The following is a 72,089-nucleotide window of genomic DNA, read 5'->3' on the forward strand; positions in this document are numbered from 1 at the left end:
GAGACCTGGAAAGTATAATCTACCTTCACCTAGTTACTTCTTCAATTTCTTCTGAGAGAACTTGCATTCCTTTTGTGCCCATATGAAACTTGAGACGCAACTCTGAATTTTTAGAAGCTTTTCTTTCTCAAATTCAGGAAGTATACAATTAAATATAAAGTTAATTTTTTGAAGTACGGTCATCTTGATGAGGTTAATTCATCCATATATGGTCTGTGGTAGGTTTGACCACTTTTTTAATAAGGCCTCTATCTCTTTTGCTACCATAGTTATATTTTTGACAGAATACTTTCAATGTTATGACATATCAAGATCCCAAGATATCTAATTTCTTTAGTAATTGTTTTACTGCTCTCTTCCAGAGATATATTCGACTCCACCCCCACAGATTTTTCTTCTTTTAGGTGGTATCCCAAAGTCTCCCAAAATTCACGACCTAGGGCCATATTACATACAGTGCCTCGGGGGTGCAACGGGCGTTTGCGCCCGCTTTGCATGCCCCTGGCCACGTTAGTATTACAGAAGGGGCTGGAGATACTTGTGCGACCCCTTCTGTAATACCAATAATGCTGGCGTAAATAAAGTGCCAGCGCTATCGTCAAGGGGGTGTTCCCTCATTTGCATGGGGTCGTGCCCAAACATTACCCCCACCCAATTACAAATATACATATGTCCTACACAGAAATGACCTCCAGGCTCTGGTCACTGGGGGGGGCGTGTCCACCAATCCCTACCTTCCTCCACAATGGAAGTGGATGTCGACTTGTACACGTCACCGCCAGAATGGTGGTACGGCCCGTACCCACGCCCCCCAGAGCGTGGGTACGGGCCGTACCACGCGTACCCCTACGGCACCGCCACAATGGTGGTACGGCCCGTACCCACGCCCCCAGAGCATGGGTATGGGCCGTACCACGCGTACCCCTACGTCACCGTCACAATGGTGGTACGGCCTGTACCCACGCCCCCAGAGCATGGGTACCGGCCGTACCACGCGTACCCCTACGTCACTGCCACAATGGTGGTATGACCCGTACCCATGCCCCCAGAGCATGGGTATGGGCCGTACCACGCGTACCCCTACGTCACCGCCACAATGGTGGTATGGCCCGCACCCACCCACGCCCCCAGAGCATGGGTACGGGCCGTACCACCCCTACCCCTACAGCCCCATTACATGATGGATACAAGGCGTACACACGCCACGGATGTAGGTGTACGGCTTGGTGCAGCACATCAGCTGTAAATTGGGGGTGGTGTATGCCCAGGACAGCAGTGCACCACAGCAAGAGCGCAAATGGGTGGGTGGGTGGGTGCAGAGGAATACCAGCAGTGGACAGGGACATGGGGGTGGGTTCAGAGGAATACCAGCAGTGGACACAGACATGGGGGTGGGTGCAGAGGAATACCAGCAGAGGACATGGACATGTGAGGGGTGGGTGCAGAGGAATACCAGCAGTGGACACAGACATGGGGGTGGGTGCAGAGGAATACCAGCAGTGGACAGGGACATGTGAGGGGTAGGTGTCCATCACTCCCAGCAGTGGACAGAGACATGGGGTGGGTGCAGAGGAATACCAGCAGTGGACAGGGACATGTGAGGGGTGGGTGCCCATCACTCCCAGCAGTGGACAGAGACATGGGGGTGGGTGCAGAGGAATACCAGCAGTGGACAGGGACATGTGAGGGGTGGGTGCTCATCACTCCCAGCAGTGGACAGAGACATGGGGGTGGGTGCAGAGGAATACCAGCAGTGGACAGGGACATGTGAGGGGTGGGTGCCCATCACTCCCAGCAGTGGACAGAGACATGGGGGTGGGTGCAGAGGAATACCAGCAGTGGACAGGGACATGGGGGTGGGTGCAGAGGACTCCCGGCAGTGGACAGAGACATGGGGGTGGGTGCATATCAACACCAGCAGTGGACAAAGACATGGGGGTGGGTGCAGAGGACTCCCAGCAGTGGACAGAGACATGGGGGTGGGTGCAGAGGACTCCCAGCAGTGGACAGAGACATGGGGGTGGGTGCAGAGGACTCCCAGCAGTGGCCAGAGACATGGGGGGGTGTACATCATTATCAGATGACCACAACTCCATGGGTGTATGTCCACATCCCTAACTTTGGACAATGATGATAGTGCCATAACAACACATCACTGACAGCAGTGTCCCACTCCCAGGAGGATGGATGTCATTCCCCCACTGCATGACACACCACATGTGGGTGTGAGGACAAATAACACATGCATACCCACCCCTGGCAGATGCAGCACAATACACACACTGAGATCATGCCACAAGACTGTATAGTCATGTCACTGCCTACTAAACTAAGAGAGCCAAAGAGAACACACACTGTCACGCACATCCCAGGACTGATAGGAATGTTCAGGTGCTGGGCCAGCCACCAAGATGTTGTCTGTCATGGAAGGAATAGGGTGGAGTTCCCACAGATACAATGCCCACAATTGTGAGTCAGGTGTTCAAATACCCAGCAGAACAAGTACCATATGTGTGCTAGGCTGGGATTACACACATGCATTGTGCGGAAAAGGGACAATTTCTCCATGAAGGCATGGCAAAATACTCTATACACAAGTACAGTGAGTACCAAGGATGGCACAGACGATGCAGCCGGAGACATTGCTGAGCAGGCATGGCCAGAGTTGAAGGGATCCATCACCAACAAAGGAAATGTAGACACAGGGCAACACAACAATTGTGCAACTCTCTGCAGGGAAGATGTCAGGTGCCACAGAGGAAGGAACACTCCTTGGGACAATGTCTCCAAACACAAAGAGCATACACGACAAAGAATCTTTGCAGAGACCTTGTGATGGCACGCAGATACCAGGTTCCACCCCATGAGCAGCAGACTACAACATTTCCCTCAAACATAACACATGCCCACAACCCCAACTCCTGTAGCATCAGCATCAACATCAATCCCTGAAATGCAAGACTTTTCTAACGAAAATAGAAAATGCTTTATTCAGCATGAAAATAATAATGTGTAAACGAGACTATTCACAAAGGCCAATGGCCAGTCCATATCATCAGTCCTTGGGGGGGGGACACATGGCCATGCATCTCCCCTAGCTTGTCTGCACATCAGAAGACTCTGTGTCATCGACTGGGGGGGGGGGCATCATGTGGGGAAGGACCAGGCACTGCAGGGACCGGAGGGGTAAGGGTAGGTGTGGTGGGTGCAGGGACGGACGACTCCACCACAGGGGGTGGGGCAGCGCCAAAGGTGGAGGTGAGCTCGGCGCTGCACACTTCTGCCAGTTCTTCAAGTGTCTCCCCTGCACCCGGAGAAACAACAGGCCCCAAGGAGGGGGGGGGGGGTCGGAGGGATGGGTTGCAGCGCTACTGGGGGAGGTGGTGGACAGGCTGGGGGACTTAACTCCCCTACCCGTGGAGTGCCTTGACCGTTTCCGGCCAGGTGAACTAGTGGGGCTGAGGCCCAGCCCAGCAAAGAAGGCCTCCTTCTCCGAATCTGGGGCAGGGGAGCCAAGGGGAGTGACATCGGAGGGACTGAGGAGTGAGTCATGTGGACGAGGACTGTGGCTGCGTGCCTGCCTGTGTGCCCCAGACCCAGTGGGTGTGCCTGCTTCCCCCTGAGTGTGCGTGTCAGGAGGTGTGCGCTTGCCCTTACGTGGTGGTGTGCTGCTTGTGTCTGGTGGGGTGCGTGTGTGTGGATGTCTTGGTGTGCTTGGGACAGGCATGGGTGTGGAACTTGTGGATGGGGCAGGGGTAGGGTGGACGCAGCACTGCAGGTGACTCACTACTGCCGTCAGTGATGAGTCCAGGGACCTCAGCAACATCCGTTGGTCAGACATCGCTGATGACATGCCCTCCATGTACGACACCATCTGGGTCAGCAGTCTGGTGTGGCCATGGAGGACAGTCAGGATCGATGTCTGCCCAACTTGCAACTGCCGCTGAATGTCCACAGACTCGGCAGTGAGGGCAGCAGGGGGGACAGGGGCAGGGGGTGCGGTGCCTGACACGAAGGAGACATGTGTTCGCCTAGCACGGACAGAAGGGACCCGAGCAAGTGGGAGGGCGGTGATGGGAATGGAGGGGGGATGACGGATGGAATGCTGCTGCCAGCTGTTGGAGCAGCCTCCGCCCCCTCAGGGAGTTTAGCCTCGGACCCGTCAGCCTCGTAGTCAGTGTTGGTACTGGGCTGGTCCTCCACCTCACTCCCCTCGCCCTCCGTGCCACTAGATTCCGCCGACTCCTCAGCAGTGGTGGCACCAGTGCTCGATCCCTTCTCCACGTCCGTGCCGGTGTCTCCCTCGGTGTCCTCCGATGATGCTGTGGGCAAGGTGAAGAGACAGGAAAAAATCAGTCACCTGTATACATCTGACACATGAGTCCAAACAAAATAGTGCATAACAGGAAAGGCATCATGAGTAACATCTAGAATACTCCCCACATATGTAAGCCCTGCACTCCCCAGTTGGTTGACCCACCATGCCACTTGGAAAAAATGAAAATTAGGACACAACAGCAAATAACTTGAAATCCCAAGATCCTGAGAAGCTAGTGTCTGGGATCAGTTGAGCACAGCAAGACTATGAAGGCATGCCACCTCTTCTTCACTGTGAGCCCAACAGTAATGTCGCACCCAAGGCCAAATACCACATGCCAATGCAGAAGGTGTCCCCACACTCAGAGACCTGTGAGTACTTAGGAAACCCCAAAGAAATACATTGTGATTCCTGGAGAATCACAACCCTTTACACAATGGACATGTCTAGAATGTGTGAATGTGCCACTTTGTGAACAGAACACACATGTGTCTGTATAACAGAAGTCACACGAGGAGGTGCACACCAAACTACATGTACACAGTCATTGTCTGAGCTGCCAGACTCATTCAAATAAGCCACTGTTAGGCAGAAATGGGGTATCAGTAAGTACATATACATGGCACCACGGTGGTCTGGATGACTTGACACTCGTAAGTTGGTATCGGCAACAACCAAGGACTAACCCAAATGCAACCACACTGTGGGAACATGTATATGTATGAACTCTAAACAAGTTTTGTTCAAACTGTGCCTTACTTTAAAATGTGCCAGCGGGTCCCAGGAAAGTGTAAATGTGGTGTCTTGTGCACTTCCTTGGGAGACATCTGTCATGCAGGCACATATTGGCCTTCACAACAAAACAACAAGGTCAAGCATATGAAACATTGAGACATGTTGACAGGTATAGTGATTGCCAAGGGACAATTTCTCAGAGTAACAACTTGAATAATGTCATTTGTCACATGGCTATCCGTCACCTGATTACACAGTTGGCTACACATATGACCTACTGACTGTAATCTGGAGTGGCACACATGTCCACAACCAGGACAATGAATAAGCTAATGGGCCTGCAATTGTTTTGTAAAAAAGCCTAGCTGTACTGTGGGGACACCCTCATGGCAAGCCAGAATGTACCCACAGATGTCAGCACACAAAGTCACAACTGTGTAGCATCTGAACCACACACAGGTGCAAAAAATGTACAAGCAGGATACATGATTGTCAAAAACTGACCCAGGCTACGAAGCACCAACATTAAGCACTGGCCAACATCACGGGGGCACTGCACGATGATTTTCTGTACTGCGAATCATCACACACAAGTCAGAACTGGCAATGAAACATCAGGGTTGAACATGTACGCCCCTCCTGCACACACACACCCATACCTGAGTCAATGTGACTGATACCGATCAAGAAGTGACACCTCTTATTCAGGGTTATAATAACTGTGCTTGAAAACTAGCTTCATTAACACAACATCACCCTGTAGGGCTGCCAAAACATATTGGTCACAAACAAACATCAACAGATTGTTGTGAATAGCCACACAGGCACTGCCCAGTGTGAGTATGCACAAGCAAACTGGTGTATCCCTGTCCAGTGGACAAATGTATCACACATGTGAAAAATACTACCTAGGCCAGGGAACAATGCCACAGAGGCAGAGCCATGCTGAATCCACAGTGAATGTGCACAGTGTTGGATGACACACATGAGCACACTGCTCCATGGTCCTGGAATGAGCTGACTGTAACAGGAGCAACCGTCCCGGCACTATGCATATATCCCACTCATGCACATCATGTCTGAGGCCACAACATTGGTAATGCATGCTGCAAGTATATTCATTTGAAACCTCACACTCCTATGTTGAGACTCAGCATCAGTGCCAACAATTATGCACCCCCAAATGACTGAACAGGACAGGGCACAGGCAGACTACCCCCACACATGATGCTGAAAGCAGTGTGCACCTTGATAAACTGGCAGTCTAGATGACCATGTGCAATAGTGATAACACACAGACCAGGTAACACATGTCAAGGAGGGGAAGGGAGGAAGAACAGCACAGGTTGATTTGGGGGAACAGGATATGCACTGCACATATATACCCTGGCAGTGTATCCAGGCGACTGAGCAGCTACAAAAGCTGGCCACACACAACAAACACACATGTACCTACCCCCTTCCTGCTGCTGTAACTCCTGTATCCGCCTATCCAGGTCAGGGAAGACCACCGCCAGGACACGCTTCATCTGGTGGGTCAGGTGCCGGCGCCCGCCATGCTTGCAAGGAGCCTCCTCCTTCAGCATGACCCGGGCGATCCTCCGGGTCCAGCACCTGATGTCCTGTATCTCTTCCTCACTTGTGGCAGGCGCCGACTGCGACGCTCCACCGATTGCACGTCCTTGACGGTATCCTTCCAGATCTTCCCCTTGTGGTAGGCGGTTACCTGTGTGGATGACAAAGTGGGACAACATTACCACACCTGCACCATGTCACAGAGACACACATTTGAACATCTTTGATTTGTTGAGCAGGGCATAGTATGCTGGCAAGTAATAGCACCTTAGTCATAGGGACTTTTTCCACTGTGGTCGCACCAATGCACTACATGGCATAGTAAGTACACAGGTGGCATGAGGGGTGCGAAACAATCCCTGATCATGGCACACACTATGCATCCCAAGCAACACAAGGATGATGGACAGCACCGCAAAGCAGTCACATGCCCCAGTCCACTGACGAAACCTCAGCAGAGTACACAGACACACACAGGCACACATCAATCACCTGCCATTGGCAACAGCGGATGCAAACCTCACTCTGCACATGTGCCACTTGCCAGGGGGGGTCACAGGTGTGGGGCTAGCTCAGCAAGTCAGACACACAGCACGGCTTACTTCTCACATCAGATGGATTGAGCAGTTGCCTCCTCCATGCAGCTGTGGTGCAACACTCCACATAGACACTCACCCACATGACAAGAAACATTCACACACATCAATGTCCAGGGGGCGTACACATCATTTGGACACTCTCACCACTCTCACCAAAGCTCCACTCAACTCTCATACACATCTGTGGGTGCAGTCACCTGTCACACCGGGGTGACCACTGAATCACCGCAGGACAATTGAACAAAAATGCCCAAGAGGATTAGGCTGGCTGAATGTGCCATGCACTGTTCAGTGAATGTCACAGTAAGCACAATGCAAGTGAGGAGTGCACACATGAACTACATCAAGCCCTGCATGAGAGACATAAGCCATCCACCCCCCCCCCCCTGGGACCCACTCCAACCAAAATTGCATGTCTGTCACACCTGGACACAATGCCAGAAGTGACAGACACAAAAAAGGTGCACAGGCAAAGGTAGTGGAGTCAGCACTCACCTGCTCCCCTGGTCGACCATACAGCATGGGGTACCGTGGGAGGATCACATCCAGCAGGGCCTCATTCTCCTCCTGGGTGAAAGGCTGGGCCCTCTCCACAGTCCTTGACATGGTGCCAGAGGGAGACAATACAGCAGCAGTGGTATCGACTGACATGTTGTGCAGGCAAGTGCCCTCCCATGGGTTCTGCCTGCCTTATATCTGCCTTGCTGGCCTATTTCATTTACAGGAGTACAGAGTGATTGGTCAGACTCATTTGCATCCTACCTTTCCTCCAATGCCTTTAAACATACACCAGTGACAGCCTTAGCATCTTTCGATTTTGCAGCATCATGTCAAGTCAACAACTACTTTGCAACAATGTATAATGTGGCCAACTGCTTTTTCCAGACCACATGATGTTAAATTTTGAACTTGAAACTCGGTACCCATGACAACCAGCATGCATTTAGGCCCTAATACTTGTCCCTCATGTGTCCCCATTGTAATTCTTAAATCCCCACACAGGTACGGCGCGTTTCACACGTACCCCTAGGGCACCATCACTACAGTGATACGGGCCATACTCACGCGTGTACGGGCAGTACACACGTGAGTACGTGCCGTATCACTCGGACCTACGGTACCCCAACTATAGTGATAGGCACATACTCACGCGTGTACGGGCCGTACACGCGTGAGTACGGCCTAACACTATAGTTGTGTTACTGTAGGTCCAAGTGATACGGCACGTACTCACGTGTGTACAGGCCGTACAAGCGTGAGTACGTGCCGTATCACTATAGTTGTGTTACTGTAGTTCCGAGTGATACGGCACGTACTCACGCGTGTACGGGCCGTACACGAGTGAGTACGTGCCTATCACTATAGTTGTGTTACTGTAGGTCCGAGTGATACGGCACGTACTCATGCGTGTACAGGCCGTACACGCGTGAGTACGTGCCGTATCACTATAGTTGTGTTACTGTAGGTCCGAGTGATACGGCACGTACTCACGCGTGTACGGGCTGTACACGCGTGAGTACGTGCCTATCACTATAGTTGTGTTACTGTAGGTCCGAGTGATAAGGCATGTACTCACGCGTGTACGGGCCGTACACGCATGAGTACGTGCCGTATCACTATAGTTGTGTTACTGTAGGTCTGAGTGATACGGCACGTACTCATGCGTGTACGGCCCGTACACGCGTGAGTACGTTCCGTATCACTCGGACCTACAGTAGCACAACTATAGTGATATGCACGAAATCACGCATGTACGGGCCGTACACGCGTGAGTACGTGCCTATCACTATAGTTGTGTTACTGTAGGTCCGAGTGATACGGCACAAACTCACGCGTGTACAGCCCGTATACACGTGAGTACGTGCCGTATCACTAGGGCCTACAGTAACACAACTATAGTGATAGGCACGTACTCACGCGTGTACGGCACGTACTCACGCATGAGTACGGCCCGTACACATGCCCTCAGAGCGTGTGTACTGTGTTTCACAGCTTACACTGGTGATAGGAGGCGCACACGGAAGGAATAGAGGTGTCATACTCGCACAAGGCTGTACATCAAGTCATTGTCAGTGCAGTCCTTCATGTGCAGGGCCTTGGTGTGTCAGGCAGTGATGTGGCACATGTCTCATCATGTTGTGGCACAATAGATGTGTGATGAGCTGTTTACACATGTCATGTGTGATGGGGCACTACGTGGCACACTTCCCCTTCACACTTTGCACATGTGTGCATGTAGGACACATGTGTCAAGCACTGCATCACTGGTATGGCACAGTCACCAACACGGATAATTACACCTGACATGTGACTACCAGCGTGCCACGATGTGACTATGTCATGTGTGTGTCATGTGTTCCCATGAGCTTGCCGTTGTTGTTCCGTCAACTCCATCTGCTGTTGCAGCATCCAACATGTGTCTGTGTGCATATGTGCATGACACACATATACGCACACCATGCCACATGTGGACTCACACGTTACATGTGTCATGATGGTTCCAAGATGACTTCCTGACATGAGGCAATATCTGCGTTGTCTCAATGTCTGTGTCATCAGTTTTTGACATGTACCCCTTCATGGAAATGTGTGTTATCTGTCCTTTTTCAGATGACATGTGACCTGTGCGTCTAGACTCCCGCCAGCTGTCTGTATGAGATAACATCCTTCAAATGCTGATATGTGGATGTCTGTCACTCATGTAATGTGTCTGGCTGGTCACTTACACTGGCCCACAGCTATTTTAATGGCATGTCACGTCAACATTGCCATGCAACTATTGTGGCTGGCTCTTCATAGGAGTATCACCTGGCTGGCCTACGTGTCCTGGATGTATTGCACAGACCAGACTCTGTATTAAGCAGATGTGTATTAGCTGTTGAACATGTGCTCACCTCAGTGACATTGGTGTGGTAATGTACTCACTCTTCGTTATTCCTTCCAAATCTCTGCAGGGCACCGCCTCTCCCCAGACCAATGCCAGACCTGGATGCCATGCATGAACATGACTGCATACGCAGATACCGCTTCTCCAAGAGTTGATAGAGAACTTGACCCGCCGGCTTGAACCACACTTCCAACCACAACACAGGTATCCTACAGCTCTGACCCCCAAGATGAAGGTGATGGCAGCCCTACATTTTTTTGCCACTGGCACGTTTCAATTGACCATAGCTGATGTTGGTGGCATGTCCCAGACATTCTTCAGCCGTGTCCTGCATGACGTTTTAGAAGCCATGTTGGTGCACCTGGATGACTTCATCCATTTTCCCACTCGTGAGCAGTTGACAGGTGTCAAGGGTGAGTTCTATGCCCTGGGAGGGATGCCTCACGTAATTGGGGCCATTGATGGGACACATGTGGCTTTGGTACCACCACAGGCACAGGAGGTAGCCTTTAGGAACCGCAAACATTATCACTCTATCAATGCCCTTGTGGTGTGTCTTGCTAACATGCTGATTTCCCATGTCTGTGCCCGTTTTCCTGGGTCGGCACACGATGCCTACATCATGAGGCGTAGCAGGGTGCCAGAAATGATGCTGCAGCTGCACGCGGAACGAGCATGTCTTGTTGGTGGGTATACTCTGTTAGTCCTGTGTTTCGCGCTATCTTTGTATCTTACGGCATCTCCTGACCCACTTCTTCACATGATGTTTCCATGTAAGAGACTCTGGCTATCCCAACATGCAATGGCTGATGACGCCTCTCCGCAACCCCAGAACAGCCGCAGAACACCGGTACAACGACACCCATGGGCAGACGAGGCGCGTGATTGAGAGGACGTTTGGACTCCTGAAGAGCAGATTCCGGTGCCTCCACAAGACCGGCGGCGCCCTCCCATATGCCCCGGTGAAGATCTGCAAAATCTTCATTGTGTGCTGCATGCTGCACAACATGGCAGTGGAGAAGGCAGTGCCACTCATCCTTGATCCGGATGAGCAGGATCATCCACCCGTGGAGGATGAAGGGCTTGGGCACGGGGCAAGTGAGGATGAGGATGAGGATGAGGACATCCGGAGTCAGCTTATCCGCAACTTCTTCTCATAATGGTGAGTCCCTGTGTCTGAGTGTGCACTCTTTGAGCCTTGTGTGGCATGTGTTGCAATGTGTGTGTCCAGCTGACTGTGTGCTAAGTGACTTGGAGGTGTGTTCTGCTGTGTCATTCAAGTGATGATGTCATTCCACACATTTTAGCTGGGACACAAAAAAATTTAAGAGCATGGTGACAACATCATTCCTGTAGAGTACATGTACGTGTCTGCGGATTACTAGCTCTTCACTGACTTGTTGTGTGTCTGTCCTCCCCAGGTGCTTGCGGCTGTCGTCTGCTCATGTCATCATTGCCCTCCTGCTATTCCTCATGAGTATTGCAACGTGTGCTGGATCAGAGTTACATGCACAGACATTGTGAAAAGTCATTTTGGGTAAGGAGTGCAGCAAGGCATTTTGTGGGTGGTACGTGTTTGTGATATGTGGGGACTGCTCCTGTGCATGTTGTGTTAACAGGCCCTGTCACACCAACCAGGTCACGTCCCTAATACTCCCCACCCACTCTGTAGCCCAGCAAGGGCATGGGAGTGGGACTCAAGGCTTCAGCATGTAGTATGGTGTCATCGTCTGGTACATGGCAAGGGTATCATCTCTCAGCATGTCAATCTACAGAGTGTCCAGGACCCCCCTCTCCACCATCACATGCGCACAGCACCTCATCATCAGCTCGTATGCCATTGACAGCCAGGTGCACCTCACCCTCAACAAAGACACAGACATTGGCAGTTCCATCATTCAATTATGCATGAGATACATTGATGTATGGCTGAACACGAGCCACCTGAGGCTGGACTTGTACAGGACTGAGGTGATCATCTGAGGAATGTCCCCTTCCAGCTGGGTCAAGTGCTTGCATCCCAGCCGCAAGAGCCCTGCACAAGCACCCAGTGGCCACACACACAAGATGGTGTGCATCATGTTTGGCTCGCTCACATTTGCCATGCTAGTCCACAGCATCTGTACCTCATGCTGCAATGCCCTCTGCATTATGCACATGATCCGCAGATAGATCCACTCCAAGAAAAGACAGACCATCCCCCAGGTCCATGACAACATCCGTGTCAAATACTGGCCTGCCCTCTACGGAGCAAGTACATCCAAACTCCCAGGAAACTTGTCCACATCCAGGGTGTATCTGCACACCTCAGCTTCAACACCCTGCGCCCCAGCCACCTCACCGTCCACCATAGATAGCTGCAATGGATCACTGTCTGCTGCAGGATGACCTCCACACTACCCACCCACACTCAGGAGGCAGTCCACAACCCCGACCCCAAACCAACTTTGTACGTCTGTCATCCTAGATCCCGTTGGGCCATCACCTTGCCCTGGACACCGTTCTTCAGAGCCACCGTACTCCAGCATACAGGACATTGTTCTCCCACCTGGCCACACATACCTGGGACTCCCTCACCGGGAACCTCCACATGAGCCATGACCTCTACGCCTTGATGCTAAACTCCCAAATAGGTCTGTCCGCACAGTTTAGCAAGTCCCCCCTCAGCAGCCAGAGGCCATCACAGGTGAGTGTTGTGCTCCATGCCTACATTGAATGATACCTTGTGACCCATGTGTGTCGTGTACCAGACTCTGATCCCAGGGTATGAATTGCTGGAGTTAGTTCAACACTCAGGCATAGTTTGACATTTCCACACACATATGTTGTTGAATAATGCAAAATGACAGGAACGTCTCATGACCAAAGTGATATATTTATTTGCGGTGGGGTACGTGTTTTGGTAGATGAAATTAGGTGCTCTACCGGGGGAATAGAATCCAAAGTTCACAGGGGGAGATGGTATCCTTGGCATTGGAAGTCATCGGAGTCCAGGGCACAGTGTTGATCATCATTGGTCAGACTGTGACCAGTAAGTCCATGTGGCAGAGAATGTCATTGGATGAGGTGCTGCTGTTGCGCCAGAGGGCCAGGTGCCAGGCCAGGTGACCTGGGAGATGTGGATGGTCCGCTGACTCTCACGGTCTTTTCCGTGGACGACCCACCTTCCTCCGGGGACCCTCAGATGCAGGCCTTGACAATGTTTGGGACGCTCCGTCAGACGAATCCTCCTCCTCCTCCTCCCTCACTGTGTCTGGTGCTGGTCTACGCCTGGTGGCACAGGGAGGGTTGCCCATGCTTTGGGCGATCTGACGGAGTGATTGGCTCATGTCCCTGTGCACCGCCAGGAGCTCAGCCAGTCTTGCCTCCATCCGTCCTTTGTGTTGTTGATGACTTGCATGATGCTCGACCTGCAGGTTCTTTATCTCATCGAGGGTCCCCTGCATCTCTGAGAGTCTCGACACAACCTGGTTGATGCCTCTGGTGTCACACCGGTATGTGTCCAGGATGTTGCGTATGTGTGAAATACAGGTATCCTGAGCTGGCTGGTCAGGTTCGCGCCTCTGCCTGCGTCCACTCCCACCACCCCTGCCCACTTGAGCCTGGCCTGCCGTTGTGGCCAAATCGGGTCTACGGGACCCCTGAGGGATGGCATTTGCAGGGTTAGCTGCCTCCTCCTTAGTGCCCGGAGAACCTTGTCCCTCCTGGTCAGACTGGCTCTGTTGTTCAGTGCGAGCAGGGCTCCTGGGTGTGTCCTGGGATGTGACAGGAATGGGGGAGGTGGTTGGCACAGATGTACCTGACGCAGGTGCTGCAGGGGCTTGGGCACCAGAGGGTCCAGGTTGGTCGGGCTCATCCCCGGAGTGGTGAGAGTCGTCGCTGCCGGTGGGATCATCTTCAGGCAGAGCCTGGGACTGTGATTCTTCCCCCCCAGTGTTGGGGGGAGATCGACGACGTTGCCCTGTGTGTGAGAGAGAGACAATGTTAATGGTGTTTCATGCGACATCTATGTTTCATACATATTCAAGTTGACACAGTTCCTCCAGGTAGTTGGATGTGCCTAGCATTTCTCTCAATGTCCACTTGGGGATGGGGATGTTGCGGGGGACAGATTGGGATGTTCTCCTGAGTGTTTGACCTGTAGATTGTTGGCTATGATGCTTATTTGGCTATGGATTGGTCTTGTTGTGTCACATGTCCATTGTGGGAGTGTGTAAATCCGTTGCCTGCCCCGGGGGTGTGTGCTTGTGTTAGGGGGGGGGTGACCGGGCCTGCTGTTGTGTGTAGTGTGAGTTGTCATTGGGTCTCCCAGGTGATGTGTCTTTCCCCTCATGGTGCATGCTGGCATGACAGCGTGTGTCAGTTCCTGTGCTAGATACCTGTGCTTGTGGAGTTGGTGTTTGAGTGTACAGTGGTCCCAGGAGGGCCTTGTGCTGCATACAGCAGGGCCAAGTGTCAGCTACCTTCTCAGTACTTTGCCAGTCCCTGTACATTGTGCATGGGTATGTACCTATGCCATATGGCTGAGGGAATTGGTGTCTGCGTCTCATTTTCACAATGTGTTGTGTGGGGCCCACCCTCCCGGACATCCAGTCTTGTGTTTGTGGTTGTTGTAGCCTTGGACATGGCCTTGCCTTGATTTGTGAAGGGTGCATGGAGACGTTAGTGGCATGAGCGTGGTTTTTGAGTGTGGTTGTGTTCGGTGAGTGCTTGGGGGAAGTTGCGTGCATTTGGTGGATATGTGGTGTGGACCCCATTGCCCCCATGTTACATAAGTTGTTTGTGTGCTCACCAGGCTCTGCGACTCCTTCGACTCCGTGTACTCCCACCGGCGGTAGCAGGGCCATCACCTTCTCCTCCCAGGGATGGTAGTGTACGGGTCTGCGGGGCGGCCCACCTCCAGTGATGTTACTCTGGGCATATTCTTCGTTAATTTTCCTCTTGACCGCCCTGCGCAGATCGTACCACCTGGCTTGGCATTCATGCCTGGTCCTTCGGATGAGCGCAACAGCATTCACCTTATCGACAATCCTCTGCCACATGGCAGATTTTTCAGCTATGCTGGTCTGTCTGACCAATGTTCCAAACAGCTGTGGCTCGACTCTGATGACTTCGTTGACAAGGAGGTCCAGCTCCGCCGTTGTGAACTTTGGATTCTTGTCTGTGGGCATGGTGTGGGGTGTGGATGGTTGTGGGTGTGTGTGTGTGTGAATGTTAAGAGGGGGATGTTTGTGAAGGTGGTTGTGTGAAGGTGTGTGCGTGAAGGTGTAGTGAAGGTATCAGTAATGTAGAGTTGTTTCTCTGTGGGGTCTGGCAGCAGTGGGTCTGTTGCAAAGGCTCATGGGTTGTGTGTGTGGGTCCTTTTTATTGGGCCATTTTTGGGTGTGGCTGTGTTTGAATTTTGGTGGGTGTGTTATAAGAGGTGGTTGTGATTTAGGGCCTCTGTTTGCCTGTCTGGATGTACCAGGTCAGTCATTGAGATGTATTTTGTCATGTAGATGTGTTTTGTGGTGTTGTGCGAGTCAAATTTACCCTCCTTGTGCTGTTTTTTTAGTGTCCTGGTTCTGTAAGAGTCTTTTTCGCGTAGGTACGGTCCGTACATACGTGATGCTGGGTGAGGGTGCTGGGGTACGGTGTTGGAGTGCGGCGCGTACATGCGGTGGGGGTGCGGTGCATACAGGTGCGGGCCTGGGGTACGGCGCGTACATGTGGGGGTACGGCGCGTACATGGGGGGTACGGCGCGTACATGGGGGGTACGGCGTGTACAGGTGCGGGGCTGGGGTACAGTGCGGACAGGGGGTAAGGCGCATACATGGGGGACGGCGCGTACATGCGGGGGTACAGCGCGTACATGGGGGGAAGGCGCGTACATGGGGGGACGGCGCATACATGGGGGTACGGCGCGTACATGGGGGGTGTACGGTGCATACAGGTGCGGGGCTGGGGTACAGTGCGGACAGGGGGGGTAAGGCGCGTACATGGGGACGGCGCATACAAGGGGGGGTATGGTGTGTACAGTTGCGGGGCTGGGGTACAGTGCGGACAGGGTGGTGTACGGTGCTGACATATTGGGGGGTGGGGGGCTGTACGGCTCGTACACGGGCATAAGTTTACCCGTGTACATGTGTGCTACTGCGTTGGCTCCGTACGGGCCATTTTACGTGTGATTGTGTATTCGGACGGACGGTCGGGATCGTACTTGCGCGCTCGGACTTGTGTTTTACGATTTGCACGTAAAAATGTCCGGCTCACTCTCGTACACTTTTCCCGACGATATTCGGACGTAAAAACTTTCCGACGCCCTCTTGTACACTTTTGCCGACGCTATTCGTAGTTATTTTTCACGTCCGAATCGTACTTGGCCGTTTGTACGGTACTTGTACGACTCGTACGTAAAAAAATACGGATACGGGTCGTACGCAAATTATTTTTAACGGATCGGAATCGGCACCTAAACTGCAAAGTCAGTCTTACAAGTTAACTTTTTGGCGATTTTACATGCAGTTTCCGAAAATGGGGAAGTGTACGATATAGTGATTTTGCCCAAAGTGCAAGCTTTGCAGGTGGAACATTTAATGAACCCTTAGCTGGTTTGTAGCCAATTGCCTGCATTGGTGCCTATCTCGGGGCTGCTCTTCACTATCATGTCGCTCATGGAGCGTGCCTTCCGAAATGTGATGTCAGGGGCATTTGGTAAAGTCCCGCCTATCACCAGGTCATTGCGTATCAGAGCCCAATTTTTCTTAAAAATTCTACGCAATGTGCTTTGTTGGCGGCTGTACGTTAAGATTAATCTGGGTACATCTGCCGAAATCGGACCTTGGCTGATGGCTAGTGTGGAATCAGACTTCAAACTCAAAGCTTGACTTCTTGGTAGAGATCTAGTTTTGGACATGGCCTTGTCTATTACTGACGAAGTGTATCCCCTTGCTAAGAACCTTGATATGCTCTCCTCCTGGGCTGACCAACAATCCTCATCAATGCTGCAGATGCGCCTGATGCGCAGCATCTCTCCATAGGGGATGCTGCGGATGAGGTGCTCTGGGTGATGACTGTTCGCATGGAGCACTGTGTTACCTGCAGTTTTTATATATATATATATATATTACCTATTGGTGGAACCTAGTTTCCATGGGAAAAGCATTTTTTGATTTGCTAAGAACTTTGGCGTCGTTTAACGAATGTTTGCGAAATTCTCCAAAAAAAAGGTCTATTCAGGTCAGCAACTATCCTGAAAGTGTGGGGGGGATTCGTCAAGCGGGAGCTGAGAAAAAAGGGGTTTCCCAAAAAGTGTTTTCTCCATGTAAATTTCCATAGGAAATTTTATTACAGGTTACAGCCCGAACTACTGAACGGAATTACACCAAATTTGGCAAAAACGTAGAGCTTGCTTCAGAGAGCGACCTTTTTTTTAAATGGTGTAAATCCGTTTAGTAGTTGCTGAGAAATTTTAAAAATTAAAGTTTCGATATATGGGGCAGCGGTGGGTTCGCGCACACTCCCGACCACGGGCTTCACTGTTATTGGGTGCCACGACCACGAGCTTCACTGTGATTGGCTGCCAACACTCCAAACCAGGAAATGTTGGCAGCCATCTTGTGACTCGGTAGAACCGAGTTACAAGAAAACTGTTGAAAAAAGATTAAAAGAGAAGAAAAGGGGGCAGGGTAGAAACACCCTGACCCCCTAGCCCTGCTCACGGGGACCCACAAGGACCCCCAGGCCTAAATTTCTTTTTTTATTATAAAAAAAAAAGTTCAGAATGCGTGCTGGGTGCGTGAATCCGGAAGAACACATTTAAAAAAAATGAAGCGGGGGCTCCCCCACTTCATTTAAATGAGCCTCCAGGTAGACCAGGTTCCTTGGGCAATCCTATAATTATATTGCGGGGGCCTGCAGGGCCTCCGCAGTCCTGGGGACCGCCACCTCCCATGTAAATTAAGTGCGGGAGGGCACACCACCCTCCTGCAGCCCCGGGATCGCCACCTCCCCGGGGCTTGTTTTGTAATTGTTGGAGGGCCTCCGAGGCCACCCCAAGTCCCAGGGATCGCCAACACCTGGGGTTTTAATTAAATATGCAGGGTGGGCCTCACGGGCTCCCCGAAGACCCGGGGACCACCTCCTCCCCGTGGCTCCTGCACACCTTCCACTCCCACCGCCCAGAGGTGTCTGCCTGCCCCTGAGCACCCAGGCTGCTGCACACCATCCACTCCCACCGCCCAGAGGGGACTGTCCGCCCCTGCACACCCAGGCCTCACTGCTCACCTTTCCACCACTGGTGTGTCTCCAACCACGTGCCGGGACATACTGCAGCCCTCCAGCTCACTCATCTGAACCATGGTATAGAATCAGTAATGGCAGAGTACATATGACTGCACATGCCTTCATCGCTGTCCCGCCCCGGCACACCCAGGCTGCTGCACACCATCCACTCCCACCACCCAGAGGTGTCTGCCCGCCACTGCGCACCCAGGCTCCTGCACCCCATCCGCTCCCACCGCCCGGAGGTGTCTGCCTGCCCCTGTACACCAAGGCTCCTGCACACCTTCCACTCCCACCGCCCAGAGGTGTCTGTCCACCCCTGTGCACCCAGGCTACTGCACATCATCCACTCCCACCACCCAGAGGTGTCTGCCCGTCCCTGTGCACGCAGGCTGTTACACACCATCCACTCCCACCGCCCAGAGGTGACTGTCTGCCCCTGCACACCCAGGCCTCACTGCTCAGCTTTCCGCCACTGGTGTGTCTCCAACCACGTGCCGGGACATACTGCAGCCCTCAAGCTCACTCATCTGAAACATAGTATAGAATCAGTAATGGCAGAGTACATACGACTGCACACGTCTTCATCGCTGTCCCGTCCCTGTGCACCCAGGCTGCTGGACACCATCCACTTCCATCACCCAGAGGTGACTGCCCGCCCCTGGGCACCCAGGCATCACTGCTCACCTTTCCGCATTCTGTGTGTCTCCAACCATGTGCCGGGACATACTGCAGCCATCAAGCTCACTCATATGAAACATAGTATAGAATCAGTAATGGCAGAGTACATTCAACTGCACACACCTTTATCGCTGTCCCGTCCCTGCGCACCCAGGCCTCACTGCTCTCCTTCCGCCCACCACGTGCCCACCACGTGCCACTGCAAGCCCCAAGCCCCGTGCCCGCAGACAGGGCACCCTCCACATCATGCAGCCCTGCTCCGCAGGCCACCAGGTCTCATATTTGGTGCTGCGTCTCGATTTTGCCATGGCAGAGGACATACCAGTGCACCTGCCATCATCGCAGGTTTCACACCTGCTCAGCCCTTGTGGTGCCACTAACTCTGTGACCAGCGAGGGCATGCCATATGACGGTAGGCCCCCGCTGTCCAATGGCTCAGGCCTACATTGTAGTCCAGCAGAGCACACAAAAGCTGAGCTGTCTGGAATGCTGAGATGGGGCATCATCGCAGGCTGCACACCCCCCTCAGCACTTATGGTGCCCCTACCTCAGTGCACCGAAAGTCAGCATCCCGTGACAGTGTGCCTGTGCCGGCCGCAGTGCATCCGGTGCCACCAAGTCTGAAATGGAAATGGCGTGCAGCATGTGAGCCCAGTCCTTTTTATTGGCAGGGTCACGTGTCCTGTAACGCCTGTGCTTGATGGGTGTGGTATGGTTGTAAACCAGCTGTGAGGGAGTGGCTGTGGTGTACAGACAACTAGACCTGTGATCAGCAGATCACTGCAATGAAAACATGGGCCATGTAGCGTTGTTGTCCCTCCCTGTAAGCGTAAGTGGAGTGGGCTGGCCTGGCTTATGCTAGTCCTGAGTGAGGCTGCGAAGAATGACTCCGGAGCTCTGGGCGTGGTTCCGTCCTGGGCTGTATGTGGAATCAACTGATGCGGATGTCCCTGTTGTAGTGCTGCTGCCACCTGGACCGCAAGCACCAATGTGTCACCCTGTGACCCAAGTCCCACAACATGGCCAACATGGAAGGTAGGGGGAATCACTGACCCTACATTCATCCATACTTCCACACATGAAAGATTGTGGACATGACACATCTATGTGGATATAAATGTTTATTGCACATTCAGTGGAGTGTTGCAGCTGTAGCAATATAGGGCCATGCAAAGCCCAAATTTCAGTTTTTGGCACATGGAGGGCAGCCAATTAGAGGCAAGCTCATGCTCCGGGGTTAGCCTCCGCCAACATATGTAATTATCCAATTACTTCACAAATCCCCAAGCAATTATAAATTCACTATACACTACCCTTGCAGTACTCTGATGATCCAGTCTATACACATGTACTTATACAATGACCCAGACAAAGTTACATAACGAAAGTCGTCCCCACTGCCAGAGGTAACATGGTTGCGTGCGCTGTCCACAGCACAATGTAATGTGGTAGGGTCCAGGGGCATCATGCGTACATAATGAACACACAGACAGAGTTAGATATATAATGAAACTGGGTACGGGCACGCTCTGCCCCTTTTTATTACCAGGGTCACATGTCCAGTGACATCTGTGCTGGATGCGTGTGGGGGAGTGTAAGTCAGCCCTCAAGGAATGGTTGGTGCTGGCAACAAGTACAACAGTAATCATCGGATCACACACAGAGATTCAATCATGAAGGGTGCATGACTTGTGCTGCACTAAGGTAGGGACACTAGATGTGAAATAACACACAAAAGATTCTATCGTAAAGGGTCCATAACTTGTGGTACACTGAGGTAGGGGCACCAGATCTGAAATCATACACAAAGGATTCTATCATAAAGGGTCCATGAGTTGTGGTGCACTGAGGTAGGGGCATCAGAAGCATTCAGCGTGTGCGCAGCCTGCGATGATGCGGGAGGGCCGCACTGGGAGCAAAGGCTTTTGACTACTAGACTGCGTCATCTGCAATAGCGACTTGATCTGAATTATGAACCCTGCTGTCCGCAGTGTAGATGGAAGGCAGTAGTCAGCGCAGACATCGAGGAATGCTTTTTGTCACTTCCTCTTGACAAAATCTGAGGACATAGAGTACAATTCTCTCTGCAATTAATAAATCATGTCTCAATGTAAATTCTGAGCTCTGCTGACCGCAGTGTAGGTGTATGGAAAAAAAGATGAAATATGTATGGAATACATTGTCGAAATGTGTAGGTTTCAGGGACATTATAGTTAGTTGCCTACTGGACTCTGAAATTAATGAATCAACACTCATTTTTAATTGTGAGCCCCGCTGACTGGAGTGTAGGCCGGAGGCAGCAGTCAGCAAGGACCCACAGGTACTTGACGTTGACTTGAGCTGCAGAGAGTTAGTGGCACCTGAAGCACTCAGCGTGTGCACAGCCAGTGATGATGCGTGGTACGGGCAGGCTGCACTGGTAGCAATGTCTGTTGCCTACTGGGCTGCGTCATCTGCAATCGCAACTCTATCGCATTTGTCAGCCCTGCTGATCGCAGTGTAGGCTGGAGGCAGCGATCAGCAAGGACCCACAGGCACGTGGCATTGAGTTGAGCTGCACAGTTAGTGGCACCTGAAGCACTCAGCATGTACACAGCTAGCGATGATGCGTGGTCTGGCCGGGCCGCACTGAGAGTAATGTCTGTTGCCTACTGGACTCTGCAATTAATGAATCAAGACTCAATTTGAGGTGTGAGCTGTGCTGTGCGCAGTGTAGGCCGGAGGCAGTGGTCAGCAAAGGCCCACAGCCACGTGGCGTTGAGTTCAGCTGCACAGTTAGTGGTACTAGAAGCATTCAGCGTGTGCGCAGCCTGCAATGATGCGTGGTCTGGGCAGGCCGCACTGGTAGCAATGTCTTTTGTCTAATGAATTCTGCCTTATTAAGGCTACGTGGCGATGACTTATGGTGCACAGAGTTAGTGGTACCTGAAGCACTCAGCGTGTGTGCAGCCTGCGATGATGCGTGGTCCGGGCGGGCCGCACTGGGAGCAATGTCTCTTGCCTACTGGACTGCGTCATCTGCATTCGCGCGTCGATCTGAATTGTGAGCCCTGCTGTCCACAGTGTAGATGGAAGACAGTAGTCAGTGGAGACATCGAGGAATGCTTTTTGTCACTTCCTCTTGACAAAATCCGAGGACATGGAGTACAATTCTCTCTGCAATAAATAAATCAAGACTGAATTTGAATTGTGAGCTCTGCTGACTGCAGTGTAGGTGTATGAAACAAAACACGAAATATGTATAGAATACATTGTCGAAATATGTAGGTTTCGGGGACGCTATAGTTAATTGCCTACTGGACTCTGAAATTAATGAATCAAGACTGAATTTGACTTGTGAGCACTGCTTACCGCAGTGTACACCGGAGGCAGCGGTCAGCAAGGTCCCACAGAGTTGAGCTGCACAGTTAGTTGCACTGGAAGAATTCAGCGACTCGATCTGAATTGTGAGCCGTCTGCAATGTACATCGAAGGCAGTAGTCTGTACAGACATAACTCTGCAGTGCTGTGCCGATGGGTTCGCAGGGGGTCTGTGTCAAGGAGGCCCACGGTGGCGGCCTCATGGCAGGGTGAGGGCCGCTGCTCTGGCAGGCACGTTGGCCTTCTCAGAAGAGAACCACGCCCAGAACCCTGACCTATTTATTCACACTTCTAGGCTGGAGTGGCGTATGTTGGACCAGCCCACTCCGCTTCCGGTTCCGCTTACAGGGTGGGACAACACAGCCACATGACCGAGAGCTTCCCCACTGCCTGAGGTAACATGGTTGCGTGCACTGTCCACAACACTACAAGCACCAGCAGTATATGTACACATGGAGAGGTCTGTGCTCTGCATAGTGAGGTCTGTCCAGCACATTACCTCTACACTTGGCATTGTGTGCATTGTTATTGATGGGTGACTTCACACATACTTCGTTCCCACTTCTATCAACATTCAACTATTGTGTGGCTGAGAGGCCATGCCATTTTGGGAAGGTTCACTGTTCTGTTCTGCGCTGCCATGGTGGTAGTGGGGGGGGGGGTCCGAGGGGGAGGTCCTGGGGTGGTGGCGGTGGGTGTTGTGGCCTTCTTGGGTGTCAGAGCTGCATGACCAGTAGCTCTATGACATGTGGTCTTCAGATGTCGTTCTGGTCTGGGCTCCCTTTTACACTGTATGCAGTCGTCCTGCTTTACACCAGTGAAAGGCAGATGTTAAATTCCTACTGCTAAAGCGACTTATCGCCTGTTTTTGGATCGCATCAAAGATTTTGCTGGTCGTTGACAATATCGGGAAGTGGTGTTTTCATGTTTTTTTGCACGAGAAAGCCTATTCTGTATATCATTAGCGTTAGTTGTCGCTCTCATTAGTTGCGATGTTTTTTTGCGCAATCTATCACTGGAAAACTGTCGATATCGACAGTTTTCACTAGGTTGAGAATGGGATGATAATTCTTTTGCTGCGGTAAAGTGCTGATAACTCAGCGATAAGTTCTTGAGAATACACCCTATAGTTTTTTTTATACTTTTTCGTCTGGATTCGTGCACCCCGCAGGCCTAGGGGGTGAGGGTGTTTGTACCCTGCCCACTTTTCTTGCTTTTTCATCTTTTTTCTTGTGATTCTCATGTAGCTACAACAAAGTCCTAATAAACACAAGGGCTTGTTTTAGAGTCACCCTATAACTCAACAGTTGGGACTTATCGCCGAGTTACGGCAGTTTAGTGCAGCAAAAGTGGCAAAAGAATTATCGTCCATTCTCTAGTTGGTGCACACTGCCACATTGCCCACAGGCTGACGGTACCAATACAGCAGACAATCAACATCATTACGCAGATAAAGCTGCTGGCTGTGCTGCACCTGTTGGCCTCTGGTATCTTTCAACTAACAACTGCGAGAGTCAGAGGAGACTTGCCGCCAGCTCTATTAAACTTCCTCACACGTCTTGGATTCATGTCTACAAAAGCAACGTAGGGCCCCTACATCCGCACCACTCGCTCGTCCCAATTCGTAGTATTCCTGCACAACCAAACCCAACCTCAGCCATTGTTTGACGCCTCTGTGCTCCCGATCCAAGATTGTAGTCACTGAAAGGGGGGTGTGCCTGGTCATGAAGTCTAGTAGTCAACAGTAGTGGAAAAACAGTGCTTTATTAGAAAACACAAATTAACAATACAAAAACATCAAACAATGAGTGACATTGCCAACGGGGAACATCAACTTGTGAATCAAAATTTCTGGTAGATGTAGCGTAGTAGTTCCCTCCCTGTAAGTGTAAGCAGAGTGGGCTGGCTGAAACGCGCATCGTTCACTACTTTACCAATATGGCCGTTTGAATCCACACATCCACCGAGATAGCTACATGATGGGTGCGCGACTCCACTTTTTTCTCCCCAAAAAATAAATATATATATATTAATATTTAAGAAAACAGAGGACATTATATTATTTTAATAACAAACAAAAAAATACAAAAACTATTTTTTAGATATTAAAGTTACAAAATATCACACAAAAAATCAAAATAACTGAAAAACCCATCGGTTTAATGAAGATTATAATTCGAAATTAGCATTTAACAAACCTTTGAAATTCACTAAAAAAGCCATAGGTTTTAGGCACGTTATAGTTAGAAATTAGCATTTAAAAACCTTAGATATTCACAGAAATAACCATAGGTTTCAGGCACGTTATAGTTAGTTGGACATTTCACTCGTACAAAACCAGAGAAATTCCCCATTATAGTTAGTTCAGCTAACTATAACTTGCGCCCCTGCAATTCACCATTGATGACGTCATATATTACATCATTCATAACATGGTCAGTGACATTACTGATGACATCACAGATGACATCTCAAATGACATCACTGATGACATCATCCACGTGAAAATCTGATGCACCTCCTCACACTCTAATATAACCTTTGATACACCCACTGTAAAATACAGACTAACATTTTCGAAACAATCGATACACCAATACTAGTTACTACATACGCACTCACTGATTCCTAGGTTTCCAAACAAATCCACTCATTCACCCATACAATCATTCATACATGCAGTGACTCTCACAAGCACTCATACACCTATACACTCACACACCACCACTCATCCAGATTTACCCACACACCTAGTCAGTCATGCAAAGAATCAATCACACTTCCATTTACTGACCTAAACAGTTATAAACACACCACATCACTTATGCAAACAGAAATTAATGCATACTTACTCTCTTCTACAATCACTGATACAAGTACACACTCATCCATACAGCCACTCTCACAATCACTGACTCTCACGTATAGTCATTTATATACTTCAACTTTCACATACACTGCCTTTTACTTATATAGTTACTTGGACATGTACCATTGAGACATCCATTCACTCACCAACACACCCATGCACACACTTACCTACCCATACAGCTGTTTCCACATACACTCTTGAACCCATACACACAGTGAATAAACCACTCACACATCTATGCACAAACCCCCCACCCACCCACACAAACACTCAGGCACCCATTCAGATATTCAGACAACCAATAAATAACCCATAAAGACACTCATATAGCTACTCACCAACCCATGCAGCAGCTTACACAACAACAGACAGACTGATGCAGACAATAACACAGTTTAGTAATTAACCCATGCATTCAGTAAGACACAATTAATCACTCACTTATACAGTCAGTCACACACCTATTGAATCCTCCACCCAGACACTTATACACCCACTCATTCTTCAATACACCTTGGCATATATATAAAATATATTTAAACTTTAAACAAAAACACAGTCACTGGATGATGTCATCAGTTATGTCACTGACCATGTCATGAATGATGTAATATGTGACATCATCAGCAGTGTTTTGCAGGAGCGCAAGTTATAGTTAGCTGAAATAACTATAACGGGGGGAATTTCTCTGGTTTTGTACGAGTAAAATGTCCAACTAACTATAACGTGCCTGAAACCTATGTTTTTTTCTCCGAATATACATATATATATATATATATTTATATATATTTATATAGTTATATATATGTATAAATGGCTATATCGTCTGTAAACATTGGAAATTTTGAGCTGAATCCATTACACACAAAAGGAGAACTGCCTAGATCTTGTCTTACTAGCTGTGGAAATGTTTCTATATTTAAGATTTACTGCACTATGCATTGCTACAGCTTGTTCCTTCTTCCCCTAGGCACAAGATGAAAATAATTATTTCCGCAACACTGGACTCCCTTGCAGCTGTCTTACTTCGGCAGAAGCCTATTGTGCCTCACGTAAGTGCGAATAATCCCCATAATATTTCACCGAAGCCTAGGTAACTAGATCCTTCTCCCTAAAAACACATCTCTCTTTTTTTCACCAGGGCAATCATGAAAGGTGCATTTACGTAATTGAATTGTGCCTTTGGTGCCTAGATTGATATTTACAAACATATCTGCTTTATCTCCCTGGAAGACCTTATTGAAATAGTCTTAGCCCTATAGATAATTTGGGCAATGAGTTCTGATAGACACCATATAAGATGTGCTGCGTACTCATCCTTCACCCCTCGTCCCCCTCCTTTGTAAGAAGTATCCCTTGGCAAGGAACTGTAGTGTTTTTTTTTAAAAGCAGAGCCCCCGGGGGTACTCTGATCTGACTACCTCCTCTTTCTCTTCTTTCTAGAGATACTATGCTATCAAAATGCTGTTGACCTTACAATTACCTAACTCCTTTTTTCATTATATTAAAAAAATATCAATAGGAGTTTAGTGTGATGTTGTTCTAATGAGTTGCATGTTTTTACTTTTTCTCACTCACTAGAGCACCTTTTTCTTCACTTACTTGTGAGCACTGCATCGTGATAATTATACAACAAAAAAATCAAAAAAATGTATTGATATTCCGCAATGAATACATTAATTGCATTTATAAAAGGTGTCCTGCTTTATATTTGTCTTGCCTGCTGGAAAATGCATATTTTTGAGTCCCAAATGAAAATGTTTAGGACCTAATGAAAAATCTCTTTCTTTTCCTTAAGAAGGAACACATTTGGTACCATTTGGCCCCATTGCAGTGGCATAACATAGGCCCCCGCAGCCCAGCTGTGCGGGGGGAGCCCCCGAGTTCCAGGGGGGCCCCTCAGCACAATAATCTGGCAGAAGGGTTCCCGATTGAGTATGGAGGGGGCCTCTCCACATACCTTGCAGGGAGGCCCCCTCTGGTTTCGTTACGCCAGTGCCCCATTGAACCACTGTCCATTTAATATTGGCAGTGCTTTGCCGCACAAAGTTGCAGAAACAGCAACACCGACTAAATGTTGAGTAGAAAAATATTGAAAAACAAATGATTTGAACACTATGCAAAAAACCTGTTGGTATTCGGAGCTTCCGCCACCCAGTAATCTATGCAAAGGCGGCATAACGGGACCAGTGAAACACTCATGGGGGCATATTATCTAGTAATGGCGATAATGATCGCCAACGCAAGTTACCGTACATTTTTTTTATTGCTTCTTTTCCCAGATACTTATCGCATTCTTATTGATTTATAATGAACACGTCGGTAAGATACGATGGTGTCCGGGAAAGGACGCGATAACTCCTGCTAACAGCACAGAGATGGCGATAGGTATTGTGGCGATACCTTGCCATTGCCGCGTTATCAGCGATATAAATTCAGCTAGGTTGCTAATAGTGTCTGCAAATCCCCTTTTAACACGATAACTGATACTTTCCCTTACACACCTCCATGTGACATCATTGTTAGTCAGGATTTTTTCTGGTGTTAGCTCTCGGTACTAACGTGGTTTAGCGCACCTTTTATTCTCGCTTCGCGGGTCCGGGACTTCTTTAATAATAGCGTGCTGTGGCGTTAGCTACTTTTAATGTGAACCATTGGTAAGGAACGCCTACCTTGCATGTCATTTGCGATAATTATCCTGGCATGCAAGGCGATAGGAAAACCGCCAGCTAATGCCGGAAAGCTGGCGCTAACACATGTTAGCGCAGCCTTGCTAAAAGGGGGCGATAACAATATTGGTGCTTCTTCGGCAAAAAGTGCCGCAAAAGTGGCGACATTGCCCTTGATAATATGCCCCATAGGTCTTCATGCAAAGCTAAATCAATTGAACCGTATCGGCCTGACTTTGTGTGAAATCCCTAAGCCAAAGTGAACCAGTTGTGAACCTGGTCAAGCAAAGTATTGCATAAACATTCAGTGTGTAAATTGTGTAAATGCAGCAAATGATATGTTTTGTGTGGCTTACGGTTGGGCTATTGTTGTTATATTGAGTTTAAACATCAAGAGTCTATCTTGAGTGCAATTTTCATGCAAGGCAACTCTGGGACACCTTTGTGCGAGGGCACCTAGTGTCCAAATATAGTTAGCGCAAGTGTGATTAATGTCCTATTACTTACCGGTAATCTTCATTACTCCTGGTCCCGTTGTCCTCGTCCCATTCCTCACTAATTGGATATGACCATCTGCACGACAGAAAAAAAAGAAAAGGAGCATGCTGGGATACTCTACCCACTCCCTCCCACTGGGAGTACATAAGCGGTACCAGCCCAGCATGCAGCCTGAAAACACCAAGCCAACAACCGGAAGGCCGCCCACCAGGGAGGGAGGGAGGGGCGTAAGGAATGGGACGAGGACAATGGGACCAGGAGTAAGGAAGATTACCGGTAAGTAATAGTACATTACCCCCAGGTCCCTCCTGTCCTCGTCCCATTCCTCACTAATTGGAGAATACCAAAGCAGAGAACCTGGCCTTCCGGAACTCCACCAATGCCAAGGGCACCAGACCGAAAAACGGCACCCCACAGGAGCAAAAGGAGCCCACAAGAAGGAGAGAAACGCAGGAAGGGGCACCCAACCAAGCACGCCTCCAACCAAGCGGACACGCAGAGCCAAGCCTCCAATGGAGCAACCAGAGGGGCCAACCAACAGAGAAAAGGTGCCAGAAAGGGAAAACGACCAGGGATAAACCCCCACGGGTAAAGCCCCTGGACCCAGGCACCACCAGGCAGCCACCCACCTAGGGACCAAACAAGCCAACCCAGCCCAACGGCCAAGAGCGGGGGAGAACGGACCAAACAGGGAAGCAGGGCCGAAGGCCCAGGAAGGAAAAAAGCAGAGGCAAAACACGACCAACCACCCCAACGCACTGGGGGAAGCCACCAGCAGAGCCGCAAAGAGGGCAGAGCCGGATAAGCAAACAGGCACTCACCCAGAGGAACAGCCAGAAAGAGAAGGGGCCGGGAACTCAAGCAAGCCCCCCCCCCACTGACAACAGCAGCAACAGGGAAACCGGAGGCCAGAAACCCACAGAAGGACCAGGCCAACGGCCAAGCCCAGCCGAGACACCGAAGAGCCGAAGCAACCAAATGGCCACCCCACCGGGAGAAGAACCAGGGGAACAAGAAATGGCAAGGCCCGAGGCACACCCCCAAAGCAGGAGACACCGGGACAAGATGCCCAGCAACCCACCCAGCGGAGGCCAGGGAGAGCAAAGAAGTGCAACCCAAAACAGACCCGGCAAAAACCAGGGCTCAAAGAGGCCCCACACGGAACCAGGGAAACCAAAACCCCAGAACCGGAAAGAAGGAAACCACACCAACCAAGAGCCGAACAACTGCCAGGAGGAGAAAGGAGGACACCAAGAACCACTGAAGGTGAACCCCAAAAGGCAGAAGGACAAAACAGGAAAGACCACAAGGAGGCCAACAGCCCCACCCCAAGAAGCCAGCCGGAGAACCGGCAGGCAAGCCAGCCAGGAGGCCCACAACACAGCACTATCAGGACCCAGAAGGAGAGGCAAAAAGATGCCCCAACCACAAAGGGACACAGGGAAAGCCTCAGCAGGCAACCATAGCCAGGCCACCCATAGAGCAGAGAAGCAGAGGAAGGGAGCCCAGAGCCCTCTCAACAGACCCAGCACCACAGCCAGCCGAAGAGAGCGGCACCGGAAAGGACAGAAGACCATCCCAGGACCGTGACAAGGCACACGAGAATGAGTGCCAAGAAAGGGCCCAATCAGAGGCCGAAAGAGGACCCCAAGCAAACCAGGGCCCCACAGCACAAAGCCCAACATAACCAAGCCAAGAGGCGCATGAGCAACCCAAACGCACAAGCAAATGGGAGGCCAAACACAGGGACCGCAAGGACAAAACCAACAGAGGCAAAGCCCCGGCCCCCAGAGCACACCGGAACAACCCAAGCACCAAAAGCAAAGGAGAGGAGCCCGGAGAAACCAAAGGCACACCACCCAACAGGGGAGCGGGAGCAGACCCAAACAAGGGGAGAAGGAACACCCCAGAGCAAACAAAAGAGCAAGGGTCACAGACACCACAGGCCGTAAACAGCCCGCGCGGGAGCACAGGACCAACGACAGGCCCCCAAAGGAAAAAGACCAGAGCCCCAGACCCGAGGCAAAGCCAACCGCAACCCAAAGGGGAGCAAGAGGGGTGGGAAGCAGGAAAGTGGCCCACACAACAGGGGAAGCCACCACCCAACACCCCCAAGCAGGGAAAGGGCACAGCAAACAGGACAGGGCACAAGAGCCAGGCACCCGAAGAACAGGAGACCACCCCCGGCAGAGCACGCCACCAGAGAAGTGAAACGGCGCGTCAGGCCAGAAGGCAAGCCCAAACCTCAACAAGCCAGCAAGGAAAACACAAGAGTGGGGAAGGAAACCACAATCAGAAACCAAACCCCAGCAACCCCAGCAGCAGGCGAGAAGCAAACCCAACACCGGCCAGAACCCACCAGGGCCACCACCAGCACTCCACCAGAGCCAACAGCCCAACAAGGCCAAGGCCCACCAGGACAGAGGAAGGGCCCAACAGCCCCCCCCCCATGCAAAACAAGGGGGAGAACCCAGCGGAAGGCAGACACCCTGAGCACGGGGCAAGGAAAAGCACCCTGAAGAAGCAAGAAGCGCCGACAGAGAAAACCGCAGGCAGGCAGGCACCCAGACAAGCACGCACCCAGCCTGAACCCACATAAGGGCCGGAACCAAGGGGCGGAAAAGTGCAGGCAGCCAAAGGAAGCCCAAGAACCGCAAGTCAACAGGGACAAGCATCCAGGGCCGACCAGTACAGGGAAGAGCAACAGGCAAACCCAGGCGCACTCCAAACCAGGAACCACCAGGGACAACAGAAGCCAGCAGGGCAGGACGAACGGAGGCCCAGAGGACAGAGAAAAGAGGCCACCAGAAGAAGCCAAAAAACCCCAGGAGAGACCACTCAAAGCGAGCCATGGCCCAGCGAGGAACCAAAGTCCACCTGGCCAAACCACAGGGCGGGCAGCAGGCGCAACAGAAGCCAAGGCCGCAGACCAGCAGACGGAAGTAAGAAACATCCAGGAGGCAAGGACCAAAGGGTCAGGCCAACAGCAGACCCACAGGAACCTACCCACAGCCCAGACACCAACCAACAACAAGTGCCGAGCAAGCGGGAAGCCAGAAGGCCAGGGGATACACAAACCACGGAGGAAGGCCCGAAGGACCCCCCCCCAGGCAGAACCACCCCCAGCAAAAGGGCAGCGACCCAGGGGAAACCATGGCCCAAAAGAGGACAGCAAAGGTAGGGGAGCCAACGGTGCAGCCGGCAGAGGACCCGAAGGACGGCCAGGAGCCCAGGATCGGAGACACCAAGGACTACGGACCGAGGCAGCAAAGGGACCAAACGCAATCACCCAAGCACAGAGGACCCGTATGCAGGAACAGGAGCTAGCAAAGAAGCCGCAAGAAGGAGGCCCTGGAACCAAACCCCGACCATCCCAGGGGACCAGGCGCACAGGGTGGCAGCAACCAGAAGCAAAGGGGACGACACACCAGCCAGGGCCGCAAGCGAACTCCCAACCAGGAAAGAACCAGTCAGGAACCCAGACCATCAGCGAAAGCAGACAAGACCAGGAGCACACAGGGAGGCATGGCTGGAGCCAAGACAGCCCGACAACCATGGAAGCACCCAGACAACCACAGCACTAGGTACCGCAAAGCGGACCCCCAGCCAGGCACCACCCAGGCCCGACGCTCCACAACCACGGAGACCAGACGAGAGCAAGTGCACAGCGGCCAGGAAGCCGAACCACGGAACCCGCAGAGGAAGAGGCAGAAACAGCAACCAGCAGGCCACAACGGACAAGCGAGCAAGCACGGGGGCAGAGGGCCGCGGGAAGCCAGGCAGCCCCCAGAGCATGCAAACCACCAACAGCTGAACACCCAGCAACACAGGAGCACAACCCAGAAGCAACATGAGCCCCCATCAACTGGTAGCAGCACGCCAACTCCCATCCAGGCAGACACCAGGGCTGACGCACCACAACATGTGAGAGCAGACGAGAGCAGGCGCCGAAGGGTGGCACGCCGCAGGCCAAAAAAACAGCCCACGAGAAAAGGGGGAAGTCGCACCCAACCCAACAGGACGCCGGCAACGCAAGAGCCATAAACGGGCCCATGTGAGTCCTCAGGGCCAGAACGTACTGTGGTGCCTAGAACCATCATCCTGCGGACCAAATTGTGCTTCCAAGAGTAAACAACGCTGAAACATGCCCCACAAGTACCATCAGCAGAGAGAGAGTAAGGGAAACCGCTATGCGGTACTCACGAAGGGGGCAGGAAGAGCGCACCACAAGTTCACTGCCCCCTCCAACAGCCATCCCATGTGCGCACCAGGAAACCAGCGCTGGGTGGACAATCCCGCCAACAACGGGCTCCAAAGCCACAGCCAGGCCAGCCCCGGACCGACCCAACCTCTCAACAGGGTCGCCAGGAAGAATGGAGGAGGCCGGCAGGAGAAAGGGTGAGGTGCCGCACCGGGCATGTTGCAATTCGAACAGGAGACCCCCAGAACACAGCAAAACGAATGTTGCCGAAGCTGGGTGTAGTAATGTGTGAATGACGTCATTAGTTCCAAAAGAATGTTAAGACTTAAGAAATGCACAAGGGGCATTCAACTGATATACTAGAATTGAGATGGGAGCTGATTTACAAGTTCCATTAAAATACATTGATAAACTATATTTATTGTCTCTGGATGACTCTTTTACACTGGGTGTGCAGAAATGACTCCCACAACCTCCGGTCATTCCAGGCAAGGTCCACGCAGCCATCCTTCAGCCAGCCATGCGACCAGCAGATGATCGAGGCGAGCACCCTGAGCCAACAGGAAGGCTCCAAAATGACAGGAAGCAATGCCCAGCAAAGCCCCAGGACCCGCCAAACAGCCACAGCAGCGCGTCCCCAAACCGGCCAAGCCACAGGGAGACTCGCACTGCAACCCGGAAGAGACCCGGGAGGAACGGCGCCCCAGCCGCACAGGGCCGGGTGGCAGGAAACGCGGCTCCAGGCAAGCCCGGCAGGCCAGGAGAACGCGTAAGGAGGATGGCGAGGACAGCCCAGCAGCCCCGACGAGACGTCCAATGAAGAATCCAACGAAGAATCCAGGTAAGCCCCAACACGTCCCATTCTGTCGGAAGACAGAAAAAAAGAACAGGCTGCATGCTGGGCTGGTACCGCTTATGTACTCCCAGTGGTAGGGAGTGGGTAGATTATCCCAGCATGCTCCTTTTCTTTTTTTCTGTCGTGGAGATGGTCATCTCCAATTACTGAGGAATGGGACGAGGACAGGAGGGACCTGGGGGTAATGATATAATCGGTGCACAAATCTTGCTAAATCTGGCAATCCAAATGTTTTCCACTCATGCAACACACTATGCTGTTTTTCCACAAGTGCAGATTTGCATGAATGTTTGATAATCTAGACCCGTGGCTTTAAGTGGGCCGGGTCCTGTCGTGCTCAGCACTGGCAGTTCCAAAAAGCAGGTGCTGAGACGGGTCCCTTTCAGGCTCTTTATTATTGCCCTCACTCTGTGAGTGAAAAAAAAATCTTGACTCGGCAGCAGTAGTACCCTTCACTGCCTTTGATGTGTCTTTAATGGGACTCGTTACAATTCTTTCGAATTCTCTTCATTTCAGAACTGAAGCATCTTAACTATTTTATACAAAGATACCATTGTAGTTGCTTATTTATCTTATGCAACTAACAACCACAGTCAAAGCCAATAGTCATGGACTGCTGTAGGTGTAATGTTACTTGTTTGATTATATATCTACAGGTAAAGACAGAAGGAAGCAGCAAAATTCCAACTGGGTGGCACATAATGTGAAACGTTAATTATAAATGTTTTAGTTTGTTCCTTAGAACTCCCTTTGGTTTATAATTTTTTGCTGCTACACAATGCACTTTATTTAAAAATTGGACCTCTTATGATGCTGCTATTGCATATATTTCTAATGTTTACACATGTTTCTGCTGCTATTTAAATGCTCTTTGCACAAAATTGGGATATATCTTGCTGCTATTCATGGCTGCCAAGGGAAAATTAGTTGTCAGTCTGTCACGATCCCGTTCCCCACGAAGTAACAATACAAGCTATATAAGGGCGGAGGAATGGAAGACTGCCTCCTCTGAATCCGGTCTTTTCCTCTCTCCGCAGCAGGATGAGTGGGCTACTATGTCAGAGACGACGGAGGAGGACGAGACGGCTTGCGAAGATGCCACCTATCACAGTGATGTCATGTGCCCTGAGCCAATCGAGGAAACGCTGTCCCGACCTCGATCCTTGCTCTACGTCAATCAATCAATCAATCAGTTAATTTGTAAAGCGCACTACTTACCCGGGAGGGTTTCAAAGCGCTGGAGGGGGCGGGGGGGTGCTGCTGCTACTGGTCGAGGAGCCAGGTCTTGAGTCGTCTCCTGAAGGTCAGCAGGTCTTCGGTTAGTCGTAGGTTGAGGGGGAGGGTGTTCCAGGTCTTGGTGGCGCGGTGGGAGAAGGACCTGCCTCCGGATGTGGTTCTACGGATGCGCGGGACCGTGGCCAGGGCGTGGTCAGCGGAGTGGAGTTTCCTGTTGGGTACGTAGAAGGAGAGTCGACTGTTGAGATAGTCTGGGCCGGTTTTGTGGAGTGCCTTGTGTGCGAGGACCAGGAGCTTGAAGGAGATTCTTCTGTCGACGGGAAGTCAGTGCAGGTTCCTCAGGTGGGGGTGATGTAGTCGCGCCGCGGGACGTCAAAGATTAGGCGTGCAGAGGTGTTCTGGATTCTTTGCAGTCTATTGATGAGCTTGGACGAGGCTCCGGCGTAGAGGGTGTTTCCCTAGTCGAGTCTGCTGCTGACTAGGGCCTGGGTGACTGTTTTCCTTGTGTCCGTCGGGATTCATCTGTAGATCTTGTGGAGCATACGGAGGGTGTTGGAGCAGGTGGAGGAGACTGCGTTGACTTGTTTGGTCATGGTGAGTTTCGAGTCGAGGATGACCCCCAGGTTGCGTGCGTGGTTGGTAGGAGCTTTGGGTGTCCCCAGTGATGCGGGCCACCAGGAGTCGTACCCTGCTGAGGGGTTGGGCCCGAGGATGAGGATCTCCGTCTTGTCTGAGTTCAGCTTAAGTCGGCTTTCCTTCATCCAGTCGGCGACGGCCTTCATTCCCTGGTGGAGGTTGGATTTTTGCGGTGAGGGGGTCCTTAGTGAGGGAGAGGATCATCTGCGTGTCGTCCGCGTAGGAGATTATGTTGAGGTCGTGCTGTCGGGCGATGAGTGCGAGTGGTGCCATGTAGACGCTGAACAGCGTCTGGCTAAGGGAGGATCCCTGTGGAACGTCGCAGATGATCTCGGAGGCTTCGGACCAGAACGGGGGGAGGCGGACTCTGTGAGTTCTGCCGGAGAGGAAGGAGGTGGTGCAGTCCAGGGCCTTGTCTCGGATCCCTGTGTCGTGGAGGCGCGTGCATAGTGTGCGGTGGCAGACGGTGTCGAAGGCGGCGGAGAGGTCCAGGAGGATGAGGGCCGCCGTCTCGCAGTTGTCTAGCAGGATCGTGATGTCGTCTGTGGCGGCGATGAGGGCGGTCTCGGTGCTGTGGTTGCTGCGGAATCCTGATTGGGAGGGGTCCAGGATGCTGTTGTCTTCGAGGTGACGGGTGAGCTGGATGTTAGCTATCTTCTCGATGACCTTTGCTGGGAACAGAAGCAGGGAGATGGGCCGGAAATTCTTGAGGTCGCTCGGATCCGCCTTGGGTTTCTTCAGTAGGGCGTTGATCTCAGCGTGCTTCCAGCTCTCAGGGAAGGTAGCGGTCTTGAAGGAGAGGTTGATGATGTTGCGCAGGTGGGGTGCGATGGAACTGCCGGCTTTGTTGAAGATGTGGTGTGGGAGAGGGTCAGACGGGGATCCGGAGTGGATTGTGCCCATGGTCGTGATTGTGTCCTCGGTGCTCACGTTGGCCCAGGTTGTCAGGGAGTCGTGGTCGGTGGGATGCGGTGGGTCCGGCATGTCAAGGCCTGTAGGGGTCGTCCGGGGGTTGAAACTGTCATGGATGTCGGTGATCTTTCGGTGAAAGAAGGTGGCGAGGGAGTCGCACAGGGCTTGCGATGGCGGGATGTCGTTGGCGCTGGAGCTGGGGTTGGAGAGTTCCTTCACAATGTTAAAGAGCTCCTTGCTGTTGTGTGCATTGTTGTCAAGGCGGTCTTTGAAGGAGGTCCTTTTGGCGGTCCTGATGAGGTGGTGGTGGTTGCGGATGGCGTCTTTGTGGGCAGCACGGCTGTCCGGTGTGTTGTCGCTGTGCCATTTGTTCTCCAATTTCTGGCAGGTGTGCTTTGATGCTAGGAGTTCCGGGGTGAACCAGCTGGCTCTTTTGCTGGTCTCTCTGTTGGTGGGCTTTTTCAGCGGAGCTAAGGTGTTGGCGCAGTCGTCCATCCAGCGTCTGAGGGCGCGTGCACCATTGTCGGGGTTGGTCGGTGGGTTGAGTACGAGGTTTGTCTGTAGTTGTTCTTCAGTGACTTTGCCCCAGCGGCGGCGGGGGATCTGTAGGGTGCGGTGGTGTGTGAGGGGTTTTCAGAAGGAGAAGTGGATGCAGTGGTGGTCTGTCCAGGTGAGTTCGGAGGCGTGGCTGAAGGCAACGTGGGGGCTTGACGAGAAGATGGCATCAAGCGTGTGACCGGTGATGTGGGTCGGTGTCATGACGAGCTGTTTTAGTCCGAGGTTGGTGAGATTGTCGATCAGGGTGGAAGAGTTGTTGTCATTGTTGTTCTCCAGATGATAGTTCAGGTCTCCGAGGAGGATGTAGTCGGTGGAGGTCAGCGCGTGCGTGCTGATGAGGTCGGCGATGGAGTCGCAGAATTGTGACCGGGGTCCTGGCGGTCTGTAGACGAGGGTGCCTCTTAGGGCGGTCTTGGGGTCCGTGTGGCTCTGGAAGTGCATGTGTTCGGCGGTGCTGAGAGTGTCGTTGGTGTTTGTTGAGACCATGATGGTGTTCTTGCGGATGATGGCAATTCCTCCTCCGGCTCCGTTGGTGCGGTCTCTGCGGGTGATCTTGTACCCGTCGGGGATGGCTATGGCGATGTCTGGAGAGGAGGCTTCGTTCATCCAGGTCTCGGTCAGGAAGGCAACGTCAGGGGATGCGGTGTCGAGTAGGTCCCAGAGCTCGACGGTGTGTTTGCGTGCGGAGCGGGTGTTGATCAGGATGCATCTGAGCTGGTTGGGTTCCGTTGTGGCGGGTGTCTCGGTGCCTTCGAGGCAGGAGAAGCTGCAGTTTCAGCAGGCGAAGGGATCGTGAGTGCGCTTCGGGGTGGCCTTGCAGCAGGTGTGGGTCCTTCCTGGGCTAAAAGCGACGAGGGTGTTGGTGTCGTAGCGGAGGCGGTCTTCATGGCTGGTGCGGGGGGCAGGGATCTGGTGCTGGGCGCGGTCCAATCGCGGACGTGCGCAGACGGGCTTGACTTAGGCGCGCCTTCGGCGCGCCAGCGGCGCGGCCGCCTTATATGGGGAGGTGGGGAGGAAGGGGAAGCTGGGAGGCGGGAGGTGTGTCAGGGGCAGCGAATGGGCGTGGAGGGGGCGGGGCCGCAGGGGAAGCAGCGGCGGGAACGGGAGCAGGGAAGCGGAGCGGTCGCGGGAAGGAGACAAGGCAAAGAGGGGTACAGAATCAAAAAAGGGGGCACAGAAGTGAGTAAGGGGTACAGGGTGAGTCACAAATGTTTTAGTTATCTTCTTAGAACCAATTTCTGTTTATAACCCTTTGCTGCTACTTGATGCACTTTATTCAATTTGAATTTATTATGAAGCTGCTATTGTACGGGCATCCCAATATTTACAAATTGCATATGTATCTAAATGTGTCTTATTCCTTATGGTAAAGGACTTAATTACAGTATTGTAATTTGTTCTTTTTCGAAGGATGAATACTCTTATCTTCCTTTGCTCATTATGTGCCATTGATTGTTTCCATTTGCTTGTAGACTTTCTATTTTGCTGTGTCAGGGAGATCTGAGAACTGGCTATGAAGGGTCATGATTCCTTGATGATGGGCTAATTCTTATTTAAAACTGCGGCTGTTATATTGTTATAAATTTTGTGTTTCATTGAACTTTGTTGCGATCTCACTGGATTTCAATTTGTTTAATATTTTACTCTACCTACAATGGCAATGAACTGAGTTTGTATTTTAAGGTGCTTTTATGTAATAATTGTGCGTATATTTTATGTGGACCTCATTGGAGATCCAAATTCTTAATAAATATTGAATTGAATAGTTAATACAGCACAGTTAATACAGCAATCTGCAATTTGTGCAGACACTTCATGACGAATTGTAAGGGCGGTGTCAAGAGACCAGAACGATGCTAAAACTTGGCGTTTGATAGCACCTGTGTGTTCTCACCTAGTCTTAAATGGAACTTGCTCTTATGTTGCGTCATTTCCTGCAATTAGTTTTTTGTCTTTCTTTTTTACTCACCATTATATTTCATTTTTTTACAGAACAATGTGCTGCTTCGAAATTAATTTAGAACGTTGTGTGTATATTGTCCAAATAATCTATTCACTAGTTCTGGCTTTCTATTTCTGTTTGGTGTTTTCCCTTTTAGGTAGTGTTCCTATGATTGTGCAAACCTGAGAGATATTGTCATTATGTTTCCTGAAATGCCTTGCAACACTTGACTTCAATTTCTTTGTTCGTTTTTCCAATTTGCTCTCATTAAGTCCAGTTTTAATCTTTTGTGACTTTTGTCCGATCTTCATTTTACCACTTGGTCACTTCTGACCATAAACCACACTTCCTGATTAGCAAGTCGCTTAAAGTCTCAACAAGATTTTGCTATCTGACAGTGACTGGATTTTATGTTGTCCCTTAATCACCTGGTTGCAAATGCTGCATTGTAAACAGGGAAATGTTACCACTTCTCTGAAAGTTAAGCACTGTTTTTCACAAACTGATACGCTAGTTGCTGAGATCGGTTTTTTCGTTTCTCTTTACTGATCGTTGCTACAGTAACTTTCCACATTGTTCCAAATGTTTCCTTTTGCAGTTTTATTTAGCATACATTTGACCAGGAGGTACTGGAGTGCTTTACATTAGCACCGTTTACATTTCACAAGGCCACATTCATGTTTTCTTTAGGCACAGGGATTAAGTGATTTGTCCAGAATCACAGGGTGTGGAGCTGACGCCTATACTCTAAGCTGGTTCCCCAGTTCCAAAGTCAGCAGCTCTAGCCCTAATGCCACATCCTCTCCAATGTTTTAAGATTATTTTAATTGTTTTATGTGATTGTTCATCTTGGTATTAAGTCTGGGTCACCACACTTACCGCCGTCCTCTGTTGTGGAAGTAGTCCCAATGAGCTACAGTACCTTGCTAGACCCTGAGGAGTTGCAACATCCCCCGATTCAGCTCTCATACACCGGTCTGTGAGGTCTAATAGTGATTTCAGCCCATCTGGTTGAATTTCAAAAAACTTAAATTTGGGGTCTATTTCACTGCCAACCACCCTACTGTCTGCACCCATGACTGTAGGCCCTTTCATAGATGCCATTTATGGGCACCAGTGGTCGCTGCTAGTCTCCTTGCTTGCCACTTGTGGCCCTGGGTCGGCCTTTGTGACCCACGGCCTCAGAGGTTTCAAAATCAGTGCCAAGAACACAGGTACATTGCTGGCAGCTGAGGTAAGTAAAATTGATTTTGTATATGTATATTGGGTGCATACTTGTGGGGGAGAGTATATTGGTGAGAGAGAGCTTGTTTATGTGTGAGTGTGTGCCTGTAAGTGTGAGCACTTGTGTGGAAGGGTGTCTGCCTGCAGGGGAAAGATTGTTTATGTACAGGAAACTTCTATGTGTGCTGCTTAATGCAGCACACATGGAAGTCACAAAATGGAATTTTTTTTAAAAAGATTGTTCATGTACAGGGAGAGGGACCTTCCTATAGATGAACGATCCAAAGCATTTTGCTTTTTCTATGTGTGCTGCACAAGGCAGCACACATGGAAAAAGCAACAAGCATGTGCAATGCAATAGGTCTCGCATTAGGAAAGTTTGAGCTTTTTGTATTGTAAATTGACTAATTTTTTATTTATGTGTTGGTATTGAAAATATTGAAATTACTAGCTTTCTCATGTACAATGTCAATAGTTTTAACTGTTGCAAATGTGACACCTATAGCATTTGTAATGCAATATGTGTTGTATTTACGTGACTTAGATGTATTGATATTACAAATAACAATGGCTTTTAATTTTTGCAAATAATTAATACTTAAATAAAAGTTAATGTAAATTATAATGGCAATCGTTTAAACTTTTGTTAATAACTCTTGTGAATATTATGTTTAGTGTATTTAATTGCACCTAAAATCCAAGAACAGAAGTTAAATATTATCATTTTTTTGTGCCATTTCTAATAAAGCCTAAATATTGAGAGAACATATTAGAGCCAGTTGTTGCTGAATAGTTGTACAGATTGATACTGTGGTGGCGGTGAGTGATGTTGTGGTGGTGTCGAGTGATGCTGTGGCGTTAATTGATGCTGTGGTAGCGCATAGTGATGTAGTGGTGCCCTTGAGTGATGCTGAGGTGGTGCTAAGTGATGCTGTGGTGATGCGATAGATAGATAGATAGAGTACAATAGTCAGATAGATAGATAGATAGATAGATAGATAGATAGATAGATAGATAGATAGATAGATAGATAGATAGATAGATAGATAGATAGATAGATAGATAGATAGATAGATAGATAGATAGATAGATAGATAGATAGATAGATAGATAGATAGATAGATAGATAGATAGATAGATAGATAGATAGATAGATAGATAGATAGATAGATAGATAGATAGATAGAGTGATAGATAGATAGAGTGTAATTATGTAGAATATAATTATGTGGCACTGAGTGGTTTTGTGTGAAGTGTATGTTGATTTTAGTGGCGTGTAATTATTTGGCATTGAGTGTTATTTGGAGTGTATCTTGCATTGTTTGCATTGTAATTAATTGGCACTGAGTGTTATTTAGAGTGCATGTGGCATTGAGTGTAGTGTAATTAAGTGGTGTGTAATTATGTGGTGCTGAGTGGTATTTGAAGTGTATGTGGCATTGAGCGCTGTGTAATTATGTGGTGTGTAACTATGCGGCACTGATTGGTTTTTGGAGTGTCTGTTGTATTGAGTGCATTGTAGTTATGTGGCATGTAATTATGTGGCTCTGAGTGGCATTCGGAGTGTATGTTGCATCGAGTGCAATGCAATTATGTGTTGTGTAATTATGTGGCCCTGAGTGGTATTTGGGGTGTATGTCGAATTCAGTGGAGTGTAAATATGTGGCGTGTAATTATGTGGCAGTAAGTGGCATTTGCAGTGTATGTTGCATTGAGTGCAGTGTAATTGTTTGACGTGTAATCATGTGGCACTGTGTGGTATTTGGAGTGTATGTTGCATTGAGTGCAGTGTAATTATGTGGCGTGTAAATATGTTGCACTGAGTGTGATTTGCAGTGTATATTGGATTGAGTGCAGTGTAATTACGTTGTGTCTAATTATGTGGCTCTGAGTGGTATTTGGAGTGTATGTTGCATTGAGCGCAGTGTTATTATGTTGCGTGTAATTATGTGGCATTGAGTTGTTTTTGGAGTGTATGTTGCATTGAGCACAGTGTAATTATGTGGAACTGAGTGCTATTTGGATTGTATGTTGCATTGAGTGTAGGGTAATTATGTCACATGTAAGTAGGTGGCATTTACTGGTGTTAAGAGTGTATCTTGCAATTAGTGCAGTGTAATTTTGTGATGTGTAACTATATGGCATTGAGTGTTATTGTTTTGTGGGTTTGTCGTATTGTGTGCATTGTAATTATGTAGCATATAAATATGTGGTGCTGAGTGGTATTGTGTGGAGTGTGTGTTGCATTTAGTGCAGTGTAAATCTGTGGCATGCAATTGTGTTGCATTTTGTGGTATATGTAGTGTATGTTTTATATAGTGCAGGGTATGGGAGCAGAGAGTAGAGAGGAGTGGATGTAGTGGCAGGTAAGGGTATTCGGTGTGTTTCTAGTGATGTAATATGTATCCCTTTGAAAAATAAAACTAACATTTTATTTTCCTTTAAGGTGTTGTTCCGAATATGTAAAAAATATAAATGAATCTTAAATTCAATATTTCCTGTTTTTTTTGTTTTCTTTAATGTGGTGGCTGTTTTTTATGCTGTGTAATAAAAAGTGTGCCTGTGTCTTTCGAAAGTGCTGTTGTTAAGAATGCGCTTGTTTGTTACGTACGTAATTGAAGAGCTGGATGGAGCGCGTTCGGGAGCAGAGAGTAGAGCGGAGTGGATGTAGTGTTAGGTAAGAGTATTAGTGTATGTGTTGTAATGTAGTCAATGTATTCTTTGTTGTTGTGTGGTGCGTAATACGTTATATTTCCAGCTGTCCTATTATTGTGTGTTGGTATGTTGCTGGTGTGTGTTTCGTATTAATATATAAGGCAGTTTGGAAAATGGTATGTATTAATTGTTTTGGTAAATATAGTTGGATAAGTTAGCACTGTGTTTAGTATTGAATCTGCTAACGTGTATTTTGTTTTTGTGTTGCATGTTCCCGTTGGTAGCAGAGAGGCAAAAGGATTGTGAAAGCATGCAGACACTAGTGAGCAATGGAGGTGCTGGACGGTAAGAATGTGTTTGCTATTAGTGTGTGTGAAGTGTATGTGTTGTAATCGATGGATGGCAATGCGCCCGTGAGACTAGCCCTGTGGTGGGGGACGGACAGTTGTGAGAGGCGCCATGAGGAAACAATCTCTCGGCATGCTGTGGCGGGGGCGGGGAAGCGCATTCCAGGCGGGGGAGCGGAGCCTTTGAAGTATGATGACGAGGCTGTGGCTACACGTGCACGTGCCATTGGGCTGAAGCGCTTCCCCAAACGGATTGCATGGCGGCACGATGCACGTGATTGTGCGCGTGCTCGCCATGCAATCCACTTTTGGGAGCACTTTGAAATGCCCCTCTTACTAGAGTCTCGCATTGCGATTGCGTAAACGCAATAGCTAGGCGAGACCTAAAAACGAGGAGAAATAATGCATTTCTCCTTGTTTCGCCAACTTAATACCAGGTTTTCCCTGGTTTTAATGTTGGCGCTGCCTCCTAGTTACTCTGCCCATGTAAACAGGTGGCAGTGTCAAAATCAATGGGTGTTGCGGTGGAACGCCCACTGCAACACCCACTGCCCACCCCTTTGACGCTAAGCATAGACTGACCGGGGCCGTATTTACAAGGCAGTGTTAAGCCACGTTAAGTGGCTTAACGCTGCCTTGTAAATAAGGCAATGCCCCTATTGCCATCACAACGTCGTCAAAAGTGACGTTGGGGTGGTGATAGGGGCTTGAACATATGCCCCTCAGTCCCAATAAATGTGATTCAGTCACAGAGTGAGTGAAAGTGGGTGAATGAGAATGAAGGAATGAAAATGAGCATGAGGGAGTTTTCGTGAGTGTCAGGGAGGGAATGAGAGTGAGTAAGAAGTAATGAGAGTGAATGATTGTAAATGTGAGTGGGAATAAGTGACAATGAGTGAGTGAGTGAGTGAGTGACTGAGTGAATGAGTAACTGAGTGAGCGAGAATAAATGTATGTCTGTGTGAGTTAGTGAGAAAGTATAGGTGTATGTGATTGAGTAAATGTGAATGAATAAGTACAGAGGAGCTAGTGAGTGAGAATAAATGAGAGTGAGAATGAGAGAAAGAGAGTAAGAGTGAGCGCAAGTGATTGTGATTTAGTGAGATGGTGTGAGTGAGTCATTGTAAGATTGAGAGATAGTGGATACATGCGAATGAGTGAAAGTAAGAGTTGTCACACCAAGGGCTACTCACCTGAATTCCCAGGATATCTGCAGAAGTGAAGGTCTTCCACCACTTCTCCCTGAGGGTAAGCCATAGTATCAGAAGAGACAACTGCCTCCAATGACTCACCCTCGGGGAGATGGGTTGGAGAGAAAGAAAGAGAAAGAGAGAGAGAGAGAGAAAGAGAGAGAGAGAGAGATAGAAAAAGAGAGCACGGTGGTTCTGCTGAATCAGGAGTTCCCGTGAAAAAAATGACCAGTGTGTTGCTCCTTTGGAGCAGCACTCATTAAGTTCTGGTGGCAAGACCTAAGTTTGTTGTTTATTCATTGATGATAACAATCCCTTTTAACTATCTTTTACGTTATATTATGTCACACAACTCACGCAATTTGACCTTTTTGTTTTTCTTCTACGAAAACTTCCTCATTTAAATTCAAACTATAAGGATGTCCTTGAAGAAAAGAGAGTCCAAAAATAAGAGGTGCCCTGCTAGAGCACTAATCTGATGTCCATTTAATAATCCAAAGTGCTGGAGCATTGACGGGTGGTGAGTTGTATTCAATATGAGGGAGGTATATGGTGCAGACTGAAAGACCAGGTGCAAAAGTTCAATGCAGTAGAAAGTTGTCTCAAAGAGATGGCAATCCAAGAGTCCTTGGTAGCCCCCAGCTTTGACGGAAGAGTGTTCTCATTACTCTTGTCGCAAGTGGCAGGGCTCAGACCCCAGGGGCGGTGCTGGCGGGCGACACAGGGCTCTCTTCAGACCAACTGATGAAACCAAGTGGGCAGCCACACTTTGAAAATGGTATTTATAGCCTTTCTTTAATATGGAGAGTGCTGCATGCCAATCAGAAGACAGTCTCCGACAGGAAACAGGGACAGCAGTTCTTGTACATACTAAAACAAAATACCAGGCACACTGGCAGGAAACAAGGGCAGCGGGAAAATGAGGTCTTCAATTGTTCAGCAGTGTATAATTAGTCAGCAGCTATTGTACAAGCAAAATAAAATACTAGAGACTCTTGAAGGAAAGAAGGGCAGTAGGAAAAATAGATCTTTAATTGCTCAGCAGTATATAATCAGCAGCTGTTGTACAAACAAAAATACCAGACATTCTGTCAGGAAAAAATGACAGGAGAAAAGGGAGACCTTGCATTGATTGCTCAGCAGTGCATGTTGTTTATTTTTAAATACCAGGCACTTGTACACCATTAAACAGACTTGTTTATAGGGCACAAAAACTAAGGTGCATTGTATGACTTGTAAATGAAACACTCAGCAGAGTACATGGCACCTAACTGGAAAATAGTGATGACAACGGGGAGCATTTGAATTAAAAATGTTCTGTAGGAATTGTTTGATACAATTTAACAAGTAATGGGTCAACCTTAACATAAAGTTAGAAGCTTCAGTCAATCTTAACAAAAAAGGACCAAGAAATCCACAAAAATTAGGATGTTATGTTTTGTATTTGAAATACACTGTTTCCCACCAGAACAATCATAGGGAGTTTTGTTTGGTCTTTTGATCCCCCAGATTCCCTACTAAGGGAGTGGAATGACACCAATCTAAAACCACCTTTCTTAATTCCTGAGTGGGGATATCTAGTACGTTTTAATGGTAGTAGCAGCCCTCTCTTACACTGTGGTCGGATTTTCTAACCACCCTTGTGGGTTCAGGGTTTCTGTGGCCTTTACTAACTTTTGCCCAAATTCATCAGAACTGCAGTTTACGATTAATTTTTCACTAGGGAGCATCATCTGTTCTCCAACTTTTTTGCCTACTTCTGCCAGCGTTCTACTTGCAAAACTGCCTCTGACTCTGGCATACTAAAGGTGATTCTTGGTTTAAAAAGGCACCAATGGCAAAATGCTGGTGCTTACATACTGGAGATAATCCATAGCATGGCAGGCCCCTGTAACAAAATGCTGGCACTTGAATACTGGAGGTAATTCTTGTTGTAATGGACACCCATGGTAACATACTGCTACTGGCATACTAGAGGTACTTCTTGACATATTGGACACCCGTGGGAAAATGCTATTACTGGCATACTTGAGGAAATTCTTGGTGTAGTAGGTGAGAGAATGCTGATACTAGTACATTGAAGGTAATTTTGGCACAATGGAGGCCACTTTTTACATATGGGAGCACATATAGACTGTTTTAAAATGGGGTAAACCACTAACGAGCATCAGCTTTTATTGGCTGGACACAACATAAAAGGACTAGAATATTCAGTTGGTGCTCTTTCAGAGCCTATGGCTTTTTAGTTGATTTATGTGGAAATTGGGCTTTAAAATGCACGATTTAGACCCATTTTTGTCAAAGTTTTCTCAGGAGGTCAGCCCCACACCTACAACTTCTTTAAGAGGTCCTCCCAGAAGAGGTTTGTCTCACTTGCTTCAGTCACTTGCTAAAATTTAGGGAAGGTATTGTACCCCACCATTTTCAAAGATCATGCCTGCACCCAAATATCAGTGGTATCTGTGTTGTGTTACTGTATTAAACATGCAGTCATAGTGGAAGTTCAGTGATGTTAATTATTGTGATGATGCCAGGGCTAAGGTCATGTGACATCACTTCCACAGATAATTCAGGGTCAAAGGTCAGATGATGTCAATTTCTGTGATGACATTAAGGTAAAAGGATGCATTAATTCACTTTCCTTTCACCTTATATTTTAGTGAAAGGACATCAATAGGTCATTTGAGGTTAAAGTCTACGATATAGAAGTTACAACAATTATTATGTTTTGGGTCCAGCAACACCTAACTAGGGGGCAGCCATGCCAATATTTAGCAGAACCCTGCCTGACTTTTCCAATTGCAACCAACAGTTCCAGGACCACCTATCCTTCACAGGGCACTGGGCTGGCACCTTGGTAGCCCTTCAGTATTAGAATTTTTTTATTTGACTAAAACCAAGATATAAATTCCAATAGCCTAAGGTGATCCCTGACACCACGAATCAGGACCCAGAAACCCAATTAGCCAGGGAAACGTCAATATTTTGACCATGGCTGTTATTTTCAGGGATTACTGGACTTTTTACCTGACAAGTATGAATTGGAACAATTCGGCTTTTATCTGACTTAAAAATACAAAGCTACTTGGCTTTGAGTTTATGTAGAAAAGAAAACCAAACCAAATCTTGGAGAGGCTCTTGGGTAAGTTCCTAAGAAAAACTGTTGGACCTACAGATTCTACAACAGCAGTGAATTCTTAATCATAGCCATCAAAGAACTGGAGCAAATTCTCCCCCAAGGGCAGTACCCCTCACTCTCCTTTGCTACCTACCATGTTTACGTACACCTACATGTTTTTCTCCCACATAGTTAACACTGCAATAGAGCTGATGTAAGATCAGGGGCATAGCCCCTCATCCCTGCATGAACAGGAGTACACCAATGATGAGAAGCCCATGCTACTATGATCAATATCTAGCAGTGAAGTCTTGGTTGCTTACATGAGGTATGTTATGTTCTGTTATGTTGATTTGTATAGCACACTAATCACCCATAAGGGTATCAAGGGGCTAAGCAGGAGGGTAGGCGAATGACTCCCTGGAAGTTATTCGAAAAGCCAGGTTTTCAGCTTCTAGCAGAACTCAAGAAATTATGAGGAGGCACTGATGTGCTTTGGGGGGGTTATTCAATGCTTTGGGAGACATGTAAGAAACAGCATGACCTCCTGCTCTGCTACTGTGTATGCGGGGTACGTGAGCAAGGAAGAGTCCGGCTGAGCGGAGGTGTGTGGAGGGTTTGTGGAAATGTATGTGGCTGTTGGGTATGTGGGCCCAGTGTTGTGAAGTGCTTTATAGGTGTGCGTGAGAAGTTTGAATTGGGGGTGTTTATGCATGGAGAACCAGTAGAGTTTTCTGAGGTGTAATGAGATCTAGGAGCGGTATCTCCTACATTTTGAGCAATAGCCACCCTTTTGATTCTAGATTAATAGAAGCAGTTATGAACCAGACCAGGGCAGGTCCTAAAAAGCCTTTCAGCATATCCGATGGGCAGAGGATGGCACATATAATGTAAAACTCTGAGAGGCATATTCACAAGGATATATCTCCAATTTATCCTCACCTTAATGCAACAAAAGTGGAGAAATATTTAACACCCCATTCACAAGCAGGTGCAAAACGCAGACATCGCCAGTATTCCCGCGCTAACTGCCCCAAATTCTAACACCACGGTGGACACCACCAACTAACTCTAATGAGATGCAGAGTAGGCGTACCTGTGCAAAAACACACAAAAAAACAACAACACCACTTTCACAACGAACTGCCAGAACTGCGAAGCGAACCAAAAACTGGCGATAAGCCATGGTGGCCGCAGGTATTTAACACCTGCCTCAAGCAGGTGTAAAGACGGACACCTACCTGCAGTTGACTACAGCTCCCCGCACACAGCCATACCCGAAGAACAAACAACGTCATGGAGCTACTCATCATGCATCTCGGAACCCCAACAGGGCCACAACACCCACCCCCACATCCCCCTGGTTCGCCACCAACCCCAGGACCTGGATCCGCCCCCCCAGACCACCACAGAGGCAGCGTGGAGAAAGACAGTGGACCAACCGAAAACGCACCACTCTCACAGACCTCACGCCTGCGGAAGTCATTGCCCACTACCGGCTCAAAAGGACAACCTTTCTCAGCATCATGACCCACATCGCCCACAGGCTGACTGTCCCAACACAGCGGAGAACCAACATCCCTCCGCAGACAAAGCTGCTGCCTGTGCTGCACCTGTTGGCCTCTGGTACCTTCCAACCAACAACTGCCAGAGTCGGAGAAGTCTCACAGCCAGCCCTATCAAAGTTCATCACACCTATCCTGGATGCCATCCTCAGCTTCATACCTCAGTACCTTCACTTCCCCAACACTGCGCAGGAACAGCTGGAGACAAAGCTAGGCTTCTACGCCATAGCCGGATTCCCGGCCGTGTTGGGGGCAATTGACTGCACACGTATTCCACTTGTGCCCCCTGCAGAGACTGCAAACCACTTCCGCAACAGAAAGCACACGCATTCCATCAATGTGCAGGCAATAGTGGGTCACCAAGGAATCTTCACCAATGTCGTCGCCAACTACCCAGGCAGTGTGAACAATTCCTTCATCTTCCGACAGTCCATCATCAACCAGCGCTTCCAGGATGGCACATATGGAACGGGACTGCTCGTTGGTAAGTACCAAATCAACACACCACACCTCCCACAGCCAACTACGCACAAGGCACATCAGTGGGGATGCACACAGGCTCAAGCCACATTCGACATGCCAGACTACACGACCTCCTACCAGACACGACTACACCACTCCATGGTCAAACAGGGTTACTTCCTGAGGGCTGGCTTACACTCACCCCACACACAGCCAGCACAGGCATCACTGTATTAGTGGGCCTGCCATCACATCCTGCCGAACTAAGTATTGACTCTTTTCTCCCTGCACTTTCACAGGTGATCAGGGATATGCACTCTGCCCTTGGATGATGACACCCCTCCAAGACCCGCCCAGAGGCAGTACAGTGCGCCCCACATACGCACCGGGGGCATCGTTGAACGCACATTTGGCGTGATGAAGTAATGTTTCAGGTGCTTGGGCGGCACAGGTGGGAAGCTCCTGTACAGCCCGAACGTCGTGTGCAAGATGATCGTTGCATGTTGTGTGTTGCACAACATCTGTGTTGGCACCAGGGACCCATGGATCCCAGTTCCAGAGCCACTGGACGATAATGATGGTGATGGGGATGGTGGCCCACATCCCACTGCAGCTGCGGCAGGAATGGCCCGTAGGAACTACATAATTGACACATACTTCTCATGAGCACGTCACATTGTTTCGGTCCGTGGCAATCATGGGACAGTAGTAGATATCCAATTGCACTGCATGTGTGAATTAAACATGTTTGCAGGTTACAGGTTGGAATTGTGCATTGTCATGTTACATATCCCTGGGGTTACAGTTGTGGTTTCCCTGGTTGTGCACATTTGCCGATCCAGTTGTGTCCTGTGTTCAGTTGTGGAGGGGTTGCTATTAGTACCCGGATGCTGCCAATGTCGAGGTGCACTTATGCTTATGTGCGTATGCTGTACGGTGGGTGTGTCGCTCCAGCGACTCCGATTTGTCTGCCACTGGTCTCTTTCATGCGGTGTGCCTGTGGGTTCAGTCCTTCCACGGTGCTTGGATGTTGTGGTGTGCATGTTGTCCTCTGCAGTTGCCCAGTGTGCATCCATGGTACTCCGCTGTTCAGAGGCACAACTAGAGCCAAATTTTGGGGGGGGGCCATGAAATTTTTTGGGAGAGGGCTGAATCTTTAAGCAATAGGCAGAGTGGGGCTGCAGGGGCTCTTAGAAGGGGTGAAAAAACAGTAAGGCCTCATTAACATGCAAATGGTGTTTTAAAGACCTGTGAAGTGCTCAGGTGCGGCTGTGTGTGTGCCCGGGAAGCTGTCTAATCCCGGGCACCACACACGACGGGGGGGGGGGGGGCTGAAGCCCTTTGAGTCCAATTGGTGTTGCGCGCCTGCCGCTGTTGCTGTACTCTGTTCAGTGGCATTTTCCGTAAGCTGTTCCTGTGCTTGTTCCCGCATTGCGCGTGAGTATTGCTGCCCTCGCGCTGCTTATCCCTGCTTTCCTCATCGCGGAAGGGCTCATCGCAGGTTTTCTGGTGTTGTGGTTTGTGTTTTTAGCTCCGTGGGGTGGTTGTATCGCAGACATTGTCCGCATTATCTGATGTCTATCGCATGGTACCGCCTTGTTGTGAATTCCACGTTGACACTGGGTTATTTTCCCGCGCTGGGCTGCGATATTGAAAGTTGTGTTACGCTGCTCTTGCGTTACTTATCACACGTTTTGTGAATATACCCCTGAGTTTCAGGGGCAGAGCTTTTCTATATTTGTTTGATTGTATGAATGCCAGGCACCCTTTCACCTGTTTCCCCCCTCAGCTCCTTCACTGATGTCATTTTCCTCTCTAGATGCGACTGTCCTGGAGCTCACCTCGACCAGAAGTACAATACTGACATGAACGCTTCGTACAAGAAAATAACGTGAAGTTCATTCCAGGGTTAGCATTTCATTATTGAAAGAAATAGTCCAGACTAGCAAATATCCCAGACGACTTGAGTCACGTATATAAATATGTACACTTGACTGAAAGAGGTAATGACTTCTCAATGGCAGTTACCTACCAGCTCTGCCAAAGACATGTCCAGTCCCTATTTCGAAAGTAAAAACAAAGCCCTCTGCAGCTAATTTTTCCATCTCCTCACATCTCTCATTCTTTTATTGTCGATACGTCTGTGCTTTGTCGGAGCGACTAACCTGGGGTTTCGCGCCAACACAGCATCTTCATATCTCACTTACTGATCGGGATGCCACAGACAAGGGAAGTCAAATCGTTGGCATGAAGATTTTCCTGTCAGAGGCAGACAGTGAACGAAATATGAGCAAAACCACTGACGCAGTCACTGGCGTTGGGGTGGGTGTGGGAGGGGGAGTGGGTGGCGTGAGACAGGTCATTATGTCTTTCTAATAATTTAATTTAGCGAACTGTTTTTACAGTGACGTCTTCAACTCCATCAGCAAAATGGAAATAGATCACCATGGCAAACTACCCTATTCCGCAGCATACCTTTTAAGGTCAGAAATACTGAAGTTAAATGAAAAACCTCTGCAGTTTCAACGACTGATAGGTCTTGTTTTTATGTTCGTCACTGTGTGATTAAGTGTTTTCGGTCGATAGTTCTGGCTTAACCCTGTTTTTTAACTACACATTTGACTGATATGTCAGGAAAGTGTTTAAACTAAGCTCAATATATCAGAATAAATGACCCGTCAAGGTTAATTTACAGGTATTCAAGAGAAACAGATGCGGCCTTAGTGATGATTGGCGGTTACTTGAGACACAGGTTTTAATTTTAACTGTAAATGTATTTATATAGCTTGTGTCACAATAATGCACCTAGCGATCCGGGGTTGTTTTTTTTCTCACTGCTTGCTTTGGTTAATGGCAGTTGTGTTAGACGGTCGTCATAGTCATGTATGTAAGTCTGACTGCAGTCAGGGCCGGCGCTAGGCATGGGCAGTGTGGGCAGCTGCCCTGGGCCTCTCACTCATCCTACCAGCATGGGGCCCCCACCCCCCACCGGTGGTGTGTCCTTTTGTTTCCCTGGCGCTCCAACTGAAAGAAAGGTGTCTCCTTGCAATTAGGGTCTATGGGAGGGGCTCCCTCTCTGGTCCTCTCAGGGATGGTGTTGGGAGGCCTAGGGAAGGGAGACACTTCCTCTTGTCCCATTTGCAAGGAGACCATTCAGAGACACTTTGGGACGCCCATTGTCAACACGTTTGCGCCCTCACAGTGTTCACTCTCAGCCCCCAAGCAATTCTCACTCCTTCACCCAGATAGGAGATGGAAAAGAGGTGCTTGTAGGAGGCTGAGAGGAGAAGCTGCAGTCCAGGAGGCTGCACAAAACAGCTTCTTGAGCTATATCACTTAAGTAAATTAGAGGGGCCTCGCATATTCCCTTTTGGCCCGGGGCCCCGCAAATCCTAGAACTGGCTCTGACTGCAGTAAGATGATAGTGACCTCAACGGGTGCAATGTCTGGTCCTATTTGGGAAGTCTGTGGGAAAAGCTCAACGATGTATCTCTACGCAGACAAGCCCGAGTCCATGAGAACTGGCAAGGATTGCTGAAATCCGATTGGGGACATTATGCTGAAAAATAAACTATTTCGCTACAATTATTTCCAAATTAAATTAGAGCAGGCGGACCAGCAGCACTTCTGGGGAAGTCTGCCTTAGCTAGCACACCATGAGAGTACTGGTATATTCTATGAGTACCCTTTCAGGGGCTATGCTTTTTAGCACATTTATGTGAAAACAGTTGCTGCAAAATGGAGCATTTCAAAATGTTCTTAGGAGGAGAATGCCCCTTAACCCTCTTCAGACAGTTGGCTTGGCAGTTCGGGCTGGACTGTTTACATGAGGCACAGGGTCAAGACTGATTGCATATGGCCAGGTCTAAACTGGGGTGGCATGGTGAGCAAAAGAATGATGGATTTAACCCAGGTCTCTCGACTGGGGGTGAATGTTTTGATTTGTTCTGCATTCCGTCCATCAATAGTTCTTTTTGCATTTGTCACCCCGAGTTGGACGGGTATGCTCAGACGTGAGCCCCGTGCTCTCCATGCCACTGGAATCAAGCTATCCTGGCTGAAGAGGGGTGAAACCCCAAAACCGGTCCTAGGATGCTTGTTTCCGGTCCAGGGAGGACCTGACTTGGCAGTTCGGGTTGGACAGTTCCCATGAGGCACAGGGTCAAGACTGATTTGCATGTGGCCAGGTCTAAACTGGGGTGGCATGGTGAGCAAAAGAATGATGGATTTAACCCAGATCTCTCGACTGAGGGTGAATGTTTTGATTTGTTCTGCATTCCGTCCATCAATAGTTCTTTTTGCAGCAGTCCAGGAGGCTGCACAAAACAGCTTCCTGAGCTATGTCACTTAAGTAAATTAGAGGGGCCCGCATATTCCCTTTTGGCCCCACAAATCCTAGGACTGGCCCTGACTGCAGTGAGATGATTGTGACCTCAACGGGTGCAATGTCTGGTTCTATTTGGGAAGTCTGTGGGAAAAGCTCAACAATGTATGCCTACGCAGACAAGCCTGAGTCCATGAGAACTGGCAAGGATTGCTGAAATCCGATTGGGGACATTATGCTGAAAAATAAACTATTTTGCTACAATTATTTCCAAATTAAATTAGAGCAGGCGGACCAGCAGCACTTCTGGGGAAGTCTACCTTAGCTAGCACACCATGAGAGTACTGGTATATTTCATGAGTACCCTTTCAGGGGCTATGCTTTTTAGCACATTTATGTGAAAACAGTTGCTGTAAAATGGAGCATTTCAAAATGTTCTTAGGAGGAGAATGCCCCTTAACCCTCTTCAGACAGTTGCTCTTGTTCTCTTCACTTTCTTGCTCATTGAAGTTCAAGAGAGATAGTATACCACATCACGTTCAAAAATCTCCAGTCGTCACTGCTATAGGAAGACAGAAACCAGCTTCTACTGTGTCCCAGAGTAAGTTAGAACCTGCAGAAGGCATAAGGTGGGCAAGATATTGGAAAAATATATTGGGGACCATCTACGTAATTAAATAAAAACTGTCAGATTTGATTCTCTGAGTTTTGTAGAGGGATACATCTTTGCTTTTTTTGCATTCTCATATTGGCTAATCCGCCGTGCCAAAGTATCGAAACTGCGTGTACCCTGGAGCTTGTAATCAGCCATTGCCTGACTGAAGAGCTCTGTGATTCCCTGCTCCAGCGGCAACAAGGTTACGGTTGGCAGCAAGCAGAGCCCGTGGGTGTGGTCAGATCACCAGACCTATTGTTGTGAATCCCAATATAGGCCTAGGAGGTTGCACAACCCTTTACCTACATCTGTTCTGCCATTGTTCTACATAATGGGTCTGGCGCTGACCTTTTATCTAGTTAGGTGCTACGTGTCGTGTGGTTTTCTCCAAAAACTAGCCTCATTTATTATGCATGAGGATTCTCAGTATCACTGAAAGATTACCATCTTCTGCATAATAACTCTGTATAAGGGTCACCACTATCATCATCCTTGCCCGACATGCCCATTGTACACTTCTAGGTAGAACCCCTGAGGGTACCTTTCAGGTATATAAGCACTACACCTTCGCTGGGCAAACCAGAGGAGAGAAAGACTTCCATGCTAACACAAGACACTGAGGTTCCTGCATGCAGACACTCCAGCATGCAGTGGTCTGACATCCCTCTTGGGGTTTCCATCTCAAGACCAAGACAGGGTCCGTCGCTCTCCTACATCAGGTAATGGGATTGCCTCTATCCTAAGGGGATTCTTGGCTATACACCTACATACATGCTAGGTACATTTAGGTACATCTAGTTAGGGTTTGCATCGTAGGAGTATGCATTATGTCTGTCATGTATCCATATACCTACCTTTTCTTTAATTTGCTGGTGCTTATAACCGTATATATCAGTTTCTGTCTCATGGTTGTTGCAGCACACGTATTTTATACTAGAATGACCATGGTTCAATAAATGCTTATTGAAAACATCCCCACCGTTTATTCTGTGTATATCTCTGAGACAAAGTGAGGACAAGTGACTGAGCGAAAAGTACTGTACTGTTTCCACAATCCCTGAGGGGTCAGGGTTGTCATGTTCAATAGTTGCCAGAAACTATTTGCTGCATGGTAAGGTTGGGGGCTTGTAGTGGCACTGTGAGCTAGCTGGTCTACAAACTAACATATCCTTTGGGGGGTGTTTGGAATCAGTCTGGACATCAATACCTTAGTTTATGTTGTCTACAAAACGCTGATCCTATATAGATTTGTAGGAACTACACACCCCTATGTAATGCCTGCACAGGGGCAGCATGTGCAAGGAGAAACAGCTAAACACTGCAGGATCCGGTCATTGCCTAGCAACGTTTGTCTGAGGATCAGAATGTGTTTTTGTTTAGAGGTCAGGATGCAGGATTTGGTGAGACACAAGTTAGAGATTGCGATATTTAAAATTACCAAATAGCATGATAGAGGAACAAGACATCGTGCACTTTTGGGTCACTCTAGGAGATGCATTCCTTGTGAGAAGAGAGTCCCGAAAGACTGCTAGCATGTGCAGTGTGCTGAGTTTCTGGAAGCCGGCATGTTGTGAGCCGTCATGCTGTAAATGTTCCTAAGATTACCTGATACCATCTGGACTAAATGTGAGTGCCAAAGAAGAAGTACAGTATTTGCAAGAGGAAAGTCATGCATCAGACACCAAAGAGGAAGAGCAACCCAGTTCTGTAGAGCCACATTCTTTTGGAGGTGTGCCCAAGAACATCTGCCCAGAAGAGACTCCTGATAATGCGATGAACCAGTTGTGGAGGCAGTCACTTCCCCATCAACAGTGGAGGCAGAAACAGAGCCTATGCATATGGACTCTCAGAGTGACAAGGGGCCCATGCACTAGTGATCAGAAGGAAGGCCAGAGATGATGATGATAACATTTATAGAGTGTTTGAATGCCCAAAGGCGTCATGGCACTGCATGTGACCATATGAACAGAGGCAGAGTTAGTTGGAATAGAGCCAGTTTTTGAAAGATTTCCTGAATGCCAATAGGGTGGTGGCAGATTTCAAAAACTGAGGAAGACAATTTAATTTTTTGAGCAGTACATCTAATAAAGCTCTTTCCTCCCCAGGAGACTCATATGGGGGAGGGGGAACCAGATTTCTAGCATAGCTAGATCGTAAAGATCTGATTGGAGAGTACCATTTGAAGTTGTTCTTTAAATAGTTAGGGCCGATGCAGAGCCTTGAATGCTATGCAAAGGTCCCTAAAGGTGATGAGCTGCTTGATAAGTAGCCAATGTAGCCTGGCTGCTGATTGAAATCTGGAAATATTTAGTAGCATCCGTGCTGCTGTGACACCTAATCGTTTTGCCTTTTCGTCAGGCTCTGGAACGTCCCTAATTCTTGAGACAACCAAGAAGGGGTCCAAAAGAAAACATTGCTTTCAAATAACATTACTTCGGTCTTGGTTGAATTTAATTTGAGGCAGTTGTCACTCATCCAATTGCTGACAGCAACTATACAATTTCGAAAAGTGTCTCCTATGCTATCATTGTTATTGGAGAGTGACACAACAATCTGGGTGTCATCGGTATAGGTTACCAATGAGAACCCAACCAATTTGATCAAATTGGCCAAGGAAGTAACATATATATTAAACAAAGTCGGGCTCAGCGATGAGCCCTGAGGCACCCCACAAGGCAGAACAAAGGCTTTGAGGTAAATTCTTTAAGGGTCAATGATTGGATCCTATCAGTGAGAAAGGAATGAAGCAGGTCCAAGGCTTTAACCTTGATCCCAATCCTCCATTGTTTTTGTTTTTTCTAGTCTCGCAAGAGTCTTGCAGGGTTGCAGCATTATTTGCAATTCATTTGCCCTGTAGGCCCCATGGGGGGACCCTCTGGGTCACCCCATGTGGCCTACACGGTCAAGGTATCCCTACCCTTCCCTTTATACTTTTTCTTTTTTTACAAATTCAGCACAGGGGACTCAGTCCTGAATCCTGTAATGGCTGGCAGCAACATTTTTCTCATGTTGCTGGCAACCAATCAGAGCGCTCGCTCTCGCTGGAGTCTGACTCCTGCAGGAGCGAGGTGACCCTTGGGAAATAAAGCTCCCTGGGCCAATCAGAAAGCTCTATTTTTAAATTGGTTCTCCTGCGAGAGCAGGACCATGGCCAGACCAGTCTTTATTTTTGACTGCCCCCCCCTAAAATTTAGGGTATCAAGCCAATCATTTATAATTGCACTGTTGTTTTTTTTCAGACGCTGAGTTACACTGCAGTGCATGGTCTCATTGCCTGCATGGGAATTGAACCTCATGTTACAGCCCACTCTCTGACCTAGTGCTAAAAAGCAGAAGTCTACATGCTCCAGAATGGCTTTTCCTAGGGTGTTTGCTCAAAGTGCAGTGACAGACAGTAGCTGCACAGCTCATGATTGCTGATTGTTAAACCTGAGCCCTGCCACCACACACTGTTGACTGGCTGTTGAGATGGGTTGCCTGCATGGTCCTACCTGCACTCTCACTCTGGTCACACCTTCAAAGTTCCTGCCAGACTGTCATGGAGAATGTTAATAGTTGGGAAGTGTAGATTGCTATGGGTCCTTTCTACCAGACAGAGGAGCCTCTCCCTACCACCGACACCGATCACTCCTGCCTGCGTGTTTACCTGTTACCTTTAATAGTGATGTGATGACAATGTGGGTTAGAAAGACTTAGAGAGAAGTAAAAATGGAAGAAACAGGAAGCTAGGGCTGAGCAGATTGAACGAAGAAAAGGAGAGACAAACTGAGCAGAGATGGTGGCTGTGAGGAGAGAGAGGGAAACAATAACAGAGACAAGGAGAACTTTAAAGCCTTTGAAGCGCCTCCTTGTTTCTCAACAAGTGGAGTCAGGAACAGGCAGTTTGACAGAAATGCCTAGCTTTGATGTAGTGAGGTAGAAGTAGGACATGTTTTTACTGAAGTGGACAAAACAGAGAGCTGTTAAGGTTGGAAGAGGAGTGAAAGTAAAGTGTGCTTCTGTCTTAGCGATGTTTAGACCAAGATGTGAAAATGCTCTGGTTGGCATCTTACCAAGGCTGAGGCAAAAGTGTATGTCCCTGCAGTGCACTGGTGCTGTATTTATCAGCAGCGCACAGGAGCTAGGGGTCGTGACATGACATGCTCTTGCAGTGCACATTACTTCAGTTGAAGGCAATTACTTAATATGCAGGAGCAAAGGCATGGCATACTCCTGCAGAGTAAAAACACTTTGATGCAGTTCATAGTTCTGCAGTACAAAGGTGACAAGGGAGGCGTTGATGACTAGCCATGCTCTCGTATGACTTTGCATTTATATTTGATTGTTTGTATGCAATGCCATCAGCTATGATGCTTGTTTTCCGGTCCAGGGAGAAACTGGCCTGGCAGTTCGGGCTGGACTGTTCCCATTGAGAGCAGGGTTAAGGCTGATTTTCATATGGCTGGATCCAAACTGGAATGGTGTAGTGAGCTAAATAATGAAGGATTAAACCTAGATCTGTGACTGGGACTGAATGTTTGACAATGTTCAACATTCCGTCCATCATCTTTTTGAAATAAATGGTAACGTCCCACTCCATCATGACCTGTCACATACATTTTCATCATATTTCCAGACAGCTTTTGGTGAGCAGAAACAGAAGTCCCAATGCCTAGACAAAGTTTCATAAGCAGCACAAGTACCAGAGCACCAATGCAAATCTCCATTTATGTTCCGACAATCCTCACTCCAATGTTCTCTTTCACACACAAAAAAGTTTCTACAAGTTTGTAGCTATGACTTGTGCAGCAGGTGCAGTGGCACTGGGGAGCTGTGAGTGGCCATCTGGACAGCAGTTATTCATTTTTTCTATCGTACAGTGAGTAAGGAGATGCTGTTTACATGCTTGCGTTAGTGCTCATATTGCACTTGCTACACCACGGAGCTGCTACATATAGCCTTGTGCCAGAAAAGAGTGTACAGGCTTCTGGACATCATTTAGTGATAACCATCTCAATGGACTACAACTGTCAGTACATACATTAGGCTAGCAGCTCTCAGTCCTGTCACATTAACACCAAAAGTCTAGATGCATTTTTAGTCATGAACAAACTTCCAAGGCACCCCTTACAAAGTTAGCAGGTTAGTCAGACGTCCTGCAGGTCTGCATAGAAAAATATTATTTAAAAAAAGTTAACTTCAGAGTATCAGCGCTCTTTAATCTATTCCATGGTACCTCAATTCTTATGGCACCAAACCACTTCTATCTCACCCATTTCTCTTTGTCCCACTTTCTACCTAATTCTACATCTTCCTCCTGCTGTCTCAGATGTCACTACCCCACATGTTTACCTCAGATCTCAATTTCTACCCCTCTACCCTATTTCTCTACACCTCTTTCACAAACACACCTCTCTACCACATTTGGTGCCTATCTTTACAAACTACCTCTCTACCTCATCACAACCTCAACTCTCTCTATTCCTCATCCCTCTCCCTGAACCTCACCTCTCTGTTTCCAACTCACCTACCCTCTACCTCTTCTCTGTCTATGCTGCCTCTCTCAAGTTAATCTTTTTCTTCACCTTGTCTTTCTGTCTTTTTTTCTCTCCATCTCTCTATATTCCTCACCTATCCCAACCTGTCACCACGTTCTACCTCACCTCTGCCTCTACCTAATTTCTCGCTCTATCTCTCTTTATTATGTTGTCATACCTCATTTGACCAAAAGAAAAAAGAGTTTTCGCATGTACTACTGCGATAGGACCTTAAACTCCACCCACAAGTTATTTGCCTTGAATTCAGCATTTGTTTGAACAGATGTTGGTTGTTCCCACTGAAAAGTGTGCTTTTATTGTACTTTTTGGATTATTGGAAAAACTTATGCTCAATACAGTAGGACTGAATTGGTTGGGGAGGCAGGCTAACGGTCAAGACCTTAGGCCTTATCTGTTTATTATGAAAGTTTTTTGATAAAGACAGTAGGCCTGGCATTTTTATTGTGAAAAGCATATGTTAAAGTCAATATACATTTAAGGATGGGTTTTGTTACTTTGTATTAATGTCTGAAGAGAGGTACCTAAGGGTTTTGGTAACATCTCTGACACATCGTGGATATATACGATTTGTACTGTGATAGTCCTTGCTAGGCCCTCCCAGGAGAGATAGTATTTTCTTTGCCAATTGTAATTTTGTACACATTTGTAATTTTTTAACTGTATGCCTGATGATTATCTTGTAGGAAAGCTTATTCCAGTACAGTAGGCCTGAGTTGTGTATGGTGATACACTAGTGATGAAGGCTTTTGGCCTGATTGGTTCATTAGAGAAAGTTGTGTCCAATGCCATAGATCTGAACAGTTTATTATTACAAGTTATAACTAAGGCTGTAGGTCTGGTTTATTTATTGTGAAAAGCATATATTAAAGGTAATAGCCTTTTAACAGTGGATTGTTATAACACTGTGATATAGGCTGTAAACAGATATTGTGTTACATGACATCACACAGATTACTGTAAGAAGCAGGGTTTTGGTGTTGGTCACCAACCTCAGACAATACCTGAACGCAGAAGAGGTACATTCTGATCATCTTTATAGGCCTTTTTAGAAGAGGGTGTTTATTGTTTTGCATACAGTAATTGTTTTACATATTTGTAATTTTACACTTGTGTACATGATGATTGCCAGTTTATGCACACTTCCATGGACCTGTGTAGTCAAGACAATGGTAAAGAATATAGGCCATGTAGGTTTTTGGCAAACGTTATATCAGATACCGTTGTTTTGATCTGCATATTTTGACATTTTGTGATAAAAAACCAGTGGGCCGGACATATTGTAAAAAACGTGTTAAAGGCAATAGGCTTTTAAGCGTAGATTGATATTACACTGTACTAAAGCATGTAGGCAGACATTTGGTTGAATGGGATCACCTTAGTAGGCAAAGGTTTTGGTGTAGTGACCAACTTGAAAAAAACCTACTGATGGAAGATTTTTGTATGGTAATCCATGTTATGACCACTTAGGGGGAATTTTATAATATTTTAACAACATAATTTTTGTACATATTTGTTATTTTTTCACTGTATACCTAATGTTTGCCTTGTCGGAAAGCTTAGGCTCAATACAGTAGGTCTGAGTTGGTTATGGTGCCAACCCAACAATAAAAGGTACATCACTCATGACATGGTCAGTGACATCCCTCATGACATCACTGATGACATCTCAAATGACATCACTGATGACATCACTGATGACGTCATCCAGTGGCTGTGTGTTTCTGTAAAGTTTAAATATATTTTATATATTTATAGTGAAAGGCCGGTGGAAGAATGAGTGGGTGTACAAGTGTGTGAATGGATGATTTTCTAGGTGCGTAACTGACTCTATAAGTGAGTCATTAAATGTATCTTACTGCGGACTAGTGTCTAAACTGTGTGAATGTCTGTATGTGTCTGTGTGTAGTTGTATAAGTGGCTGCATGGTTTTGTGAATAGCTATATGATTATTGAGTGGTTATTGATTGGTTGTCTGAGTATCTGTACGGGTGCCTGAGTGTTTGTGTGGGTAGGGTGTGTGTGACTCTATGCGTATATGTGTCGGTGGGTGATTCTATGGGTACATGGTTTTAAGAGTGCATCTGTGATCAACTGTATGGTTGGGTGAGTGTATGTATGGGTGTGTTAGGGACTGAATGTATATCTCAGTGTTAAATGTGTGACTAACTACATATGTGAAAGGCAGTATATATGCGTGTAAGAGTATATAAGTGGGTATATGTGAGAGTGTGTAATTGTGAGAGTGGCTGTATGGATGAGTGTGTGCTTGTATCAATGATTGTATAAGAGCATAAGAATGTGGTACTATTTTTATGAGTAAGTGAACTTGAGTGTGTTTAACTGTATAGGTGAGTAAATTGGACTGTGTTTAATTACTTGCACGACTGACTAGGTGTGCCAGTACCTCAATGGATGATTGGCGGTCTGTGAGTGTCTATATAGGTGTATAAATGCATATGATAGTCTTGTACGGAGTGACTGTACATGTGAGTGAGTGGAGGTGTATGTAGACCTAAGAGTTAATGAGTGGGTATGTAGCTATTGGTATTGGAGTATCTATGGTTTTGAGAATGGACGTCTGAAATTTTGAGTTGGTGTATCAACGGTTAAATTAGGGTGTGAGAAGATGCAGTAATTTTTCACATGGATGATGTCATCAGTGATGTCATCAGTGATGTCATTTGAGATGTCATCAGTGATGGCATGAGTGATGTCACTGACCATGTCATGAGTGATGTAATATGTGATGTCATCAGCAGTGCATTGCGGGGGCGCGAGTTATAGTTAGCTGAACTAACTATAACTGGGGAATTTCTAGGGTTTTGTACAAGGGAAATGTCCAGCTAACTATAACACCCCTGAAACCTATGGTTTTTTCAGTGAATTTCTAAGGTTTTTTAAATGCTAATTCCTAACTATAACGCCCCTGAAACCTTTGGTTTTTTCAGTGAATTTCAAAGGTTTTTTAAATGCCAATTTCTAACTATAACGTGCATGAAACCTATGGTTTTTTCAGTGAATTTCAAAGGTTTTTTAAATGTTAATTCCTATCTATAACTTTTCTCTGAAGATATCATGTTTAATGATTTTCATTGGATGTGTATATTTTTCAAATTCAGTGTGTCAATTTCATTAATTACGTTTTTTTTAAAATACTTTTTTATCACCATTTTTTAAACTTATTTTTTCAATTAACTCTTTTAAAAATTAAAAAATATTATTTGAACTTAATGGGTTTTTCAAACACATCTTTTTAACTATATGTTCAAAACTTTATTTTATATATATTTTTTCAATGTTTTTGGATCCGCGCACCCTAAGCGCACCGTTCTCGATCCCTACGCGGTAGCATCCGCGCATGCTAAGCGTTGGGTACATGTTTAGTGCCTGATTGCAATGCGACCAGTACGCGACTCCCAGCCTATACGCGACACGTTCAATGTACGTAACGCGACGTTTACGCGCTTCCGCGATGCGTCATCTGCATCTATGACGCGGTAGGTGCGCGGATCCCGCGAAATATTTAACATTTAAAAAAACATATATATATGTATTTCATGTGAATATTCATTGAAGACAAACTCTAAACCAGTCTTAAAACTAATATATTTTCACATCTAATCCTATAATTTTTTTAAATTCAATTTCGAGGATGCGCGCTGGGTGCGTGCTGCGTAAGCGAAGGGTGCGCGGATCCCATGTGACCTGCAAAAAAAGAGATTTGATTGGTTCATTACATTTCCTCTTCTAACTCTTGAAAGACCCCACCCATTTCAATCATTCTCTTTGACCTTCTTTAGAGCACCATCTCTTTGGAGAGAAGAAGATTTTTTAGACTAAGTTTACACTTAGCTCTAACTTTTTTCAACCAAAAATGGCTTCGGGGCAGCAGGCATCACCTGCATCACCTCATACTTCTGAGGATGAATTTTTGGCGGAGGCACCACCCAAAGAACGTTTTTCTCCAGTGGTGTGGACATTTTTTACTTTTCCCGAGGGGCAGAATAAGACCAATGCCATCTTGGTCCCGTGCAAGATTTGCAAAAGAGTCCTGTCGCGAGGGGATCCTAACAAGAAATACACAGCAAGTATGATGAAGCACATGAGGACCCTTCACCCAAACAATTTTGCACGAGAAGAGTGCCGACGGATGAGAAACACTCCTGCTCCTGCGCCATCCACCTCATCGCAGCCGAGCACCTCAAGAGTGCATCCATCAGCCCAAACCTTGGACATCCGTCCTCAATTTCAATTTTTAAAAGTGCTCTGCACTAAGTGCAATGCGACTTTGTGCTATGGTGAGCAGTCGATCAATCTGATCTGCCGCCGGCAAGAAAGTCACAATTGCTAGTTTGTTTTATTTTTTATTTTTATTGTTCCCTGAAGTACATTGTTTGGTTTCTCCTGTTTTGTTTTTTGTTTTTTTTTTGCAGAAAAACCCCCAAAAATTAAAAATTGTTCCGAAAACTCAAAAAAAATTACAAAAGAAGAAAGAAGAAAAAAAAAAGTTCTTGTAAGAACTAACTTTCCGGGTTTACAAAAAGAGCTAAATTTCTTTGTTAGTGTTAGTTTAGATGAATGTGTGTGTAGTACGTAATTGACTGAATGAATGCATTAGTAGCGTATGGTGAATGTATAAGTGCAGAACTATGAGGAAGTGCTGCAGCATCACACAGTAACTTCTTTAACTGCAGTGTGCTGTAGTACTTCCGAAGCACAAGGATGCAACATATGTACATAAATATGTTGCAAATCTATGCTTCTGTCTGCACGGCTACTTAAACTGCAGCCATGTGGTGACAAAGGCACCCTTGCACCATAGTGCAAGGATATCTGTGTCATGTGCTGTTTGTTTTTCAACAGGAAGACACACCTTCCAGCACAAAAACAATGAGAAAATGCATTTTTTCTCCTTCAATGTATGCTGAACATTTCAGCATGCATTGAAGATATAAAAATGTGGAGAAATTAAAACAATTCTCCTTGTTGTGCTTTCCTACACCAATTTTAGAATGGTGCACCATTCACACACATATCGAGATTTATGATTTCTGATGAATCTAGACATGTGTATTGTTCTATGAGTATTAAGTGCAATCATGCACAACAACACTTATAGAACACCCTTTCAACACAAAGTGGTCTGCATGATGAGGTTGTATTTAGATGGAATATAAAAAGTGCACAGAGTGCCTTTTCCTTTCTTTGTAAATATGAAAGAGTATCTTACACAATAACTATGTTACAAAAAGTGACATATTTCCAGTTTTAAAATTCCTTGCGAATGATAAAAGGTAAGTACAGAGTTTTGTCTGCAAAGATGTTCAAAAAAGAATGATTGAAATAATTGCGGTCCTTCAATAGCTAAAATAGGAAATATTATGAATCCCTCAAATCTCTTTTTTAGCAGGTCACATGATATCTGATTATGGTCAGATTGCAAAACTACAAAGGTATAAACAGAGTGTTTTTAGAAACATGTTTCAACTTTGTAGCTTCTTGCAGACCTCCTCATTCTGCATATTGAGACTTAGTTAAACTTACCTTCACAGTAATAGGAATTAAAAATGGTACACATTTTCTTCACATTTTCATTCCAATCTATATTCATAAAAATTGCTTATTTTAAAATTTGGATCTGTGAAAGAAAAGGAAAAAAAAATTATAACATGTAATAAAACATTTTTTACAACGCAGCATAATTTCCACAAAGTAATTTTTTTGCCTTTTTTGCTATTCTCAGAATATAGTAAATTTCAATAAAAATAGTGATTTCAATCGTACTCATCACTTAACAGCGGGCAAAAAAAAATAATCTCAAAGATTGTTAAAAAAAACAACATGCTATTCTCAAAAAAAAAACAAGATACAAATCACAGATACATAAAATGCACACAGCTAACAAAATTTTATAAGTTTAACTTACAAAAACTGTAAATGTTGTCACTTTAAAATATTCACCGAATCTAAGGATGAATTTTTGGAGGATGCACCATGCCCACAACGTTTTCCTTCAGTGATGTGGAAATTTTCTACTTTTCTCGAGGGGCAAACAAAGACCAATGCCACCTTCGTCTCGCGCAAGGTTTGCAAAAGAGTTCTGTTACGAGGGGATCCTAACAAAAAATACTCGTGTGGCACAGCAAGTATGATGAAACACCTAAGGACCCTTCATCCAAACAATATTGCACGAGAAGATTGCAAACAGATGAGAAACACTCCTGTTCTGTATCTGTAAAAAATAATCACAAATAAATGTATATTAATAACTTTCACATTTATACTATTCCATTACTGTACAAACACATTTTACATAAAAACTGACTAAGAAACTATAGCCCTGAACCACAAGTGTGACGATGGTTAAAACACTACATCCATAGTGCATACTACTTTGAAGCAGTTCATGCCCTAAAGCCTACCTCACTAAAAGACTACATGCTAACTGACTAAATGATTACAGTACTATAAGGAGACACACTGGGTGAGTGACAGGGTGTTTGCTAGAAGTGTATGAATACTAACTAGGGAATTGAAGGTGTGAAAGACAACTGTGTAGGTGATTAGAGGACTGCATCCATACTGCATAGGCATTTAAAACAGTCCATGTGCTAAGGCCTGGCTCACTGCATGACTACTTGGGTACTGACTGAATGATTAGAGTACAGCAAGGAGAGTGCCTAGGTGAATTTATAAGTGGTAGGCTTTTCGCACAGGGAATGGATTAGTACTTGGTACTGAATGGGTCCCTAGTGCAGTGCAAAGGGAGTGACAGGATGTTTGCTGGACTGTATGGATACTGACTAGGGAATTGAAAGTGTGAAAGACAAGTGTCTAGGTGGTTAGAAGACTGCATACATAGTGGATAGGGGTTTGAAGCAGTCCATGTGCTAAGGCCTGGCTCAGTGCATGAATACTTAGGCACTGACTGAATGATTAGAGTACTCCAAGGATAGTATCTTGGTGAATTTATAAGTGTTTGGGTTTTGGCACAGTGAATGGATTAGTACATGATGCTGAATGGGTCACTAGAGGTCTGCAAAGGAAGTTACAGGGTGTTTCCTGGAAGTGTATGGATACTGACTAGCAAATTGAAAATGTGAATGACAAGTGTATAGTATGTTAGAAGACTGCATGCATACTACATAGACATTTGAAACAATCTATGTGGTAATGTATGGTTCACAACATGAGTACTTGGAAACTGACTAAATCATCAGACTACTGCTAGCTTAGTGCCTGGGTAAAACTTTTAAATTTTCAGTTCTGTCACAGTGAAGAGAATAGTACATGGTACTGCACTTAAGTGTCAAACCCTGACTCATTTTATCAATGCATAAGCAAAGAATAGCTTCTAAATCTACTAAAACTTGACAACATGACCGATTTTAAAACAGTTATCTGTCATCAAATACACTATGTTACCAAATGCTTCTCTCACAATCCTTACCCAAATGTACACAGACTCACAGTGTGATTTTAGACAAGCAACACTATCCCTAGCAGTTTACCCAAACTCATTCACTAGTCTAGAAGAGGTAATGGTACTGCACACAATCTACATATTTAAGTACAGCACAGTAGTGTCAAAGCATAACTCATTTAATCAACGCATAAGCAAAGACTGGCTTCTAATGCTACTAAAACTTGACAACATGACAGGTTTTAAAAGCGCTATCTGCTAAAAAAATACACGATGTTACCAAATGCTTCTCTCACAGTGGTTCCCAAATGCACACAGACTCACAGTGTGATTCTAGACAACAACCACTATACCTAGCACTTTACCAAAAATCATTCACTACTGTGGAACTGATAAGGGAATTGCACACAATCTACATATTTCAGGACTGTACCTTTCTGTCAAAGCCTGACTCATTTAATAAAAGCATAATCAAAAACTGGCTTCTAATTCTACTAAAACTTGACAACATGACAGGTTTTAAAAAAGTTATCTGTCAGAAAATACACGATGTTACCAAATGCTTCTCTCACAGTGGTTACCAAATACACACTAACTCACAGTGTGATTCTAGACAAGCACCACTATCCCTAGGAGTTTACCAAAACTCATTCACTACAGTGCAAGTGGTAAGGGAACTGCACACAATCTACATATTTCAGGACTGCACTTTTGTGTCAAAGCCTGACTCATTTAATCAAAGCAAGAGCAAAAACTGCCTTCTAATGCTACTAAAACTTGACAACAAGACAGGTTTTAAAACAGTTATCTGTCAGCAAATACACGATATTACCACATACTTCTCTCACAGTGGTTCCCAAATGCACACAGACTCACAGTGTGATTCTAGACAAGCAACACTATCCCTAGCAGCTTACCAAAACTCATTCACTACTGTGCAAGGGGTAAGGAGACTACACACAATCTACATATTAAAGTACAGCACATTAGTCTCAAAGCATGACTTATTTTATCAATGCATAAGCAAACACTGGCTTCTAATGCTACTAAAACTTGACAACATGACAGGTTTTAAAAAGGTTATCTGTCAGCAAATACACAATGTTACCAAATGCTTCTCTCACAGTGGTTCCCAAATGCACACATAATCACTGTGTGATTCTAGACAAACAACACTATCCCTTGCACTATACCAAAACACATTTCTTCATCTAGAAGAAGTACTACATTTTAGTATAGATACATAACATAACTCATTTCACAAATTCATAAACAACGACTGGTTTCTAATTCTACCAAAATATAAAAACAGCACAGTTATCTGTCTGCAAACACATGAAAAACACACAAATGATTATCACAGAATGGTTTCTACATGCACACACACTGTCAATAAGATTGTAGAGAAAAAAAGTACTCCCTACACTTTAGCAGGAGAAATACATTAATCTGATTAAAATGAAAATAGTCTACATACATCCCCTCACAATGAAATAACTCACCTTTCAAGTTGTTTTGTAGATTTAAAAGTATATCAGTCACTTACCATATTTTCTTTTACAGAATCTCTGCACTGTGCACCTCTCAGCAAAAACAAAGAATGGAAAAGTTTCCCTTTCATTTTCCACACATCTACATGTAAATATCAAATCACAATCCTTCACACATAAACTCAAAAGCAAACACACATTTCTATTGATTAAACATTTCAACCCTTTCCATCTGAAATACATTCCAACCCTTCCCAAAATCTGCCTTCTACCTGTTACCATAGAAACAGCTCATGGAACACTGCACTGAGCACACAGGTCACAAGTTCAGCACACAATGTTGCTAAACAAGACAGGAAGTGTGCTTGACTTTTCAACATATAAGCTTATCATATATAATGTTCCTTACAATCTGTTTTTGTCAACCAATAAGAATCATACCTTTAAAAAACAGAAATATACACCCTACCTTTCAGTGTAGAAAGTAGTCATACAACCAATGATTTCTTGTCTTTTTTCAAAAAAAGTTTCCATGGATCCGCGCACCCAACGCGAGAGAATCCGTGCACCCAACGCGGTAGGATGCGCGCACCGTGCTCGCATTTCGCCGTTGTTTTTTTTTAAATGGGACCCCAGAGCCCCTCTAGAGGGTCAGAGTATTTCCACTCTGCCCCTTTATATGTTTTACACACTTATTCCACTTGCTTCTTCAGCCTCGCTTCTACCGAGGCAGAAAATGGCAGCCAACAGTTCCTAGTTTTGAATGTAGGCAGACACTCGACAGCCAATTAGCATTCAGAGTGCGATCAGGAGGGTGCGCGCTCGATTTGGGGAGGGCGTGCTTACCATGCCCCCTTTTTGCGGTTGCGCACTTTTTTCAAGGATTTCTTGTGCCTCGGTTCTATCGAGGCACAAAATGGCTGCCAACACTTCCTGGTATAAACTGTTGACAGCAAGTTGACAGCCAATTAACATGCAGCTCGTGATCGGGACGTTGCGCGCAGGGTGCGCTCAGAGTGCGCGGATCCACCGCGCCCATAGATATATATGGGATTTTACTTTGATTTTCTCAGGAACTACTGACCGGATTTACACCATTTAACCAAAAGACACGACTCTGAACCAAGGGCTACCTTTTTGCCAAATTTGGTATAATTCAGTTCAGAAGTTCGGGCTGTAGCTGCGACTAAAGGTTCCTATGGAAAATTGCATGGGGAAAACATGTTTTGGGACCCCCCCTGTTTTCTCGGTCCCCGCTTGATGAATCACCTCAAGACTTTCAGGATAGGAGCGGAACGGAGCTGGCCAAAAGTTTTTTAAATTTCGAGAAAATTCGTCAACTGGCGCCAAAGTTATTGGGAATAGAATGTTGTGGATGGAAAATAGGTCCTAACTATAACTACCTACTGGCTACCGCCAGTAGGTAATATATATATATATTTATCGTCAGTAGGTAGTTATAGTTAGGACCTATTTTCCATAGGTAATACGCTACATTCTATTCCCAATAACTTTGGTGCCGAATGATGAATCTTCATGAAATTTTCAAAACTTTTGGCCTGAAAGTCTCGGGATGATTCGTGTAGCAGGGGCCGAGAAAAAAGGGGGGTCCTAAAACGTGTTTTCCCCATGCAATTTCCCGTAGGACCTTTAGCCGCAGCTACAGCCCGAACTGCTGAACGGAATTACACTAAATTTGGCAAAGAGGTAGTCCTCAGTTCAGACTCATGCCTTTTGCTTAAATGATGTCAATCTGTTCAGTAGTTCCTGAGAAAATCAAAATCAAAATCACATCTATATCTGGGCGGAGCCTAACCACACATCTCATCGTGAGATCTGATTGGCTGTCAGCACTTCATCCAAGAAGTGTTGGCAGCCATCTTGGGGCCAATATACATGATAGCACCTCATTAAAAACATTGCAGTTAATAGAAGGTTTTAAGACTTTAGTTACATTATAAATCATTTGTTGATGGTATCATACTCATTTTAGGAATTCTGGTGTGTTCTAAGGTGATTTTACCATGTGAAAAAGCCTTCTGCTGGGATATCATGAATCATGTTTGAGAGAAAAATATTTTCTCATGCTTTTCCCACAGAGGTTTGGAAGGTGATCTATAAGCTAACCTGAGAGCATATTTTCTGTAAATTCACATTATCTTTCTCAGTCATGTGAGAATGAAGTCTGACATTCTCAGTAAAATACGTACACCCAACAAGGGCAGAGGCTGTCAGTTGATTCCTTTGTGTTCTACTGCAGCTTCCCAGAGTGTTCTAACGAACGACTAGAGCGCTACCAGTCCTACTTCTGACAAACGTATGGCACACCTGAAGCCATCTTGATTGGAATACAGTGGTAACTCTTACAACATTTAATTTAAAAAGGAACAAAATGAGGGGGTAAACAAACATTGAAAATGCAATAGGTCTCGCCCTCGTTTAAGTTAAAGCAATTCTGTTTGTAATTAGGTGGCTTTTTAGCTTTGCTTTTATTAGTGTTTTTCAAACTTTCATGTACATAACATGCATATGTATGCATATATGTATATGGATATGTATACATGCATTTATACTTCTATTTATATAGATATGCAGATTATATATATGTTTATATATGTATGTATATATATATACACATACATATATATAAATGCATATGCGTATAAATGCATGTGTATATGTGCATATGTGTGCGTGTAGAGAGAGGTCAAAAGGTAGAGGTGTAGAGGTAGCGAGGTAGAGCTAGAGGTAGAGAGGTAGAGGTAGAGAGGTTGAGAGGTAGAGAGTAGTAGAGAGAGAGGTAGAGAGGTAGAGAGTGGAGGATGAGTAATAGAGAGTAGAGAGTGACTAGTAGAGAGTAGTAGAGAGAGTAGCAGAGAGTGAGTAGTAGAGAGTAGTAGAGTGAGTAGTAGAGAGAAGTAGAGTGAGTAGTAGAGAGGAGTAGAGAGTAGTAGAGAGTGAGTAGTAGAGTGAGTACTAGAGAGTAGTAGAGTAAGTAGTAGAGAGTGAGTAGTAGAGAGTAGTAGAGTGAGTAGCAGAGAGAGAGAGTAGAAGAGGGTAGTAGAGAGTGAGTAGTAGAGTGAGCAGTAGAGAGTAGTAGAGAGTGAGAAGTAGAGAGTGAGTAGTAGAGTGAGTAGTAGAGAGTAGTAGAGAGAGAGTAGTAGAGTGAGTAGTAGAGTGAGTAGTAGAGTGAGTAGTAGAGAGTAGCAGAGAGAGAGAGTAGTAGAGAGTGAGTAGTAGAGAGTGAGTAGTAGAGAGAGAGTATTAGGGAGAAGTGGAGAGTGAGTAGAAGAGAGTGAGT

The sequence above is a fragment of the Triturus cristatus genome, chromosome 10 (assembly GCF_964204655.1).
Source record: "Triturus cristatus chromosome 10, aTriCri1.1, whole genome shotgun sequence".
Classification (NCBI taxonomy): Eukaryota; Metazoa; Chordata; class Amphibia; order Caudata; family Salamandridae; genus Triturus; species Triturus cristatus.